General features: G+C 38.9%; 1 protein-coding gene across 1 annotated transcript; it reads right to left on the bottom strand.

Moving 5' to 3' along the window:
- Nucleotides 1-15,528: 15,528 nt before the first annotated feature.
- HDAC2 (histone deacetylase 2) lies at nucleotides 15,529-52,503 on the bottom strand. The gene is made up of 14 exons (XM_070556849.1): nucleotides 51,724-52,503; nucleotides 35,802-35,914; nucleotides 34,363-34,480; nucleotides 32,654-32,728; nucleotides 32,039-32,177; nucleotides 29,119-29,260; nucleotides 25,574-25,666; nucleotides 25,385-25,493; nucleotides 21,535-21,675; nucleotides 21,194-21,302; nucleotides 20,409-20,539; nucleotides 19,399-19,554; nucleotides 16,612-16,669; nucleotides 15,529-15,902 (listed from the first exon to the last, which is right to left on the bottom strand). Exons 1-14 carry the CDS (start codon nucleotides 51,773-51,775, stop codon nucleotides 15,872-15,874), a joined length of 1,467 nt encoding a protein of 488 aa, XP_070412950.1. The 5' UTR covers nucleotides 51,776-52,503; the 3' UTR covers nucleotides 15,529-15,871.
- Nucleotides 52,504-72,089: the final 19,586 nt, after the last annotated feature.

Here is a 72,089-nt window from a genome sequence, read left to right on the forward strand (position 1 = left end):
GAAGAAAAAGGAACCCTAATACTCTGCTGGTGGGAATGCAAACTTGTGCAGCCACGATGGAAAACAGTATAAAGATTTCTCAAAAAGTGAAAAATAGAAATACTGTATGACCCAGCTATCCCACTACTGGATATTTATCCAAAGAACTGGAAATTAAGAATTCAAAGAAACTTATGCACCCCTATGTTCATTGCAGCACTATTCATAATAGCCAAGATGTGGAAAAAATCCAAGTGGCCATCCACTGATGACTGGATAAAGAAGATATGGTATATTTATACAATGGAATACTATGCAGCCATAAAAAAAGACAAAATCATCCTATTCACAACAACATGGATTGACCTTGAGGGTATTATGTTAAGCGAAATTAGCCAGACAGAGGAAGACAAACACTGTATGATTTCACTCATATGTGGAACTGTTTAGTGGTTACCAGGGGGAAGAGGGTTTGAGGGTGGGCACAAAGGGTGAAGGGGCACATTTATATGATGACTGACAGATAATAACATACAACTGACATTTCATAATGTTGTAAACTGTCATAGCCTCAATAAAAATAAATTAAAAAGTAAAAGCAGTTTAAAATATGTACAATATAATACCTTTTTTGGGTATATATATATAGATGAGTGTATGTGTCAAAATATGTATGAGTACGTGTGTATTTGTAAATAGGAAAATAATTGGAAAGTATGTAACACTAGTTCTCAACTGTGGATGGGGTGGGGGACACATTATGTTTGTTTTTGTACTTCATGTTTTAAAATACTACCATATTTTCTGTTTTTATATTAATTGAAAAGTATTACTTTATACTCAGAAAAAATACAGCCAGTTTAGAAGGACATGGAGCAGCCCAATCTTAAAGAAAATATTTTTAAATTGCTTAATATCTCATCAGCAATGATTATTTAAATATTTTTTTCATACCATTTGTATTGGTTAGCTAAATCTTTGTTACAAAACTCTCCAAAACTCAATGCCTTGAAATGCGAATGTATTGTTATAGCCCATGAGTCTGTTGGACCCCTGAGGATTGCCTGATCTAGGCTGAGTTTGGCTGATGTTATGGCTGAATTGTGTTCTCCAAAAATGTATATGTTGAAGTCCTAACCCCCAGTACCTCAGAATGTGACTGTATTTGGAGACAGGGCCTTTAAAGACGTAATTAAGTTAAAACAAGGTCATTAGGGTGGGCCCTAATCCAATTTGGTCGGTGTCCTTACCAGAAGAGGAAATTTGGACACAGACACACAGAAAGAGAGAACGCCACGTGAATACGAAGACGGCCATCTGCAAACCAAGGACAGAGGCCTCAGAAGAAACCTAACCTTGCCAATACCTTGGTCACAGACTTCTAGCCTCCAGAACTGTAAAAAAAAATTAATTTCTGTTGTTTAAGTCACCTGATCTATGGTACTTTGTTATGGCAGCCCTGGAAACGAATACAGCTGATAGGAGCTGCGCTCTAGCTGTGTGTTGGCTGGCAGCTCCGCTGTAGGCTGGGTTTGGAGAGAAAACTTTAGCTGGGGCAACTCACCTGCACATGTCTAAATCCCTTCCTCTGGCACTTGGCATATCTTTCTCACGGATGGCAGCAACACAAGAGAGAAAGTGGAAATAAGCAAAATCTCTCGAGGCTTGATCTTGGAGCTAACACACTAGCATTTCTGCTTCATTCTATTGACCAAAGCAATTCGCATGACTAAGCCCCAAGGTAGAGAATGAATGCAATCTAAATAATAGCCTAGAAGAAGTATGCCTACTGTGAGAGCACACTGCAAAGTGGTGTGGCTAAGAGTATGGATACGGAGGACGGAAAGTGGGGCAGGGGAATTTGGTACCAATAATATAATCTATCACAATTCCTTAAATGTTCACGTATATATATATATATATATATATATATATATATATAGCAGCAGTCTTAGACCACATACTATATCTATGTGCTTCTAATTTTACTTAACATTTCATCTTATTCCACATGTTTTACTAGTATTGGTAATTTAAAATTTTATTGGATGCATAATACACCATATTAAATCCGTTCTTTTTATTGATCGGGACTACAAAGGTCTATAGTCAATTGCACAGGTTAGTGAGGAAGTAGAATAAAGAAAACCAAGCTGGAAATTTGTTTCTAAAACTCAGCCAATAAAATTAACACATAAATTAACCAATATAAAAGTTTAATTCAAACGGAAAGTTCATAATGCACAGTATAATGTTTTGTACACAGCAAGCACTCAATGTGTATTTGTTGAATACATTCCATAGAAATTTATTTTGAATGTGAGAACTGTTGCTGAAACGACACATTCCAATGCTTGAAATTTCATTTGATGAAACAAAGAAAAACAACAAAGAATTACATATAAAATCCCGATGACAGTATTAACTGTGAAATGTTACAGTTTGGTATCCATCACCATTTTTCTAGTTAGAAACATGTGGACGTATTTTATGGCCCAGCTAAAACTTTTTGATCCACTTGGATGGGAGATTGGCTAAAATTTAGCCATCCTAATAGCACTTTGTTTTTTAAACTATGATCCTATTTTTGCACTCCAAAAACACTTTTATGTTTATGCAAAAAGTATTTTGCAAGAAATTATCAGGGAATTTTGTTTTCTGGAGAGTGATAAGCCTCATTTTTCTAAGAGGATCAAAGGATGAGAAAATTTTATTGAAATTACTTTTCCAAGAGAAGGTAAATCTTGACTCCAGGTTCATTTTCCAAATCAGGAAGCAGCACTTTTTTTCAGGGAAGCATTGAACTTGAGACGTAGGGAAAAAAATTTTTTTCCACTGGTTAATTATTTTTATAATTTGGTTCTAAAAACATTACCACTATAAATATTTCTAAAAAAGATTTTAGTGTCTTATGTAATCAGTAACGTAGTCACTTCAAAACACATGGCAACGGCAGAGCTAAATAGCAGACATCTATTTATTACATTTGGTGCAGGCTCATGGTCTAGGGACAGCTAAATGTGTGCATAATGCTCCTTTCTCTCCCCTTAGAAACCCCCCTAGAGCTCTGTTATGAATTATATTGTTTAAATATGTCCACACGCAGTTTCGGGAGAGTTATTCCCAAGTCGGTTTCAAACGGAACACGTGTTGCATCTGTTTTCTGTTTGTGAATTCTGGATATTTGGCACTTTAATTGGGATATTTTTCTTTGGAATGAAATAATTTCAAATATTCGCCTAATCAAAACATCAGTTTCCATCGTGGACTGTCGGTGGGTTTCCCAGCCTGGTCTCCTGTGCAATGGGGAGCAGAGGGACAGCAGGCCAGCTCCGGACCACTGGCTCGCCCCTTCTCCACATCCTACGCCTCCCTAGGTTCCATCTGACTTGAGGACTCATATTCAAGGACTCTTGAAGATTTTGACTGTCTCACCTTCTTCCAATAACGGATCGTTTTTCCTTGAAAATTTTAATGGGTACAGAAAATTTCTTCCCACTGGTGAAGTTCTGTGAAGCCACTGGAACCTCACAGCTCTTTTCCCAGCCAGATTCAATCACAGCTTTCGGGGCCGTCATCTGGGGATACATGTGTTAAGAGAAATTGAGCTGGCAGCAGGGCACAGGGCGGAGCAGGGTGGACTGAAGCAAGAAGCGATCGGACGGGAGGAAGACAAACTGGACGGCTCTTGCTGTCATCCACTGGGAAAAGGAGGAAGGTCGTGGCAGTAGAGTTGAAAGAAAGCAGCATGCGCTGCCAGGAAAAGCACGAACTTCAAGTCAGAAAGGACTGGGTTTGAATTGAAGCTCAATCACTCAGGAGCACTGTGACCCCGAGCAGGGTACCCAACCTCTCTGAACCTCCGTGCTCTACTTAGAAATCAGATGCTAAATTAACACACACAGTTGTTGTGAAGACTAAATTATAAAGTTTTTTAAATGCCTAGTATATAATAGAAGCTCAGTGTTAATATATGATTTTAAATGGACACATTTGAAAGATATTATGAAAGAAGAAACAAATAAATGCCAATGGATTGAACACAGGAAATGAAGGAGAAAGATATTCCAAGATGAGAAGGTATCTAGACGATTGACACACATATCTCTAATTTTCTGACCACAGGACACTTCTTTTCCATGAAAATTAATAATTAATACCTACCCCATGCTGGGGTGGGTAACTAAGGAAAAGCAAGGTTAAATAACTTGCCTTAAACAGGCAGTCATAGTGGCAGAGTCAAGACTCCAATTTTGGTCTTTTGCTCACCCGCTTCCCTTCCTTTTTCCTTCTCTGTTTAAAAATATTTGATCCAAAAACTACCAGACAAGGCAGGCCAAGGCAGGTGCCCACACCTGGAGGAGCCTCAAAGTGGATTATCAGAGAGCAGGATGAGGGGGCATTCAGCCGCTTGGGGCAGCGGGACATTCAGAGTCAGCGTCTGAGCAGGGTAAGAGGGCAGCCACACGCAGCTGAGCTGGGCAAGTCTTCTGCTCAAGGGCTGACTGACGTCGTCGCTCCGTGGCACTCACTGGAGCATGGGCTTGGCCCGAGAGTCCGGGATGGCTTCACTCATGTGTCTGGTGTCCTGGGGGCAGGAGGGTGGCTGGAAGTCTGGGCACAGCTGGACTGTCATGGAGCATCTCCACGGGCCTCTCCAGCAGGGCAGTTACAGGGTAGTGGGACTTCTCACATGGCAGCTGGGTTCCCCCAAAACGCCTGTCCAAGAGCGCAAGGATGAAGTTGGACGGTCTTTTACGACAGCCTCCAAAGTCACATAGTGTCAGCTCTGTACTCTTCTGGCTGAAACAGTCAGAAGCCCACCCAGATCCGAGTGGAGAGGGCACAGACGCCACCCCTCCAGGGGAGGGGTGTCACGAATTTGCAGGCAGTTTTGTTTAATGTGCCACATCACCCTAACAGATCTTACTGCTTTCACTCCTGCCTCTCAACAATTTATGCACCACACAGCAGCCAGAAATAATCATTTTAAAATGTGAGTCATGTCATGCTGCTTTCCGGCTTCAGTCTCCTCGCTGGCTTTAATCTTACCTGTGATATTATTCGGGGGGCCTTGCGTCCAGCGCCGTCTCGTGTCTTGCTCCAGGGGCTCCAGCTTGCTTTTCTTTCCATTTCTCAAGTGCACTGAGCTCTTCTCTGCCTCAGGACGCCTGGCCTGTTGCTCCCTCCGTCTGGAGGATATGAGACCCAACTCCTCACTGGGCTAATTCCTGCTCGTTCTTTAGATCCCAGCTGAAAAGTCACTTCCTCAAATGGACCTTCCTGACACCCTCTCTCCCCTTACCCCCTCCCCCACATCCCAATCTGACTTATTTCCTCCCTACTCTCTTCACACCACATCTTCCTTTCCATAGTGCTGACCACAATTGTAACCACATAGTCTTCTGCACCTTTGCTTGTTTCATGTCTGTCTCCTGCATTAGATTAGAAGGTAGATGGATTTAGAGCCAACACTGTGAACACCACAATAAATACATCATTTAGGACAGAGTCTAAAACAAAATAAACATGTAAAGAATTTTTGTTGGGGCTGGCCCGGTGGCACAGTGGTTAAGTGCGCACATTTGGCTTGGGCAGCCTGGGGTTCACCGGTTTGGATCTTGGGTGTGGACATGGCACCACTTGGCAAGCCATGCTGTGGCAGGCATCCCACATAAAAAGTGGAGGAAGATGGGCACGGATGTTAGCTCAGGGTCAGTCTTCCTCAGCAAAAAGAGGAGGATTGGCAGCAGATATTAGCTCAGGGCTAATCTTCCTCAAAAAAAAAAAAAAAGAATTTTTGTTATTGAGGCGAAATTCACATAACATAAAATTGACCATTTTAAAGTGAACAGTTCAGTGGCATTCAATACATTCACAATGTTGTACAACTACCACCTTTATCTAGTTCCAAAACATTTTCGTCTCCCCAGAAGGAAATCTCGTACCCAAGAAGCACTTACTCCCTATTTCCCCCTCTGCTGTGACCCCTGGCAATCACTAATCTGCATTCTCTTCCTAAAAATTTACCTATTCTGGCTATTTCACATAAATGGAATCATATAATAAGTGACCCTTTGTGCCTGGCTTCTTTCACTTGGTATAATGTTTTCAAGGTTCGTTCATGTTGTAGCACATATCGGCACTTCATTTCGTTTTATGGCTGAAGAACATTTCATTTTAATATATATGAGAAATTGGTCTGTAGCTTTTTTTGTGGTTTCTTCATCTGGCTTTGCTTTCAGGGAAAGACTGGCCTCATAGCATGAGATAGGAAGTGTTCCTTCCTATTCTATTTTTTGGAAGAGTTTGAGAAGTATTGGTGTTAACTCTCCTTTTAACGTGTGGCAGAGTTTACTAGTAAAGCTATCTGGTCCTGGACTTTTCTTTGTTGGGAGGTTTTTTCATTATTGATTCAATTCATTCTTTACTTATTATAAATCTATTGAGATTTTCTACTTCTTCTTGAGTCCGTTTTGATAATTTGTGTATTTCTAGGAATTTCTCCATTTCCTCTAGGTTATTGAATTGTTGCCACACAATTCTTTATAATATTTTCTTATAATCCTTTTATTTCTGTAATGTTGGTAGTAATGTTTCCACTTCAGTTGCCGATTTTAGTTATTTATGTATTCTCTCTTTTGCTTAGCCTAGCTGAAAGTTTGTCAGTTTTGTTGATCTTTTCAAATAACTCCCCAAATTTGATGAAATATATGAATCTACAAATCCAAGAAGCTCAACAAACTCCAGGAAGTATAAACACGAAGAGGTCTACACTGAGACACAGCAGGGTCTCACAGTTCAGCAGGAAGGCTTCCATTTTCTCAGCGTGTCACCTCACTTCCTGTGTCTCTGAGCCCAGAGCCAATCTGGTTCAACTTCCACAGAGGGCACACCTCTTCTATTGGGGTAGAGTAGGGGTGCAAGCCAGGCTTCTCAGGGTAAGGAATGGCATCTAGGATCTAACTGCTCCTCTTAAAGACATCATCAATCTTCCCATTTTCACCTCCAATCAGCATTGTAGCCTTCAGTGCTGCCTCCCATTCCAAGCCTTTCTGGAGCTCTGGCAAGGAACTGACTGCTTCCTGGCTTTACCCTCGCAAGAGAAGATTTCTGTCACCATTTGTCTGTAACTTTCCAAAACCATCATCTCTTTTTTTCTGTTGTGGTATCCTCTTCCATTTTCCTTCTGGATTTATTTTTCGCTCCTTTTTAATACATTAGTGGAGTTTGGAGAATAACCAGAGATAAACTCATATCTCATTTAATCTTTATATCAATCAGAAATTGATATTATCCCCATGTTACAGATGAGGAAACTGAGGCTCAGATTGCTCAGGAAACTTGTCCAATGTCACAAACATAGTAAATGGTGAAGCCCATGTCAGTGGCCTTTATACTACCTTCTACAGCTTCACCAAGCATAAGTAGACACAATTTGCTCCAATGTCATCTGGCTTCAGCAAGTGTTCTAAAACAAATTTTGTTTTAGAGCCCCCTCTGTTCCACATGGCAAAAATCAACAAGTTCATCCTCCTAGTGCTCATATCCCAAGACTAGACAGGTTCATTATTTTAACCTTCACTCATATTCAGCGCTCCTAGAGACACAGGAATCTGTGTTGGCAATTGCTAGCAAAGGTTCAAAAGGCAGTAAGGAGATGCCAACTGGTGGTGTTAGTGGCTGAGGGAGATGCCAAATAGTTGTACAGAATGGAAGAGTGGATTTGCTTCTAGGGAATGGAGGGCAAGGCAAAAGTGACCCAAGTTTAGCCAACGTGAGCCCTCAGAGAGCATGGCTGATGGTTTACAACTCCACTGCACACAACAGCTAACATCAGAGAGTCCTTTGGAAAGAAGAACAGGCCAGTTATCACTTTATTGCCTCTCAGCTCCAAATACATCCTTCATTGCCTGCATGGCAATATTAGACCTGAGTACTTTAAATATTTCTGCTTTGCCAGCTGGCATGATATTAGGCTCTGTCAATAGAGATTGCTAGATCTTCTCTGGTTCTGGTGTGCTTTTCTCAGCAGGTCCTTGCAGCATGCGTGGCTTCTCCAGCACCTGGTGCCTGCAGCCTGGGTAGCTTCTCCAGCATCTGGCTCCTGCATCACCAGTCACTTCTCCAGCACTTGGCCCCGGGAGTGTACGATGGTCAGCAGCACCCAGCAACCAGTAGTTTCTCCTGTACTTGCTCAGGCAGCTCAAGCAGTTTCATGGCAGAGTTCCTTCCACAAGACATTGTTCCATGAGTAGTTTTCCCTAGTGCCCTAGAGAGAGGAGTTTCAGCAAGTTCCACCCGTGCAATACCGCAGTGACTTCTGTGCCATCCAGTGAGCCATAATGACCTCTCCAGAGTCTGGGTCTCAGTCTGGGGTGTGGCGGTGGGCTCTTCTTTGGGCACCCTCTCTCAGCCCTGAGGGTAGCAGCTGCTCCTTCTATCTGTTATTCCTGTATTTTTTTTTTAGCATTTTCTTTACTTTTTACTAGGCAATCCCTCATTACTGAAATCTTGTTATAATTAATGATATTAAACTTTCCACGTTCAGACTACAGTGTGCTTTCTCTCTCCTAATCGGACTCTTGATACAGGGAAACTCTGGTCTCTGTGACCTTTGTGATATTTTCCAATAGCAATTCTTGGTACAATGAATTGATTTAAAAATTTAAAAATGAATCTCTGTGGGTAAATGTTTAAATATGAGGAAAAGATTGATGTCAAAAAAGAATTTCTAGTAAGTATATCATATTCAACAGCCAAGAAATACATTGCATACCTATTGTGGGTGGACATAAAGGCACTCGATTTTGGACTTTAAAGATCTTGTAACACAGGGATGGCAAAGCATTTCACCTTGAATGCCAACTCTGATTAATCGTAGTGGCTGTCTTGGTTGAGAAGGATTTTAAGCCCAGAAAGCAATGATCAATTTGTGATATCTGGGGGCCGGCCCAGTGGCACAGTGGTTAAGTTTGCACGTTCCACATGGGTGGCCCAGGGTTCACCGGTTTGGATCCCAGGTGCAGACCTATGCACCACTTGTCAAGCCATGCTGTGGCAGGCGTCCCACATAAAATACAGGAAGACGGGCACGGATGTTAGCTCAGGGCTAATCATCCTCAAAATAATAAAATAAAATAAGTAAAAAGTAAAAAAATTGTGATATCTGCCACAGGTAAAAGAGAAGTGGTGGGAAAGCATGGTTATTTGTCAGCTGTTAACCTAAACAGTTTTACAGATTAGAAAACTGAGGCATAGAGATTTAAATGACTTGGCCAAAGCAAAGCTGTGTATGTAAAGGCTGGGGCAGGCTCCGTGTTTATGATTTCCAGTGCTCTTTACCCATCGCTGCTCTAAGTGACGATGCTGTTTTGATGTCAGGGAAGACACACAACAAATATAAGATAAGGCTGCTTACCTTACGTAACTATTAGGGTCCAGGGTGCATATCTGGGAAATCATATTTATTGTCCATCATAGTCATAAACGGATCCGAAACAAATTGAACTTACAGAGTTTTCTGCCTAATGCTACAAACAGGATGGCAGAAGAGTCATTAAATTAAGAAAGCCCAATACTTTACCATTAACTTAAAGATATATCATACATTAATCTGGTTTTCAAACAGATTTCACGAGGATATTCACGATCAAAAGGGAATAGCACAGAAATAGCACCTCAGCCTGTTACATATAAACACTAAATTATACAAATACATGTGTCTGCAAGTAATAAGACTTTGTTTTTCTAATTCACCAAAAAGAAGTTTTATTTGCATTTGATTGATGGGGAGGACGATAGCTGATAATAATTTTTGGATTGTAGAGAAAGTCTTTTCCGGGAAAATATCATATGTCCACTTTAGGTAGATCCTCTGGAAATAGAAATCCAGCCTACCTAAGAGTGTGACACATAGGTCCCCCATTCTTGCACCTGGAAGGCTGTATTCCAGCACAGGAGCACACGGGGGGCCCCAAGCCCCTCATTCTCACCTAGAATCTAGTCAAAGGGCACAGAAGTTCGAACTTGTGTGCTAGACTGCAAAATAAGATTTTTGAAGTGCTTTTCTCACCTTAGGACATAGTGCAAGTGCAATTAAAAAAAGAAAACAGAGAAATTCTTGTCTCTTTGAATCAGACGTTCAGTTTATTGGTTGCCAGAATGCGATGACCTTTTGTTGGTATTTGTTAAGCAGAAGCAACTTTGATAGCTTTCTCTTGTAACTTAGGAACTGCCTTTCTATACTTGCCTGTTTATTGAAAAGTTTTACTTGTACATCAGCCTATTAAGTATAGGCCACATGACTGGAGGTCACCCTTGAAATGCTGATTTCTGAAGGAAAAAAAAAGATAACTGTTAGATGATACAGGAGATAAGCTGGAAGCTTTTATTAATAGAACCAAAAATTCACAATCCAAAAGAGATTAACATCTTAGATTTCAATCCTATGTTCAACTCACTTGTAAACACACACCACTGGTCATAAGGTGGGCCTGGCCAAAAATCTTACCTCTGCAGCATTCTACCATTAATTTTAGAAATAATGAACTTACACATACTTCCTCAACATTTAGAGTAAAGATTCTTAAATTGTTAAATAAAAAGAGAAAATAACACAATCTAATCAAGGAATCTACTCACCCTTATAATTTATCCCACCAGAAGAGAATTTATTAATAATCCTCATCACCACTCTGTAAAGTGCCATAACTTCAAAGATCAAAGAGGTTAGGGGCTTAGTTCGATAACAGAAGTTGCACAACAAGAATCCAGCGCCCCTTATTAACTGCACTATACTAAGCTACATTTTCTAGAAATAAATTTCAATATCTTCTTTATTATTATGTATGTTAAATGATTCCACCTCCAGCCAAAATAAAAAATTATTCAAACTCTAATATTAATTTCCATTCTACTTTTGACTAGAAAAGTCACAAGTAACCATTTACTACCAGATACACTCGACTGTGCTTTATGGATGTAAAGCTCAGGAATTAGTATTATAACTGTTCTACTTAAAAAAAACCCCATCTGTACACCAAACTGTAGATTAATTCAAAGAAGACTCTAAAGAACCTCTTTGTATGTGTTGCTCTGCTTGTTAAACAGACGACCAGTGACTACGGGAGAAAATGCACAATGGAGAAAATTTAAACAATGGAGTGTCTGCCATCTTGTGGTGAGATGAGGAAATGCAGCAATTGTTGAGCAGCTTTTAAATACTGTAACCTTCCTTAACGTTATTTCTTCACGTCAACATTGCTGCTCGTGTGAACAGCCAACAATAGCCTTATTTTTTCTATAATCCATTCACAATCATTTTGCTTGACAGATTATCCTCGAGTAAATTTCAGGGGCACTAAGAGATGCCCCTAAACTTGCTAAATCTTATTCGCTTCCTCACTAAAATCTGTTCCAGAAGATTGCTTCTCTATCCACCATGACCTGCTAGTTTGATACTAGCAGGCATCGAACTGGAACTAAAGGCTCAACTGCCATCCATTTGAGGTCTAAAGAACACTTGAAGATTTAAGACTTTCCTCTGGCACCATTTTGGCCCCATCTGCCTCCCTTTGCCTGCCATTATAACAACAGTAGCAGCTAAGGCTAACTGAATATTAACTATCTATTAACTCAATCCTCACAACGACCCTCTGAGGTAAGGACTATTATCATCTTCCTCATTTTAAATTAAGAAGCAACTGAGGCACAGAGAAGTTAGTCACTTCCACACGATTATGGTGAAGAAGGGATCTTAAGCTACTGAAACTTACTATTTCTGATAGCTTACGAATCCAAGTTTTCATGTAAAACCTTGAAAATCCATGTCGTTTACATCACAACGTAAATGAGAACTGTTATGAATCTCAGGTATCCGAGAAGCTTCGGCAGCGTTTCTACTGAAGCCGCAGAAACCAGAAGGGGCAGGTAAATTACTTCAACGTAAGAAAGTCAAAGCATCTCCTATTGACAGAATGATAGCAGCTTCGGTAGGAGGGCAGAGATTAGTTATTACGCAGCTACCTTTTAGTACCAATGCTGACTCGGAAGAAGCGTTTACCCATGCCACAAGAAAATGAGAAAAATTAAGGACAATCAGCAATGCCCTCACTAAATTAATTAAAGCACTTTTTTTTTTCTGAGTTGAGCTTTTCTAAAGTGTGGTTATAAAAAAAAAGGAAATGATAGTGATGGTTGATAGCAACTTCACCCCAATCAGGAGCACATGGTTCTTCCAGATGACGTATAACCTTATCTCTAGTGTTGGGGCTTTTAGCCATATGGCAAGTCTTCCTTCTCCTGGGAAGAAATCAGACTGAGATAGTCACTGTTGTCCCAGCAACACCAAACTGCATGAATCTTTGTCATCTCAAGAGATAATCTGAGACAAAGAAAAAGGAAGCTGTAAGGTTGTGTAAAATTTCTAACCCTTTGACCAGAAATTACATTTGCAGTGTGTGTGTGTGTGTGTGTGTGTGTGTGTGTGTCTGTGTGAGGGAGATTGGCCCTGAACTAACATTTTATACGTAGGACGCCGGTACAGCATGGCTTGACAGGTGGTGTGTAGGTCCGGGCCCAGGATCTGAACCCACAGACTCTGGGCTGCCAAAGCAGAGCGTGCGAACATAATCACTGTGCCACCAGGTCAGCCTTCCATTTGCACTTTTTATTAAAATTTTTGTGTAATATTCACATGGTCTAGCATTCAAATCCCCATGAAAGCAGCCAATGCTCCAATGCTACCAGTTTCACGATCTGGTAATTTTGTATATTTTTTTCTTTTTACACAAAAGGTAGTACGCCATGTGTCCCTTCTTCCTTTTTTCACTTAATGACATACCTTGAAGATCTTTCTATATACGGTATGTAGTTCTCATACTTGTTACTGCTGTATAGTAGTCTTTCCTAAGTATCATTCAACCTGTCTTCTATTGAACATTTAGGTCGTAGGTTTGAATCTTTTATTTTAAACAACGTTGCATAAAGATTTCCAAATGTCACTTTGCACATTAAGTTGTTAAACTGTCCAAAATGGAATTCTGAATCAGAGTATTTGTAATTTTTATACAGGATGTCAAATTAAACTCAAGGTCATGATTTACAACACAATGTGACAATTTCCTAAAACTCTTGCCAACAGTTGTTTCTTAAATTTATAACAGGATAGGCTAAAAAATTAAAAACTATCTTCATGGCTTTTAATTTGCATTTCCTAAAGTTGATATTTTCACATTTAAGAACCATTTGTATTTCTGTCCAAGTTAACTGTTCCCATCCTTCAGGTCTTTTTTAAAAAAAATCTTGACTTTTGATACTAGCCTTTCGAACTATGACAAGTTGCAATTCCACACGTTCCCCCCACCATTTGTCATATTTCTCAACTTACATTTTTTGTTAGCCTACAGAATTCCTCTTTTGCTGAGGAAGATTCTCCCTGAGTTAACATCTGTGCCAATCGTCCTCCATTTTATAAGTGGGTCACCACCACAGCATGGCTGCCAACAAGTGGTGTAGGTCCACACCTGGGAACTGAACCCAGGCCACCAAAGCAGTGTGTGCTGAATTTAAACACTAGGCCATGGGGCTGGCCCCAGAATTTCTTTTTTTGGTCAAACATATCAATTCTTTCAAAGTTTAGGTTTGGCATCATACTTAGACAGGCCTCTTTACTCCAATTACTATCTTAAAAGTCTCTGATAGTTTCTAGTACTTAAGAGTTTCATTTTCCTCTTCTGATTAATCTGATTCTTCTGGTTGAAAGCATAACTTTTTATTCCATTTGGCTACTCATTATCCCAATACTATTTATGGAATAACCTCTCTTCTTTCACCAATTTGAAACATCATTTTTATCCAATATTAATTTCCAAATGTATTAAGGTATCTATGTTGACATCCTGTGTTACATTATCTTTCTCATTATACACCAGAACCATAGCTTCTTTACTTTTAATTCTAGAATTTTGTTATTGCTATTCTAAACGGGGCCTGTTCTTTTAACACATCTGGTTGTTGTTTAGATACATTAACAGTTGCTGATTTCTGTGTATTAATGTTATACCAAGTCATCTGGCTGAATCTTTCTTTTCCACATAATTCTCTTGAGGTTTTAGTTTTATGTAAATGCCTCTATTTGGAAATAAGGAAACAAAACCTAAACGTGCCGAGAGGTTCACTACAGTACTGAAATGGAATTTTGGTATGTCCTTACAATGGAACATTGTAACACAAAGTGAATTCTACTTGTTTCACAGCAGATCACAATATAAACTGTAAAAAAGCAAGCTACAGAAGCGTCTGTATGAGATACCACTTACGTGTTTCATAAACACTAAATACATTTCACTATTCCCCTAATGAATGAGTTCCATAATTTCTAATGTCAGAAAGGTTTGTATGTTGACAGATATGCAGTGAGAGCGTAAAAAAAACATGGATAAGATATGCACAAACTTCAGAATAGTGGTTGCTTCTGAAGAGTGGGAGAGTAATTCAACAACAAAATGCACAAAGAGAACTTCTGCATAAAGAAAAAAAATACTCAAAGCAAATATGGCAAAAGCAAAGCATCTGTTAAATCCAGGTGGGTGAATCCTGTTCATTACAAAGGTGCAGGTGCTTTTGTCCATGTCTGAAGTATTTCTGAACATAGGGGCTTACAGAGAAACATATTTGACTGATCTGCCTTCTAGCATTCTATAATTTTTATCTCACAAGCATCAGTTTTGGGCCTGGCAAAAAGATTTCATTGATTTTGGCAAGTCCCTAGAATGTTTTTTCTCCTTTGCACACCTTAGTAGTAGAAATTACCCCATTTGTCTGCTCTCTACCATCAGGATGTCAGCTGCGGGAGCAGGCATCTTCTACCATGTTCAGTTGCATACCCACCCAAAGCCTTAAAATGGGTGGGCACTCAATAAATTGAATTATAAACTACTACTTTGTTTACTTCCTCAATTTGGAAACCTGGATGCCATGTAAATGCAGTAGAAGAACCAGGTATTGTCTAAATAGCAGGTTTTATTTTAGACAAACTTAATATAAATACAGGAAAGTTCTGGTCAAATACAACCATACCATTCTTTGTCTACTTGGTACATAGTGGGGGCTGGCAAAAAAGAGTCACATAGGGCTCAGTATGGAAGCTACAGTTTCCTTCTCTGATTATGGACTTCATCTTTCAATTCAGAATTTCCATTTTCAATTTTTGGGAATCTTTGGTTTAGCTCAAAGATAATTCCTGTATCTCAACTGCATAGCTTTTGTTATTAATTTTAGAGATAAGTTATTATAATGAGATGTGTCAATTTTCACCGATATTGACTGGCTAACCTATAGAGGACAAGATGTAAAACTCCTATTGCATTAAGAAATAATTATTACTGTAGATACTCTTTCCTGAAGAAACAGTAAATGGACATCTTTAAAGTTGTAATTGGAATCTTTTATCTCTAGAATATTCTAATTCTACAGAAATGGTCATGTCATTAATCATTAGCCTCTGAAAAAAGATTTTATGTTTTAATAAACAGACAGAAGACAATCCAAGTACAATTTTTTAATAAAGATAATTACAAAAGATGGAAAAATCAGCTCAGAAAGGCCAATTACTTCTTTAATAGATCAGTTTTTTGACATAATAACTCACATCAATTTTAAATACTATCACATAAAGCATGGTGGAGAAAAGAAATTTTGCTTCATAATTAGAAAACTCACAATAAAACTTGCCAAGAAAAACAAAAACAAAAAAAGCCATTTTGAAAATAAATACAGTCCATGCCAAAGTAGTATAAAATGAAGCCGGAAGTCTTCAAAAAGAAAACATTTTTCTTCCCAATATTTTCTCACTTTGTTATGGTTTCTGAAATTGGTGAGACTCTCAAATTCAAGGGTTGCTGAGCTGTTCTGATTTGGCTCTGTGAAAACAGGTTAATACGAAACATTAAAAATGGCTCAATCTCAGTTTAAATGCACTGACCTATCGATCAAGTCCTGCAGGCTCATGCCCAGAAACACACAGGCTGCTGCTGCCGTGGTGTTTTTGGAGTACTACTGCCTTAATCTTTCCAGTGGCTTCATAATCTATTCCAAGTTATCCTATAAAGGTTAGGACAAAAACATGCGTGGCCAAGTATTTACATGCTTTCTGACAATAAAAATGTCAATTATCTTTTTCCAAATTGTTATGCTAGCCCAGTGTTTCTTAAATTTACCCATCTCATAACGCTAAAAAAATCACGTATACAGAAATAAGAGCAACATGAAAGATGAGTGCTTATATAAAAGTTAACAGCAAAAAGAAAGTCTCAGATAAATTGTTTACAAAAATACAAACTGATTTACATTCAGTTACAATACTGATTATTACCAGTCTTCATAATTTTTTGGGGGCAAGCTACATAACTGACAGATGAGCAGTCAAGCAGATGACATACAAATTGATGGTTAAGACGGCATGTGTTGTCTTATGCACCAATACAGACTAAAACTCAGAGCATCTCATACCACTTACTGATGTCCTCAGGTCAGTCCAGTACTTCTCAAAATACATACCACCCTCCCCAAGTACCTGTGTTTACTATTTTTATAGTATATAAAAATTACTATATAAGGTATAAAATGTACCCTTTGGTATCTGTTTTTTCACCACTATTGTCCTTGGATTTATCTTCTTCCTTAACATCTAAAAACAAAAATTAAGAAGAGATTAAAACCCGTTTTGAAATATAAAATGTATACATTTTATTTAAAAACATACCTAAGATATAAAAGCTGCCATACACAATCTTACTATTTATGAATTCAATAACTAAAACAAGCTTGTGTTATGTGCTGTGCGAAATGATAGCGGTTCAAGGCGTCACTGTAACAGCAGTCGCCGCCCTTCTGGAAGTTTTGCCTCTGTGGGATGACAGTATTACAGCTGGGACACGTGCTTCCACAGGTCAGCCTACAGAACTGAGCACAGAACTGCGGTAGGTTGGGCAAGGGCACCAGGAAGAAGTGACATTGGAGAGGCGTCCTGAAGAATGAAGAGCTTTTGGGTGGGAAAAGGGGAGAAGTATCTTGAACAGAAGGAAAACGTAAAAGGACTTTGAGGCGAGAAGGAATTAGCAGGTTGGAAGGAAGAACTGAAGACCAATGAGGCTGGAGTACTGTGAGAAGAGGGGAGAAGTAGATTAAGATGAGCCCAGAGACATGGTATAAGCCTACTGCTTATACCATTAGTTTTTAACCCTCACTATATAAGTACTGAAGCTTTCCCAGTTGAGTAAAAATTAATAAAACTGTAAGCTCAAGATTGCTAAAACAAATTAGCCCTAACGTGCTGTATTTTTCTTCAAATAAGCAAATAAACCAAAGTGGAGAGGCAATGACCTACTAATAACGATACAGTGAACTACAGATACCATTTTTAATTAGTCTACATAGACATTTTAGGGGATGGTCTGACTTACAATACAAACCCTTGGCAATATGGATATTATGACATTTGTTTTGACTTCCGGCTTAAGTGTGGATATGTAAACTTAGTAACTCAAAGAGCCAAAATGGGATTGGAGGAGAAGGAAGAGAAAAAGAATGGCCCTAACCTTAAGTTTTGAACTACAGCTTTAAAAAAGTTTTCTATAACGGTGGGGCTGGTCCCGTGGCCGAGTGGTTAAATTCGTGCGCTCCGCTGCAGGCGGCCTGTTGTTTCATTGGTTCAAGTCCTGGGCGCGGACATGGCACTGCTCATCAAACCACGCTGAGGCAGCGTCCCACATGCCACAACCAGAAGGACCCACAACGAAGAATATACAACTATGTACCGGGGGCTTTGGGGAGAAAAAGGCAAAATAAAATCTTAAAAAAAAAAAAGTTTTCTATGATGGTAACATTTTATTTTTGATGGATTTTAACAATAGCAAGGCTCTATAAGAATCTCATCATTAAATTTAAAAAATCTTTAAAAAGTATCAACTGATAGCAGCAATACAAGTATTGAGGGGATAAATACTGAGATTAATCCACTCCCAGGCCATTAAGCCAGATCAAAAGGTACTCTCATTTTTAGCTAAAAAAAAAAAAAAAAAACAGTAAAAGACAAGCACCCTAGTGCACCCACTTTCCTGACTGGAAGAAAATGCACAGAAAAGATAAAGATTTTAAAATGAGAAGAAACACCAAAGAAAAAAAAAAGACCAACAACAACATATACTGACAGTGAGAGAAAGAAAAATACTAGAAAAATCCTACAGCTAAAGCTGAGTCCTCCTTATTGCAATCATAGCTGGAATTTTTGGATGTCAATGAGTATACAAGGGCAGACTGGAGCCATCATTGTAATAGCACTGGGAAGTTAAAATTACAAAATGGTGGAGAGAGAACAGTAGCCTATAGAAGAGTGAATCCAGGAGTAAAAGAACAGAACTAGATGTGTCAGATATGCTATGGATTCCTAACTCTAGTGTAAAGGAAAGAACGTGAGAGCCAACTTAGATAACTTCAATGTGACAAACACAGCAAAAGGATGCTGGATCAGTATCTCTGAGTGTTCCACATACTATACACGGTCAAAATTAACACATCAACTAAAACTTGTGCTCATCACCGTTACTTGTGTACAGGAATCAGGTACCCACCAGAAAATGCACGAAGTGCTGAGAACACAGATATTTAAGATACTGGATTCCCCAGGCACTAGCAACTCTATCTAGTGGAGAGATTTATAAAATCCTACAATGAGATGCTATAATATGATGTGCTAAATAAAATGACGGAGGTATATGAACATGCTCTGGGAATTAAGATAAAAGAAAGATTCTGGCAACAAATGCAATGCCCTAGAGCATCTATTTTCTAAACAGCCAAGCCAACAGCCTTTTTTAAGTTAATACATCAGAAAGTATTCCCTCCTCCCAAACCAGCTCCCAAATCCCTATCTTTCCTCAGAGTATGTTTTCTTCAAATAATTTCTCAACAAAGGCTGTTCTCCAAGCATTTTCAAACTTGTCTAGGGATAATGTAACTCTTCTGCTGTGTTTTATTCCCATCAAATAAACTTTAGCTAGTTAAACATTATCTTAGAATTTCAGCTCGGCTCACACTACAAATGGACCTATAACCCACTTTGTCTTCTCTGACCCAAACTATATCATAGTGCAATGTTCACTATTTTAAGTCTATATAGCCAAGAGAAGGTTTAATAAGGTCTCCTATATTATAAAAGCAAATGTGACTAATAATATTTAGAAAGCTCTGAATAAAAGACATTTAAGAGCTAAGCGCCACTTATATGAAAAAAAGTCATCTACCTAGCACACCCACCCCTCCAATACTTCCATAACAGACTGGAGGATCTCATAAAAATTGCAGTGCAGCTCACTTTCAAAAACTTAGTTAAAACATTTACCAAAAAATAAATCTGACCTGTTTTTTTGTCCTCTGTGTCTTTCTTGTCTTCCTCAATTCTAGCTTTCTTTGCTCCTTTCTTATGATCAGCCACATTTCTACGACCTCCTTCTCCTTCGTCCTCAGAATCTGAGAATTCTTCATCACAAGCTATCCGCTTGTCTGATGCCCGAACTGACATGTAAAGATGTTAATAAAAGTTGTGACAAAGCAGTCACAGGTTTTACAATTGTTACAGTGCACTCGTGTACAAATGCACTAACCAGTCACATTTAAAAGAACAGTATAAGAAATGCTTAATGATTTTAAGACTAGAAGTGAATGCATCGTTTGCTAAATACTGAAAATTCAGCTTTGATCTAGGAAGAAATAACTCAAAGATAATACAAAAAATATTTGGAGATCTCACTAAAAAAAACTTTGGGGGGAAAACTGTGTTTTTCTAATAGGAGATAGGGATGTCTTCACCAAAAAAGTAACCTTTTACTTTAGAGCCGAGAGTAGTAGTAGACAAAATTAAAACATACCATTAATACCAAGTATGTTAGAATGTCTATACCATGACAATATACACCTACCAATCATATTAAGTGGAATGAGAGGCTGTAGAACCAAATAGAAGGTACTTAATATTATTCAACTCACTCTGCTTTGGACAAATGGGTTATTTCCCAATTTATTCTCAAATATACATAGGTGGTTAATTTGTGGAAACTTTGATGATATATGTAGTCATATGAACTGTAATCGCTTACACTTCAATTCAGTTGAGATATAAGGAAATTAAATCTATGTAAGATTAAAAATGGGGAAAAAGGGTAAGAATAGTGCACTCATGAAACATGACTCATAGTTAAGTTCTTGAGCCGCTAAAACCTTCAAATTGCAGTGTTGTTTTATAAAACCAGAAAAATGCAACAGAACACACATCAAGGCATTATCTTACTAGAAAAATGTAACAGAACACACATCAAGGCATTATCTTACTAGAAAAACGTAACAGAACACACATCAAGGCATTATCTTACTAGAAATTCTCTTGTCTGGATCTTCTCCGTCTTCATCTCCACTGTCTTCATGAACAGCATCTTCTGGAATAGCTTGCATTTGGACACCAGGTGCATGTGGTAACATGCGTAAATTTTCAAATAAACGCTGTCTGAATTATACATGCCAAGTGATTAGACAAAATTCATTTCCTTTCAAGTTCCTCTTACATGTAAGAGGAAACGTTAACAATTTCATCTTTTATCGAGCTTAACCTATGAACTAAAAAAAATACTATTCACTGAGCACTGATACTTCACATATCATCAACCCATTTAATCCTCAAAATTCACAAGGCGGATAATATTTTATCTCCCATTTCAATGATGAGGAAAAACAAGTACAATGACAAATTAACCTGCCAAATATCAGAGCTGGTGTGCGTTAAGAGGACACAAACCTAGGCCTGTGTACTACAATGTCTCTCTAAATACTTTGTTCTTGGAAAATAAATTCCACTTTCACTTTCATGAAAAGCAAGAAAGCGAAAAATTCATAGTGCCCCTTGCAATTTAAAAGTCCATTTTAACTAACAGAAAATGAAAATATTTTTTAGCTACAAAGCCCATACATTTTCCATTATCTTAAAAAATTAAAGAAATAAAAAAATCCTAAGGTTTCAAATGCTTTTGAAAAAGACAAAGGAAATATGTATAAAGCTAAAATGACCTACTGCACTTGGCCTTCTAAAGGCTCAGCAAATCAATTTAATGATGTCTTACTTTAATTTAATGCAATGCTCATCAAATCAACAATGATGTCTTACTTTATCTTTTCCATATATTCTGGAGTGTTCTGGTTTGTCATGTTTGAAGGACTAATATGCAGTTTGAAGTCCGGTCCAAAATACTCAAAGTAATCATTATATGGCAATTCTATTAAAGACAAAGTTACATATTAAAAACTCAGTTTTCACACAAATTCATGCACAAAATCCAAATTCAAGCTATGAAATATATCCAAAGAAAATGTTTCAAAGTGAACACAATGTGAATTCATTAAGCGACTGCTCTCTATTTACATGGTTGTAACCTACTCTAATCACCCATCTATTTCTACATATACTGACAGTCCATCCAACAAACGTATCACAGTAAGAACACTTACCATTGGGAATCTCACAATCAAGGGCAACTGCAGTCTCATACGTCCAACATCGAGCAACATTACGGATTGTGTATCCGCCTCCCCCAAGCATCAGCAACGGTAAATTGAAAGTTTTTACAACTTCTACACATTTAGCATGACCTAAGACAAACAAGATTCAGGTAACAATCAATCTGCATATCCTGACAGCTTGAAAAATAAATTTTAAGAAGATAATGAATGCAAGCAAAATTTCACTCAACCAAAATGGCTTTTCTAAATATTTAAAAACAAACAATATGTAAAAATTTCAAGAAATTTCTAGACTAGAAACCTTTTATCAGACACCTTTCATACAATGATATACAAAACACAGTTAAGACATAACTAGCTATTTTAGCAACTGTCCCTGATAGAAAAGTCCAATACACAACTATACTAGAATTAAAATATGAGCATTACACACAGTCTTATTAACACAGGAAGATGTTATACAATGTGAAGAAGTTATGTTCCTATGAAGTTACATGTGAGGAAAAAAGGTCAGGTTACAATGAGATATTATGTACAATCTCAATGGATTTTTTATTATCACTTTTTCCTATAGACAAGTGCAGAAAAATTACAGAAGGCTACACAACAAAGCTTAACTGTAAATTATCTCCAGGTAGTAGTATTACGGATAATATTCTTAAGATTATAAAATTAATATCACTATTAAAAACAACTTCAACAAATTTGTAGACCTTTGAATATAAAATAAACCTAACATAAAAACAAAATATTTCCAAGCCAGCCCCGATGGCCTAGCGGTCAAAGTGTGGTGCACTCCGCTTCAGCAGCCCAGGTTTGGTTCCCAGGTGAGGAACAACATCACTCGTCTGTCAGTAGCCATGCTGTGGGGGCAGCTCACACAGAAGAACTAGAAGAACTTACAACTATACACAACTGTGTACTGGGGCTTTGACGGGGAGAAAAAAACCAAAGGAGGAAGATTGGCAACAGACGTTAGTGAAGGGCAAATCTTCCTCTGCAAACAAACAAAAAACCCAAAGCATTTCCTTTCGTAAATGCCATTGCTCGATAATCGATTACAAGTTACTAGCAATTTCCTGGAATATTATCATTCAGGTGCATGAGTCAATCTTTATAGGAAGAAAAAAAATCCTTCAATTATAGAAGAAATGCATACTTGTTGAAGAATATTTGGAAAATTCAAAATAGTAAAAAGAAAAAATGCTTAAAACTCTATCACTCAAAGACAGTTTTTTTTTTAATATTCCGTTCTGATTCCTTCTGAGTTAATTTTTTAAAGTTTAATGATCTGGTTTCTTCATGTAATTGTATACTGTTAGCATTTTCATGAGATTTCAATAGTTGGATTAAATGATTCACAACCCAATTTTTATTACTGCTACTAGAAAAACATGGGCTTCTTATAATAATAAATAACCATATGGGTCTTTTTAAAGACAAAATAAAAAATTAACTTAGACTTCCAAGTAAAGATAGCTGGCTAAAGAAAAACATTTACTTTTCCCTTATCTCAAAACCTGCTACAAATGACTATAAAGGGATGTTTTTTTCTTTTTTGAGGAAGAATGGCCCTGAGCTAACATCCAAGCCCATCTTCCTCTACTTTATATATGGGACACCTGCTACAGCATGGCTTGACAAGCGGTGCATAGGTCTGCACCCGGGATACGAACCGGTGAACCCCAGGGTGCCAAAGTGGAAGGTGTGAACTTAACCGCTGCACCACCAGGCTGGTCCCTACAAAGAGAGTTTTTTAAAGGTTAAAATCTATAACAATGAAGAATGGGAGGGAACACAACAGTAACAATGCAAATGAAGGTAGAAAGGAGATGGGCCAGAAGTAATGGACTTCAGCAGACCTGAGAAATCTGAATTGAAGCTGGCAGTGGAGAAAGTTTAGCATTAAGTTTAAGATCAGGCATTGCAAATATCCTTATATACTTTATACAAATGAAATTCTATCAGTCGGTTGAAATACAAGGTAGATTTATTATTGTAAAAGTAAAATGTTGCAGTTCATGATTATGAAAGCTATTACTTTTAAGTACAAAACATTAAGAACTTTCAAAAGGTTAAGACAGGAAAACTGACAGTTACCACACATTTTAAGAATACAGTAGGCAGATCACATCCATTTTGAGGCAATAGATGGTTATCAACATGTTAAGTTCAACAATATGACACTGCTGCTATTTGGTTATTACTGACCCCACCAAGAAAAGGGGCAATTAATTTCACATGGTTCAACCCAATAAAAAGTAGAATAATTAGATAATTTATAATTATAAATATATAATTATAATTTATAATTATAAATAGATATATAATTCTAATGCTGCGTGGTATATTAGCAATCATAACATTAAATAAAATACACTTTGGGGCTGGTCTCATAGCCAAGTGTAAGGTTCCACGTGCTCTGCTTTGGTGGCTCAGCTTCATAGGTTTGGATCCAGGGCACAGACCTACTCCACTCACCAGCCATGCTGTGGAGGCACCCCACACGCAAAATAGAGGAAGACTGGCACACCCGTTAGCTCAGGGCTAATATTCCTCACACACACAAAAAAACAATTTAAAAAACTGAATAAAATAGACATTAATATCTGTATTTAGTTTTTTAATTCCATTTAGGCCAACAGTTATTCCAGAAAAAGCTCTATTTGAGAATTTTCACATCTTATAAGAGTACTCAAGGCAGAACATCAACTCATAACCTAAAAGTTCACAAAGAAAACTCCAAAATCAAAATATCCATGATAAATCACTACTGATTCACATATTACAAATTTTAAGGACTTATTAAATAAAATTTCAGGCTTATGCTTATACCCTAGAAGCTCATTCCATAATGGTGATCTTTTACTTGGTCTGGACCTCTATCACGTGTTGATTTCAACACCTGATCCGATGTAAGAGCACAGTGCAGCACTCCTAATCTCCCACGCACCTTTTCTCCGAAAGCTACTTTAGAATGTGCTCCACCAAAGTGAGAGACAAAATGAAGAGGAAGACAGAGGAAAAAGCAACCAGAGGGAGGCAATGCAACAGAGAAGCAAAGAACAGCTTCCTGTTCTCCCAGGTCTACAGAGGATACCCATGCGAACAGGCGCAGGGCAGAGGGCTGTTCCTCGAGAAGCTGAAACTGGGAGGACACGATGCGTCTGAACACATGAGGCTATTCAGACACTGGGGGTATAAGTAATGAGTGAAGAGAAAACTGAGTAAATGAAAAGACTGGACAAGAAAACAAGTTATGCAATAAAGAAAAGTCAGATAAGCTAAAACGTGCGTTAATGTCATTGATGATGCTGTAAACACTGAGTACCACAACCAAAACTCTGGCATAAATACCAGATTTATATTGCAAAAATGGAGGCATTGGCAGGGTGTGTGGGTGTATTGGGGACAAAGTGGTGAAAAAAAGCTAAATCTCTCCTCTTTCATAATGGGAAGTAAAGATACAAGGCTAAAAATTAAAAACTCAAAGTAACAAAGTTTTCATGTTATTTCGAGAAGAAAAATAGCAAAATAAATCAACTGAAAATAGTGGCCTTGGTTGGGATTGCAACAAGCCTCATAAAACTATTCATGTGTGAATGTGTACATAAATTTGACAAAATAAAAAAGACCCAATTTATTGAAACAAGACTAACTGTAGTCACTAAAACCAATTCTGAATACATACATACATACAACAAAAACCCATGAAAAACACAAAAACACAATTCTGTGTTAAAATAGTAGGCAAAAAGTTACAATGACAACTTTTATGGGAAGTTTTTCAGAAGAAAAAACAAGTTTTTCTGGGAATATCCCCCTTTAAAGTGCCTACCTTTGACCGTGAGATTGAAGCAGCCCAGCCTGTCCCCGGACAGCGAGTCGGCGCCGCACTGCAGCACGACCGCACTGGGCTGGTACATCTCCATCACTTTCGAGATAATCTGCGCACAAGGTAACAAGCGTCTGTTAGCTCCAAAACACTTGAAAATTCCATTTTGATTTTGAAAATAATAATACTTACAGGCTTAAATATCTGCCCATATGACTCATCATCTATGCCATCTCTCATTGGAAAATTCACAGCATAGTATTTGCCTTTTCCTGCACCAATATCCTAAAATATATAAATAGACCTTAGAGAATGGTTCATAATAAAAAGTTCTGACATATCTATGAAAATATTTTTAAAAGATTAAAAGATAACAAAACCCAATTCTGAATTCACCTTGTAGGTTGAGAAAGGAAATAATACAGGTTAAGTGCATATTTATAGACTGCTTATAAAGCTGAAAAGAACCAGTTCCAATTAATTTGTAATGATTATTTTGGGAGAAAAGAAATTTGAAATAAAGTTAAAGGCTATCAAGTTACAGTCACGTGCCATGTGACGCTTTGGTCAACGACAGACTGCACATACAAGTGTGGTCCCCTAATATCAGTACCATACAGCTCGGGGTGCGGTAGCTATACCATCTAGGTTTGTGTAAGTATACTCTGTGACCTTCGCACGATAACAAAATCGCCTGAAGAAGTATTTCTCAGAAGGTGTCCTTATTGTTAAGCAGCACATGACCAGACACATTAACCCAAGAAATTCATCATAAACAATATATGACAACTTTATATGTAAAATTGTAAAAATATACACTCTGAGTCAAAGAACCTTGCAGGACAATTGTCTTCGTAATGCACAATCCTTCTTGTGGCTCACAATCTGGTGTGAGTTTACTTATGATGAAAGAAAAACACAGACTTTCTTCAAGTTTTAACAGCTGTAGACTAAAACATCGAAATCTGTTCTCTAACTGGGCTTGAAATAAATATTGTTTCTACTTGTTGAATAAGTACTACTCTAGGCATTAATATCTCCCAAAAGAAGCAAAGGGGAAATTAAGAGCTGGGTTCCAGCTACACACGCACTTAATACACATATATTTATGTATGTATACTATGCATGTGTATCTGTATGTATGTATGTGTGTATATGTATCTCTGTGTGTGTGTGTATATAGAGAGAGATATATGTGTATATCCCTAGAAGAGATGGTACAGGAGAAACATTTCTACAACATAGTATTTTAACTGCAACACCAAGGGAATGTGGGTAACTGATTATGTGTTTTAAATTATAATGTCTCAATATATATGAATCTTCAGGATTACTAACACTCGTACAAGTTCTCCCCTTATCTCTCATGGAATGATCTCAGCTTAAATCCATTATTTAAAAAGCATAGTTCACCCTTCAATATTAGAGTTATTATGACCCAACTTTCAATGAAGAAAAAGGAAGTGGAAATCACACACTTCCCCTCACAATTTTTCTTAAAAGAAATCTAAGTTTTTATATACAATTAAATACAAACTATACAAGCATGGATAAAGTACTGTGAATCCCTAGACTCCTACACTACAAACACAGTAGGAACATACTTTGACACTAAGATTTCAGAATACAGGAAGCTGGTCAGCACTTGTCATTCTAGCTAAAGGCTGGCAACTCAGAGCTGCTGCCCTGGTTGGACCAAGCTTTATCTCGTTCATTTCTTATTCCACAACTGCTACTTTATCACACTTTGTTTTCTCTCTTCCACCTAGACTACTGATCTAGAAATGCAAGCACAGTTTTAACAATGATCTAAGCTCAGAGCAGCCTTCCTTTCTGATTCCAAACAAATTGTCAGGTAGAAAAGGGAACGTTTATTAAACTAACATCCAAAGATACACAGGAGACTCATGAAAGTCTAAATACAACTACACATATAATATAATGACTGATTGTAGTTTCCTTACAAAATGTGAGGACACCTTCATAATATCCAAAGGGAAAAGATTACAATGACATTTCATACAGTGAGTATAAAATCTTAAGTGAGGAAAAAATCATTCCTCATTTAACTGACGTGAAAGTCATTCTCAAGTCTTTCTAAAACACGCATTCTCCAATATTTTCCAACAACTTCAAACAATCATAATACTGTCAGAAATGAAAACAGAGGCCTCCATTCTCCATTTCTGAGATTAATTAGAATTATTTTGCAAAGACATTTCCTTTCTTTATGCTTAAAGCTGAGAAGGCTTTTGCTTAATTTCCACTGAGGTACAATGCTTGTAGACAAAGAATTCTACTGATATAGAGGAGTGCTTCTCAAACTTCAGTGTGCAGAATCACTCAGAGCTTCTGCGGCCTGAAAATATACGCTAGGACAAGTTTGCAGGTAGTACAGATTCTGCTAGCTTCAGAATCATACTCTGAGAACCACTGGTCTGTAAGATAAGACCAAGTGGGGAAGGGCACTGAAGGAGATAAGTGGCAAGCAACTGAAAATGTAAATTTGCAATTTTGAAAGCCACATAATTTAAACTGAGATAAATTAAACAACTGACCTCCTACCCATCTATAAGAATGGTTTCACCATCACAATTCCTAGAGAAAGAGCACCACCTTGTGGCCAAATACACAAGAGTCACACATTTGAAGACTTGAAGGCCCCTCTAAACTTCCGATTGCTAAGTAACTATGATGACATAGCACAGATCTGAAAAATAACCTGAACAAAACAGTTTAGAACTAATGTTGAATTCCATGTTAAGAGAAACCTCCCATATGATCCAGGCTCAATTAAAAATAGCTGTTTAAATTTCTGAATAAACTTCAAGATGCATATAGTTTAAAAAAAAACTCTAGTGAAGCAAAAAAACTTCCGGAAGTTTATAGAAACAGAATTTGAACATGGTTCTTACATTCATAAAATACAGAAGCACCAAATGGAAGAAGATAACAGAAATATAATAGAAATAAATGCACTTAAAGTAACAGGCAGGCAAGTATTCTTTCTCTCCTCAAATGATACATATTACAAATTTCAGAGGCCTAAGAAAAAGATAAAAATTAAACCTATTAAATCAAAAAAATCATAAAAGGAGGGCAGACACAAGAACCTAAAAAAGACTTAGTCATGGGCCATCCTGATGGTGAAGTAGTTAAGTTGGCACGCCCCACTTCAGTGGCCAGGGTTCAGTGGTTCAGATCCCAGGCGTGGACCTACACACTGCTCATCAAGCCATGCTGTAACGGCATCCCACAGAGAAAAAAGAGGAAGACTGGCACAGCTGTTAGCTCAGGGACAATCTTCCTCAAGCAAAAAGAGGAAGACTGGCAATGGATGTTAGTTCAGGGCCAATCTTCCTCAGGAAAAAAAAAAACAGAGAGAGAGAGAGAGACTTAGTCAATTATTTTATTCCACCAATCTTCAGCAACATAGGCTACATTAAGTAGGTTTTGAAGATTCAAACAGAACATCGAGACAACTGCTTCACGCTTTGTGGATGTTCAAAAATATTTATTCAACCAAAGAGGTGAGCAAAAGAAAGTCCTTTAAGTTCTCACTAACTTTTGCTTAGTCAGCAAAAGCGAATTCTAGCAGATATTACAGCATATAAAATGACTCAATTTTGCATACAGGTTTCAAATTAATGACTCAGAAAAAATATCAGTTCAGGTATAGTATTACTAGCCTCCTCAGTTAATCTCATAATACTTATTCAGACAGAATTCAGTCTTACCCTTAAGTCTCCTGTTCCAGGAAAGTATTCCCCATATTTATGGAATGATACAGTCATAACACGATCTGTTGTATAAAAAGCTTCTTCAACACCATCACCATGATGAATATCAATATCAATATATAAGACTCTCTGATGATACCTGAAAACAAAGCCATAAGTAAGTTTTTAAAAGGTCTCAAGATGGGAAGAAACCACCATAGATTCAAGAAACCTATTTTTGATCTCTCGCATTCCAGGATGTTTAAGCCCCCTTTTTACTTTACTTCCAGCCTAAGAGACCATCCAAACATCTGCTGTTACAGTTTGAGCCTTAGACCTTTAAAACTTCCCTTTAGGCCCAATCTAGGCAAGAAAATGCATTTACTCTTTCCATGAAATCTGGCCTATTGTATATGCTTTAGGAACAGTACATATTTCTATATATCAACAACTGAAGATTACACCATCCTTAAGATTGTTACTTTAAAACACTTTTCTAGTACATCTTCAATATATAAAATAGGGTTTGGCAATCTACAGTCCATAGTCCCAATTAAGCCAATAGCCTCTTTTTGTACAGCCTTTAAAGGTAAGAATATTTTTATATTTTTAAATTGCTGAAACATAAAATCAGTTAAAACAAGAATATTTCATGCATGATATGTGACAATTAAATGAAATTCAAATTTCAATGTCCACAAATAAAGTGTGATTGAAACATGGCCACGGTCATTTGTTTACATATTGTCTACAGCCTCTTTTGTACTTTAACTGCAGGGTTGGGTAGTTGTGACAAATCATGTGGTACTCTCATGACTTAGCACTGCTTGGAACACTACAAATCACAAAGACACAGTTATAACACGAATACATTTTAAGGGCCACACGTACCACCATATAGGAACATCTTACCACCAGTGTATACCCATGTCAAAACAAGAAAAAAGGAAACTGAACTTCAAATGTCAACCTTTTAAGGCACAGTGAAGTGAGGAATGTTACTGAATTGAATAAACACAGAGCACTGTGTTTATTTTACAATGACACCACAGCTGTATTAAAAGAATACAAGCTGACATTACCAGACTAAGCACTTATAAGAATATTCTCAACTCACAGGAAAGCAACATTTGGAAAACTTAGAAAATAAAAAGCAGAATGTCTCATCATAGCAGCACTTCTTCATAAAAACAAATATAAAGCTGTGAGCAAAATAAGTTTCTGATGGCTCATAAGCTGCTTACCAAGAATTAATTAAATCACGTTTGCACCAGTGGAAGTTGTCCAGAGAAATTAACTTAAGAGTATTATAGCATGTGCACAAAAAGTGTTGCTCAGAGGTATAGACACAGGAACCAACATCAATAATGAATTAAAAAACAAGGCAAAAGATTTTTAATTTTAAACTAAAAATAGAAACATAATATGACCCAGCTATATCCCACTAATGGGTATTAAAGAACATGAAATCAGTAATTCAAAAAGATCTATGGGGGCCGGCCCTGTGGCTGAGCGGTTAAGTTCACGCGCTCCACTTTGGTGGCCCAGGGTTTTTGCCAGTTTGGATCCTGGACGTGGACACGGCACTACACATCAGGCCATGTTGAGGAGGCATCCTACATGCCACAAATAGAAGGACACACAACTAAAATATACAGCTATGTATTGGGGGGATTTGGGGAGAAAAAGCAATTTAAAAAAAAATCTTTAAAAGATCTACGCACCCCTATGTTCATCACAGCATTATTCACAATAGCCAAGATGGGGAGGCAACCCAAATGCCCACCAACGGATGGATAAAGACATGATATATATACACACAATGGAATACTACTCAGCCATAAAAAAGGACAAAATTGTGCCACTTGCGAGATGGACAGACCTTGAGGTTATTATGCTAAGCAAAATAAGTCCGACAGAAAAAGACAAATGTCATAGGATTTCACTCATATGTGGAAGACAAACACACACTTAAAAACAGATTAGTAGTTACCAGAGGGGAGGGTAAAAGAGGTAAAGGAGCACATAGGTATGGTGACAGATACAAACTAGACTGTTGATGGTGAACACAATGCAGTCTACACAGAAACTGAAATAGAATAATGTATGCCTGAAATTTACAAAACGTTACAAGCCAATAAGATCTCAATAAAAAAAACAAGGCAAACGATTTCTAGTGGTTTTCCTTGGCTCTCTATTAGTCAACTGACACAGCTCAGCTGTTTGAGTCAATACCAAATTTTAAGTGACTGAAAAATTAACCTTTTTAAATAGTATGCATGGAATAACTACAGGCAAAAACAAAGTCGACTAAACACTAATTCACTATAGTCTGATGTGGAAACTGCTAAGATGTGTTACAAATGATGATGGTAAAAAAATATCTATCTTTGTAAATCTCCAAATTCACAATTACTTCTATAGATCTCTCTCAAACTGCAGTCAGACAACTTTAAAAATAGCTCCTTTAGCAACTCAGAGATAATTATATCCATTAGTAGAGAACAAAGCCCCATTCCATGTGGAAGCTAGGCAGTTAGCTAGACTCATTCAACAGGTAAACAAAATTCCTTTAATACAGGTTTGAAATTTTTGCCTTCAAACCTTACAAACTTACAAAATGTTAGAGCATAAACTTGCAGGGTCATGTCATTTTTCATTAGTGGAAACTAACTCAAATCCAAGTTGCCAAACTACCTCTAATATTTTTTAAAAGGATACTTAATGGGACTTTAAAAAATTTATATGCATTTCTCATCCTTAACAACCCAAAAAGTGGGCATATTTCCTGTATTTCTACAATAGTTTGTAATGAATCCATAGAAGATTCACCACTATTTTTAACCTATCATTTATTTTATATTTTTTAAAAGAGCTATAGATTTTTGTTCTAATTAAAACACTTTTTCATAGGGAAAATATCAACACATTAACTTACTTTAGTAACTCAAGGATGGCAAGTACAATATCATTAACATAACAGAACCCCGACGCTTCTGATTTCTTAGCGTGATGTAATCCTCCAGCCCAATTAACAGCCATATCAGTTTGTTGTCGGTTTAACTTCACAGCCCCAGCTAAGAAACAAGACAGGATAGACTTTTAAAATGTTTAAAATAAAAAATTAGTGTAACTAGACAAAAGCCCTAGAGGAAAGAGTATGCCATGCATAAGCAAAAGACTTTAAATCATAAAAGGTAAGAATCATTGTCTAGGGCACTAACAGTTTATCCTTAGATACATATTTTCCTATAGCTGTGATCTGATTAGTAAGAATACCTACAGAAAGTGGAAGTAACAAGGTAGCTAGAAGAGATGGAAGCAAAAGAAGTCTCTCAGTGAAAACGCAACAGAATCAAGAAACTAGAAAGAAAAAGATTTGAGTCGTTATAATCATAAAACATGGGTTTTAAAATCGTACTCTACTATAAATATACTAATTTTTTGTTATCAAAATCCACCACCATTAAAACTTTTGCTTTAATCAAATAACCCAAAAGATATACACCTCATTTAAATCAACTTTTAAATGTGACCGAATCAGGATGCTTACCAACTGAGCCACCAGTGGAAAGCTGACAAAACTCAAAGAGTCCATCAAACACTGGACAATCCTCTCCAACATTAACTGTGGAAGATGCATTTCATTAATTTCAATCTATTCTGTGAACTAATGAAAGCTTTTGCTTACAGAAACTATTTCCCACAAATACTTTTTTGCTTGATGCAATCATAAAACACACACCACAGCAGTAATCTAAAGTCTTCAATTTAATAATCTAACATGATTTTATCCAAGGTAATTAAAGTGTTATATGTGAATTACCACCACCAAATTTTATCAGGAGTATTTATGGAATATCTCTGCTCTATTAACAAGAAATGAATAGCTACTGAAATATTTTATTTAATTAAAATATAGAATTACTTTTTCTAGGCATTTCTCTTTAAATATACATTAATAAATTAATCACAATTCTAAAAATTTTAACTTCAACTGCTTTATGATTTACTTTCTTTAAAACTTCTCAAGTACACAGAATGTCTATAACCTTGAAATGTATTTTAGTGAGTGCTAAGAAGATATAACAGCTGGTTGCCTATGCCCATGGTTAACCTCGATCCTGAAAGATGGCAAGAATTAACCAGGTTCATGATAGCAAAGGTAGAGAAGGAAGGAGTACTTATGGCACAAGGAAACGACACATACAGATATATGAGACACCACAGCTATTTAGTTCCTTAGTAAAGAGAGAATGAAAGAGACACTGACGTATATAATCCATTCTCAGTCTCTCCAAATTATAACTTCTTCAAGAATATGGTCACTATTTTATATAGCTTTGTACACTCTTCATTTATCAGCACTATAATGAATAAATTTAGTTTCTTACTGCTCAGATATGATCATAATCTTATTACAATTCAGTATTATGTAAGTCTTAAATCAACACTAATTCATTCATTTGCCCTAGGCTATCCATTTCTTAATTTAAGTCTGAATCTCTATTGAAAATACAGGGCTAAATAATACCTATTTTGTTTATGTTACAGCATTTTATTAAATCAAATTAGATAATCCATGGTAGAAAGGTACATGAAGCCCTATGAATATAAGAGATATCTAGCAACTACACTTAGTTTAGTATTATTGAAACTCTTTAAAATCATCACTGAAGCCCACCAATGAAAACAATGATGAGAATGAACTCCAGTATCGAGCTTTAAAAGACACTGTTCCCATCATTTTAGGATGACATTTTGTATTCCACCTCCAAGCAAACCAATCTCTAATAATAAAATACTTTTTATCTATAAAAGAGAACACCATGTAGAAGAGAATGAAAAGCCTCATGAATATCACAGCAAAGGGAACAGAGATCATATGTATGACAGTCCAGATTAACCAAAGCACACATAGAGAAGACAAGGTATACACACTAGGCTAAGGCCGATCAAAGTCTAAAGATTTTTTAAAGCAGGGGAGTGAGGTCTCCCTATCAATATCCATTATCCCAAAGACAACATGGGACCAAAACAAAGAGCAGAGGAACATCCAAAGGACTCTGGCACTTTGGCAGATCAACAGGCTTCAGGTAGGTTGTTCCCTTTTTAAGCAGCTTTAGTGCTGTTACATTGACTTTTCAAATCAATAAATAATTAAAATAATATTTTAGGTCAGAAAAAAGACCTGGCTTTGGATAACTCTAATTATAAGCTTCTAAAAATACTCATTTCTACTTAGCAATAGTAGAAACGTACATCTCTGCATCTGCTTACTATACTCAGACATGTTATCTGGTCTTATTGAACGGAGAAATTTGATGTACTCATCACTGTGGTATTTTGTCATTTCTTCAGCAGTGGCTTTATGGGGCCTCTGTGAAGAAAAACAAATGTCAGAATTGTGGAATTACAACTGGTTATATCAGAATTTTCAAATACAAAGTATACAATTTCTCATAGCAGTCCTCTCAAACGATCTAGGTCTGCCAGAACAAAACAGATAAATTTCACAGGTAATCCAAACTTATCCATGTGTTTTAGGAAACAGTAATCAATTCCAAAGCTAATTCACACTCCTTTAAAAGCATTAGACAGGTCTAAGACCAACTATGAATTAATCATTCCTTTTATTTTAGTGGAAATAGGTCAACCTTTATAAAGTCAAATCAATGTTCATAAACCCTTTCTCTCATTTTCCATGATAAAGCTGCTGTATACTCAGTGACTTCATTGACGACCTTCCAGGATGAAGACTCATTCTCCACTGTAAGTCTCTGTTCATGAGCTCTCTTCCTGTGCCCTCGCCTATCCTAATCATCCTTATTCTGAACAGCACAATTTCATTCATGACATACTTCTTCCACAAGGCTTGCTGAGTCTTATCCAACTCCTCCTCTTCTCTAAATGTCTGTATCTGAAAGAAAATAACTCACATACATTGCCCAACATTGTTAACTGCTTCAAGTCCTTCTTTTCTCCCCAAATATATAAGAAATGTTGTGTCTTGTATCTATTTATATATACTCCCATCTTTATCTTCAAAAACATTTAAGGCAGTTGTTGTATCTCATACAGTCATACACTGCATACAATGTCGCAGTCAACAACAGACCCCACATATAATGGTGGTCTCATAAGATTAGTACCATATAGCCTAGGTGTGTAGTAGTCTACAGCATCTAGGTTTGCCTAAGTACGCTCTGATCTTTGCAGAACAATGAAATTGCCTAATGATGCATTTCTCAGAATGTAGCCCTATCGTTAAGTGATGAATGACTGTGTGTTATTTGTACTTTGCTTGCCCACTAACACAGTGTTCCATATGCCAATAAATATTTGTCAGATTAATTTTCTGTAGAATTCTTTTGTAACAGTCCCAGGTCAACTCTTCAGCAGCATACACAGGCCAACAATTATTCTAACAAAAATATTGAGTATGCTAAACTGAGTTGTCTCCAGAAATGTGAAACCCAGGGTAGGGGAAACTGCTCTAAAAATGGTTGTAAGAAAAGGGAAAAGAAGCTACAGCTCCCACGCTCTCAGTTTTCTCTGAAGAATAAAACATAAGAGGAGTTTCTGTTTTCTTCAAGACTTTTCATCTGCTAAAAGCACTCCAAGGGAAGTAATAAGCAGACTTTCAAAGTAATAATTTAAAAAAAAAAAATCAGTGAATATTTACCAAAAGGTATACTCACGTATATTTCCATTTTTCTATATAAGCCATAATTTAGCAGCAAGTTATGGGTCATGCGGATTCTATGAGGTTTCATGGGATGACCCTGTCCATAATAATAATTTCCAATATCACCTAAAACAGAAAAGAGAGAAACTGAACAATACAGACAAGAGAATCTTCATGAACTACCTAAATTTATGTTCATCATTAGAAGGCAATTACCCCCTAAGTAAGATTGACTTAAAATCTTAATGATTTTAGATTTTGCAACTTTCAAACGATAAAAGAAAACCAAGACACTACGCACCCTTTCACATGCCAATGACTCCAGTAATACATCATATTTATTTACAGATGAAGGCAAGCAAGCTTTTCTGATTTTCAGTTTGCCAAAATTTTTTTTATCTAGGATGAGCCCAAATAAAATACTCTTTACTTAAAAATGTAGTTTTTGTTCCTTAAAGAGATACCTGCTTTTAGCATTCCCTGGCAAATTCAATGCTTAAGTTAAATTCTCTGAGTTTCACTGGTATGATTTAAAAATATTATAGCAAATATCATTTCTTGGATGATTGACATCCCAGAAATCCTTTACAGTTGGTTATCATGGTGGCTAAATCCTTCTATATCCACATTACAGTCTCTAAGAGAAATTCTGGTAACTGACACTTGAATCCTAAACGAATTTTTGCTCTGATGACATAGTTCATGACACTTTTCAAGATAAGGGTATTTTTCTCATTCTTCATGATTAAAAAGTTTTAATTCCTAGTCTTTTTATGACATCTTATACCGCAATGTCTTAAAATGTATGCATAAGATTTACTTAAAAGCAATAATGGTAGATGAAAATCTGTGATTTTGGCAAACTTCAATAAAATTAATACTTCTAGGTAAAGGTCCAGTGTTTCTATAATAAAAAGTGTTAAGGAAGCCTGTTAAATATATACTACTTTTCTAATGTAATGGGCACTTCTTACAACAACCTTTATTAAATTAGAAATCACTTTTAGCACTAATTCTAGACGTTAAATAGCAACTCCAAAATTTTGCTGTGATAGGCACACTGCCTTTAATGACCTGAAGTCAAACATTTCAACATGGGTTAATACAATAACAGCCAGGGATAAAGAATGTCATTTATTCACTTTCTGGATCGAAAAATCTTTCAAAATCTTGCCTAAATACACACCTTTTTTGGTTGGTTTAATGGAAAGTGAGAACTCAAAACCTTTTATTTTTCTCTTCCATATTATTTGGTAGTAGTCCAGAATGGACCTCACTTTTATAGCCTGTTTCTAATACTACTACTACCTGATTTTGTTTGTTTCACACCTCTAATTTACTTGACTTTTCATTTTCAACAAAAGCTCTCTCCTGAAAACAATTCTTTCATACACGGTCATTTAAAGAAAACGGCACCTTTCTTAATGCAGGTGCCAATAACAGAGCTAAGACAACATACAAACAAGCAGCAAAGCAGGGCTATGGGGACATGTGACATTCCTCTGCACTTATCCTAATTCAGAGGCTGTCAATACAGGAAACAAACTATCTTCCAAGGAAGAATCTGCTATAAAGCTCTGCCCTATAAGGTAGCAGTACGTACAGTTCCTTGAAAGCACCCTGATCTCAATGAACTCTAAAATACGGAAACCCACTAGAGTTACAAAGCATCCTGCAGCCAAGTTAACGCAAGGAAGGTATTTCTAAGTTATCATCACTATCAAAAGAGATCAAGAGGGTAAGAATAAAGAAACTCTAATTTTCACATAACTTGAATCCGTCTGTGTAAAAATTACCAAGATGAAACGACTCTAACATCTACCATATCTTAAGATCAAATACTCTCATTATGGACACACTGAGAATCCAACAGAAAGCCACCAATGATCTAATAATGGGAACGACTCCAATAATCTACAGAAGGGAGAGTACAGTTGCAATTTCTGACAAATGCGTTTGAAAAAAAATGACAACGAAAACAGTAATTAACATTTACTGAGTGCTTACTAAGAGGCACTGATTTTTTTTACTCATTTATAATTTACATTTTGAGAATTTATTTTCAGCAATTTTTATAACTTTTTTAAACAATTTAGGATTATATAAAAATTACTGACATTCAGTTTTCTATTTAACAGCATTTTTACAGTTCATTTTTTTTACTGCAGTAACTCTGGTTTATAACATTATGTAAATTTCAGGTGTACATCATATTTTGATACATGTGTAGATTACATCATGTTCACCACCCAAAGACTAATTACAATCCCTCACCAGACACATGTACGTAATCACCCTTTCATCCTCCTCCCTGCCCCCGTCTCTGGTAACCAGCAATCCAATCTCTGTCTCTATGTGACTGTTTGTTGTTGTTTCTATCTTCTACTTAAGAGTGAGATCATATGGTACTTGACTTTCTCCCTCTGACTTATTTTGCTTAGCATAATACCCTCAAGGTCCATCCATGTTGTCACAAACGGCCAGACTTCATCGTTTCTTACGGCTGAGTAGCATTCCATTGTGCATATATACCACATCTTTATCCATTCGTCCCTTGATGGGCACCTAGGTTGCTTCCAAGTCTTTGCTATTGTGAATAATGCTGCAATGAACATAGGGGTGTATGTATCTTTATGCACTTGTGTTTCCATGTTCTTTGGATAAATGCCCAGCGGTGGCATTGCTGGACTGTATGGTAGTTCTTTTCTTAATTTTTTGAGGAATCTCCATACTGTTTTCCATAGTGGTTGCAACAGTGTGCACTCCCACCAGCACTGGATGAGGGTTCTCTTCTCTCCACATCCTATCTGACACTTGTCATTTCCTGTCTTGTTAATTATTGCCATTCTGATGGGAATGAGGTGATATCTCACTGTAGTTTTGATTTGCATGATCCTGATAGTTAATGATGTTGAACATCCTTTCATGTGCTTGTTGGCCATCTGTATATCTTCTTTGGAGAAACGTCTGTTCAGATCTTTTGCTCATTTTTTAATTGGGTTGTTAGTTTTTTTGTTGTTGAGATGTACAAGTTCTTTATATATTTTGGATATTAATCCTTTATCAGATATAAAGTTCGCAAATATGTTCTCCCCATTGTTAGGTTGTCTTTTCATTTTCTTGATGGTTTCCTTTCCTGTGCAGAAGCTTCTTAGTTTGATGTAGTCCCATTTGTTCATTTTTTCTATTGTTTCTCTTGCCCAGTCAGACAGCGTACTTGCAAATATGCTGCTAAGACCAACGTCGAAGACTGCACTGCTTACGTTTTCTTCTAGAAGTCTCATTTCCTATATTCAGGTCTTTTATCCATTCCGGGTTAATTTTTGTGTATGGTGTAAGATAATGGTCTACTTTCATTCTTTTGCATGTGGCTGTCCTGTTTTCCCAATACCATTTACCGCAGAGACTTTCCCTTCTCCATTGTATGTTCTTGGCTCCCTTGTCGAAAATTAGCTGTCCAGAGATGTGTGGGTTTATTTCTGGGCTCTGAATTGTGTTCCATTGATCTTTGTGTGTGTTTCTGTGCAAGTATCATTCTGTTTTGGTGACTATAGCTTTGTAGTCTACTTTAAAATCAGGGTGTGATACTTCCAGCTTTGTTCCTTTTTCTCAGGATTCCTTTGGCTATTCAGGGTCTTTTGTCGTTCCATATAAATTTTAGGATTCTTTGTTCTATTTCTGTAAAAAATGTTGTTGGATCTTTGATAAAGACTGCACTGAATCTATAGATTCCTTTAGGAAGTATGGACATTTTAACTATGTTAATTCTTCCAATCCAAGAGCATGGAATATCTTTCCATTTTTCTGTGTCTTCTTCAATTGCTTTCAACAATGTTTTATCGTTTTCAGTGTACTGATCTTTCACCTCCTTGGTTAAGTTTATTCCTAGATGTTTTATTATTCTTCTTGCAATTGTAAATGGGACTGTATTCTTAATTTCTCTTTCTGCTACTTCATTGCTAGTGTATAGTAATGCAACTGACTTTTCTGTGTTGATTTTGTATCCTGCCACTTTACTATATTCATTTATTATTTCTAAAAGTTTTTTTGTGGCTTCTTTAGGGTTTTCTATATATAAAATCATGTCATCTGCAAATAGTGACAGTTTCACTTCTTCCTTTCCAATTTGGATCCCTTTTCTTTCTTTTACTTGTCTGATTGCTCTGGCTAAGACTTTCAATACTATGTTAAATTAGTGGTGAAAGCAGGCATCCTTGTCTGGTTCCTGTTTTTAGTGGGATGGCTTTCAGTTTTTCTTCACTGAGAATGGTATCAGCTGCAGGCTTGTCATACACAGCCTTTATTATGTTGAGGGACTTTCCTTCAATACCCATTTTATCCAGAGTTTTTATGATAAACGGATGCTATCTATGTCTTGTCAAATGCTTTCTCTGCATTTATTGAAACGATTGTGTGATTTTAATTCTTCATTTTGCTAATGTGTTGTATCATGTTGATTGATTTGTAGATGTTCAAGCATCCCTGCATTCCTGGAATAAATCCCATTTGATCACAGTGTATGATCTTTTTAACATATTGTTGTATTCGACTCGCTAGTATCTTGTCGAGGATTTCTGCATTGATGTTCACCAGTGAAATTGGCCTGTAATTTTCTTCTTTTGGAAGAGTTTGAGAAGAACAGGTATTAAGTCTTCTTTGAATGTTCAGTAGCATTCAACAGGGAAGCCATCTGGTCCTGGACTTTTATTTTTGAGGAGGTTTTAGATTACTGTTTTGATCTTACTTGTGAGTGGTCTGTTCAAATTCTCTATTTCTTTTTCATTCAGTTTTGGAAAGTTGTATGATTCTACGAATTTATCCATTTCTTCTACATTACCCAATTTGTTGGTATACAGATTTTCAAAGTATTTTCTTAGAAGTCTTTTGTATTTCTGAGGTGTCCGTTGTAATTCTCCTTTTTCATTTATGGTTTTATTTATTTGAGCCTTCTTTTTTTCTTGGTGAGTGTAGCTAAAGGTTTGTCCATTTTGTTTATCTTTTCAAAGAACAAGCTCTTGGTTTCATTGATTTTGTCTATTGTTTTTTTAGTCTCATTTATTTCTGCTCTGATTTTTATTATTTCCTTCCTTCTGCTGATTTGGGGCTTTGTTTGCTCTTCTTTTTCCAGTTCCTTTAGGTGAACTGTTAGATTGTTTATTTGGGATTTTTCTTGTTTGTTGAGGTAGGGCTGAATTGCTATAAACTTCCTCTTAGAACTGCTTTTGCTGTATGCTACAGATTTTGGCATGTTGTATTTTCATTTTCATTTGTCTCCAGGTATTTTTTGATTTCTCCTTTGATTTCTTCATTGACACAATCATTGTTCAGTAACATTTTATTTAATCTCCACATATTTGTGGCTTTTGTGATTTTTTTCCTGTAGTTCATCTATAGTTTCATACCTTTGTGGTCAGAAAAGATGCCAGGTATTATTTTGATCTTATCTTAAATGTATTGAGACTTGTTTTGTGGCCTAATAAGTGATCAATCCTGGAGAATGTTCCATGTGCATGTGAAAAGAATGTGTATTCTGCAGTTTTTTGATGGAATGTTCTTTATATATCTACTAAGTTCATCTAGTCTTATGTGTTGTTTGAGGCCAACGTCTCCTTATCTTCTGTTTGGGTGATCTATCCATTGGTCTAAGTGGAGTGTTAAAGTCCCCTATTATTATTGTGTTACTGTCTATTTTTCCTTTTATGTCTGTTAATAATTACTTTATAAATTTAGGTGCTCCTATGTTGGGTGCACAGATATTTACAAGTGTTATATCCTCTTGTTGGATTGTTCCTTTTGTCATTATGAGTGCCTCTTTGTCTCTTTTTACAGTTTTTGTTTTAAAGTCTGTTTTGTCTGATATAAGTACTGCTACCATAGCTTTCTTTTCTTTGCCATTTGCATGATCTTTTCCCATCCTCACCTTCAGTTTGTGAGTGTCTTTAGGTCTAAAGTGTGTCTCATGTATGCAGTATATATACAGTTGTTTATTTATTTTTTAATCCAATTGGCCACCCTATGCCTTTTGATTGGAGCATTTAGTCCATGACATTTAAAGAAGCTACTGGTAAATAGATACTTATTGCCATTTTGTTACTTTTTTTCTGGATTCTTTAGTAGTTCTTCTCTGTTCCTTTCTTCTTCTCCTGCTCTCTTCCCTTGCGACTTGACGGCTTTCTTTAGTATTATGTTTGGGTTCCTTTCTCATAATTATTTATATTATAAGTTTCTGGTTTGTGACTTTCATGAAGTTCATATATCTGTACATAGCAATCTGTATTGAGTGGATGGTTTCTTTCGTTTCATCTCTTTCTAAAAGCTCTACTCTTTTGCTCCCCTCCTCTCACATTTTATGTTTCTGATATCATATCTAACCTCCTATTTTGTGTGTGTATATCCATTATCCTCTTATCACTAAAATAGATAATTTCAGTACTTTTGTCTATTGACCTCCATATTATCTTCATAGGTGGTTGATCTCCTACCCTTACTGTATTTTTGCCTTTACCAGTGTTGTTATTGCCTTTTGTGGGTTATTTTTTTTTTTTTGGTTAATTTTCTTATTCCTATTTGTGGTCTTTTCTTTCCTACTTAAATAAGTCCCTTTAACACTTCTTGTAAAACTGGTTTCTCGGCAATAAACTCCTTTAATTTTTGCTTGTCTGGGAAACTCTATAACTCTCTTTCCATTCTGAATGATTACCTTGCTGGGTAGAACATTCTTGGCTGTAGGTGTTTTCCTTTCAGAACTTTAAATATCCCTCCTAGCATGTAAGGTTTCAGCTGAGAAGTCAGCTGACAGCCTTATGAGGTTTCCTTTGTATGTCACTTGTTGCCTTTCTCTTGTGGCTTTTAGGATTCTCTCTTTATCTTTAATTTTGGACATTTTAATTATAATGTGTGTTGGTGTGGACCTCTTTGGGTTTATCTTGTTTGGTGCTCTCTGTGCTGCCTGTACTTGGATGTCTGTTTCCTTACTCAGGTTAGGAAAGTTTTCAGCTACTGTTTCTTCAAATAGATTCTGTGCCTCTTTGTCTCTTGCTTTTCCTTCGAGGATACCTACAATATGAATATTACTGCGCTTGATGTTGTCCCAGAGTTCCCTAAGATTGTTTTTGTTGTTTTAAATTCTTTTCTCTTTTATCTGTTCAGCTTGGGTGATTTCCTCTTTTGTCCAGCTCGTTGATCCATTCTTCTGTTATCACCCAATCTGCTACTGAGTCCTTCTAGTGAATTTTTTATTTCCAGTATTGTATTCTTTATTTCTGATTGGTTCTTTTTTATATTTTCCAATTCTTTGTTGACATTCTCACTGTGTTCATGCAATCTTCTCCCAAGATCAGTGAGCATCCTGATGAGTTTTTCTTTGAACTCTTTGTCAGGTAGATTGTTTATTTCTGTTTCATTTAGTTCTTTTCCTGGGGTTTGTCCTGTTCTCTTGCTTGGAACGTATTCCTTTGCCTCCCCATTTTGCCTCTTTCTCTGTGCTTACATCTATGTATTAGGTGGGTCAAGTATGTCTCCTGATCTTGGAGAGGTGGCCTCTTACACGAGGCCTTATGAGGCCCAGCAGTGTGCTTCCCTCTCATCACCAGTTCCAAATGGTCCAGGAGTGACCCCTGTGTGGGCTACATGTGTCCTTATGTTGGGGCAAGGTTGCTCTTACTGCAGGTGCTCAGGGAGTCTAGGCTGTCCCACTGGCAGGCTGGTTGTAATGCTCAGCAGCATGTGGCTGCTATGGACCCTTCAGTCACTTTATTGAGTTTGGGGAGCCCCAGCACAGTTGGCTGCAAGGTCTAATAGAACACTTCTGTTGAAGTTTTTCTGTTAAGTGAGTACACCCCCAGCATGGCTGGTTGCTACCCTCAGGTGCTTACAATTCCTGTGAGCCTCTGGCCTGCAACATTGTTGTCAGCTCTCTCTGGATTGCAACTGAGTAGGGCTAGCCCCAGGCAGGGGAGCACCCAATTGTTTCAGGCTTTGGAAGGCGGGGCTGATCCCCTACGTGGCTGTTTGAGAAGCACAGGTCCTTCTGCCACTGATAAACCCCACGGCCCACAGGTCCACATACACCATCAACACAGTCCTGGCCCATGCACATGTCCTGATGCCCTGGAGCGTACCCAGTTGCCCCACTGCAGAGGCCCCCACACAATCCAGCAACCCTGTACCCACTCCTCATGCATGCCCTGCTCTGCAGAGGCAGATCCACTCGCCTGCCTGCAGAGGATCCAGGCACCCAGTCCACCAGGGTGAAGAAGTTGCCTGAGGGCTTGCTGTTGGGTGGGGCCAGTCCCTAGGGCATCTGCCTGCCCTAGCTGAGCTGGATTAAATCAGTGCTCTAGTAGGTGTGGCAGACCCCTGGGTTAATAGACCAGCAGAAGAACTCCAATTGCATCTGCCAGCATCTGTATCAGCAGGCCTGTACCAGGTCACAATAATGGCTGCTGCCAATCTCTCAGTCCCTGGAAAAGTCTCACCTCTCACGGAGATACACCCAGAGCCTATCAGGTGAGGCTCTTTTCACCAAAGGACTGTGTACTTTTCTTTCTGGTAATTTCAGGTTGCTTTCTAAAATGGGTGAATTTGTCCACGGGCCCTTTAGGAGCCAGCTTTTTCACCCCTTAAGTCCAATAGCTTTTCTTTGGGTATTCCCCATTGTAGTTAACAGCCAGCAAAGCCAGATATTATGACACTTGTCTCAACTGTGCTGTGTCCAAAGGATGCTTATAGCAGTAACACTCCTCTGCTCAGACCCCCTATTCCTCTAGGGAAGGCTGCATACATTATGATTGCTCCCAGCTGGCCACACAGCACCGTGGTTCATGGAGGTGGCTTTTTTTCTCTCCAGAAAGGAATTTCTGCCTCCTCCACCTCAGTCAAAACTGTCCCTTGTTGCAGGGGTTCTTTTTATTCAGTTTTCAGTTCTCTCCCAGGTGTAATTGTTCCCAGAGTAGCTGTAAATTTGTTGTGTCTGTGGGAGGAGGTGAGTTCAAAGTCTGCCTATGCCACCATCTTGACACCTCTTTCCTAATTTTTTCAGAGGTATGATTCTAAGCACTTCACATGTGTTATACGTTAATCTTCTCAATAATCCTATGATGTAGGTATTGTTAATATTGTTCCTATTTTATAATAGTGAAGAAAGGTGAGATGCAGAAGTCAGGTAATACTGCCAAAGTCACAGCTAGCAAGTACAGGTCAGATCCAAACTCAGGTAGGGCAACTCAGCCAATCTTAAATAGTAGCTACTGGGAGAGCAATGGCACTTACAGTCACCAGAAAGAAACGATAGGGCAAACTTGACAAGAAACAGACATAATACGGAACACAAATTTTTAATAAAGGTTTATGGCTTTTTTAATTTAAAGAAAATTAACAAAAGAAACTATCTAATCCATCAGAGTAACTTACTTTTTATCAACAAGGCCTCAGATTTTATATGAATATATATATAAAAATGGAAACAAAGGGAAAAACAAAAAAAGCTACTGTACTATTTCTAGCTTCCACAGACGACTTAGTCCACCCTGCAGCCTTAACACACTGGCCACTCCTCTTCCTTGAAACATTCCAAGTCTCAGCTTCCATAATACACTTCCCTGGGTGTTACTCCTACCCCACAGTCACTCCTCCACCAACCTCTAAATATCAAGGGTTTCCCAAGTTCATTCATTCAACACATCAAGAGCCCACCATGTGCCAGGCAGGTGTAGGTGCTTCGGTAAGTCAGTGAACAAGAGTGCTGCCCTAAGTCCTCTTCTCTCAGGATTGAGCCCCATGACTGCGCAATCCAGAAATTTAGGAGTCATCCTTTATTCTGTACCATCATCCAGCCCGAACTCCATTTCCAATCCATCAACAAGTTCTACTGGTTTGACTCCCAAAACTCCTCTTAAATGTGTCCATTTCTATCAGTTGCAACCATTACATTTTATGTAGATCAATATACACTTGATTCTTGCTTTCTGTCTTATATTCTACCACTCTTTACCATCCTTTCTCCATTTCCAAGAGTTGTCTCTACTTAAAAACCTTCAATGGCTTTCCACTCCCTAGATAAAAGTCCAAATCTCTTAACACAAAGTCTTGTGTGGTCTGGCCCTTTACTACCCAGCCTGGCACCCCATGGTCCCCTCATGTCTTCCTCTTGGCTTCCTTTCTGTTAAGTGCAGCAGGTTCTTTCTAACTACTTGGCCTCTGCAGTCTGCAATTTCTTATGTAAGAAAACTCTTTTCAGTTTGGCCCATTCTCTTCCTTCAGGCCTTCCCTTGTCTGATTACTCCACAAAGGTCTCCTCTCTTACTATTTAACAGATTTTTATTTCCTTCTTGGGACTTTAATCTCTCGTCTACCTGGCACACAGTAGGGACTCTAACCCCATTTGATACTTCTGAACCCAAAGTTGACTTCACGAATAAGTATAAGCCGGCTGCTATTGAAATGGACGGAAATAAGACTTATTAACTAGTACAAACATCCTTCCACTTGAACTTTTAAATCTGACCTCATTCATGTTTCATTGCTATTATCATTCCCTAGGAGATTATTGCCTCCCTCCCCAATTCCAACTGTTTCCTTTAGGGATTTGTCAACAGAAGCATTTAAAGCTTTTGTTAAGGGAAAGAAATAACTACTAATACTTTTTTTGTAGCAGTGGAGAAACAGTTCCACTCTTGTGTCACCAAGGGGGAAAAAAGTCTAAGTACCAGGTGCTGACCTCTCCTTGGACATTAAAACTAGTCACCGTGGAAAAGGATAAGTGGTGGACTGAGTCAAACAGAGATATAAATGTATTTTCATTGTAAAACAGACAAAATGCCACTCTTCCTACTTGTCTGTAACTCAGCGCAATTTTAAGAAATAGAGACGGGCTGGCTCCATGGCTGAGTGGTTAAGTTCACGCGCTCCGCTTCGGCAGCCCAGGGTTTCGCTGGTTCAGATCCTGGGCATGGAGATGGCACCGCTCATCAAGCCACATGAGGTGGCATCCCACATAGCAGAGACAGAAGGACCTACAACTAATACATACAGCTACGTACTGGGGGGGTTTAGGGAGAAGAAGAAAGTAAAAAAAAAAAAGAAGGTTGGCAACAGATGTCAGCTCAGGTGCCAATTAAAAAAAAAGAGAGAGAATATTATATGAAAGTACTCTATCGATAAAAATATAAGGTATTAATCATTTATTCATCAATAATTCAAAAAAACTTTTAAATTTTTTTATTTAGATGGTAGAGGTATAGACATAAGCAAAACAGATTCTATATCCTAATGGAGCTTATATTCTAGTGGGGAGAGACAAAAGTTAGGTGGTACAAGTGATAGGGAGAAAAGCAGTAACGGGGACTAAGGTAATAGGGGAAAGCCTCTCTGATAAGGCAAAATTTGAAGGAAGTGAGTGGTAAGGAGTATCTGGGAGAAGAGGATCCAAGTACAGGAAAATCTCAGTCTTATTTAGGAGTTATGTTCTACTATGTTCAAATAATGTGCAATTAAGACCATTGGTATTTATGAACTGCTCCCGTAATTCATTCAGCAATCTGATTTACCTCCAAAGAAATGATTTCCTATTTCATGGATAATAAGATTTATACGGGGCCAGCCCAGTGGTGTAGTGGTTAAGGCTGCAAACTCCGCTTTGGTGGCCCAGGGTTCATAGGTTTGGATCCCAGGCATGGACCTACACACCGCTCATCAAGCCATGCTGTGGTGGTGTCCCAAATACAAAACAGAGGAAGACTGGCACAGACATTAGACTGGGACAATCTTCCTCAAGCAGAAAGAGGAAGATTGGCAACAGATGTTAGCCCAAGGCCAATCTTTCTCACCAAAAAAAAAAAAAAAAAGGACCAGCACCACTGTTATCAATAAAAGTCTAAGAATATCTGTCAATAGTTGGCTGCTACCAAGTAGAATTCCTATAATCTGCTAGAGTCAAATAGGAGTACACTGGGAGGTACCATCTTGGTAACTTTTATACTCTATCTTTGTAGAGTGTTGAGTGCTTTTCTCTGAACCACTTGTCTCCAAACATTTTGATGCACTCTATCAGAGGAGGAAAAAATAGAGCACACAGCAATATGTGCATGATTATATAAATTACACCTATGTATCTATCTATCTATCTATATACAACCCTATTATATCGTATACACAGTGAAACTGGCACTAAATGTGATTGGCCTCAGGCTTAATACAAAAGAAAGTATGGTAAACATTTCTAGATAAAGCATTAAAAATGGGACTACAGCCATGCACTGCTTAACAACAGGGACATGTTCTGAAAAATGCTTCTTTATGCAATTTTGTCATTGTGCGAACATCATCGAGTGTATTTACACAAACCTAGATGGTACAGCCTACTACACACCTCGGCTGTATGGTACTAATCTGATGGGACCACCATTGTGTATGCAGTCTACGGTAGAGCGGTGCATGACCGCGCTGTAATCAGAGTCTAACACAACTTGGTTTGCTAATTATGTTTAAGCACATAAATCACATTATTTTAAAGCCAGAAGGGATCTCAGTGACTAGATCATTTTACAGATTATTGATAATCTTGAGGTACAGACAAGATGACCAAAATTTAGAAACATGTTTTTAGAAACTTGGGAGGCATGAGTCAATAGCGACAATAAGAGAAATAATGAACTTCTCTTACTTTTCCTCAAAGGTTTAAGGATACCTCATCCATCAGTGCTTGAAGGTTCACTTGGAATCAGGATTCCAGAGATCTAAAGGGTATAATACTCAAGACTGTAAAGCGTACAGAGAAAAACACGTCTTTATTTTTTTATTTTTCTTTCTTGAGGAAGATTAGCCTTGAGCTAACATCTGCTGCCAATCCTCTTTTTGCTGAGGAAGACTGGACCCGAGCTAACATCCGTGCCCATCTTTCTCTACGTTATACATGGGACACCTGCCACAGCATGGCTTGATAATAGGTGCGTAAGTCTGCACCCATGATCGGAACCAGAAAATCCTGGGCTGGCCCCTCCTATGTCTTTAGAAGTTCCTTTCATCACAACTAGAATACACAACTACATACTGGGGGGCTTTGGGGAGAAGAAGAGAAAGATTGGCAATACATGTTAGCTCAGGTGCCAATCTTGGGGAAAAAAAAGAAAAAGAGAAGTCCCTTTCACATGTGCTAGACATTCTCTCTGTTGCCAAGAGTGTGCCTAAGGGTCTCAGTAAGCCTAAAGATAGGATTCCTATGGGTACAAATTTGCTACTTCACTCCTTCCCTAACTCTTTCTTCCTTCTACTTCCTCTATCAACAAGTTAAAACCAGTTAATTTAGGCCTGCAGATTATTCAGGCCCTATCATATCACTACTGACACTACCCACTCCCAATCCAGACCCTGTTGTATACCTTTGAGTCAGAATTCTTTGGTGCAGAAGCCACTTTACCTGCATCCTCTTTCCTCACAATTAAAAAAAAGCTTTTGGAATTAACTGTGCAGAGTTTAGCATACTATCACAGTCTAACAATTAGCATAATGATACCTATCCAATTTGATAATCTCTGCAGAATATTTTATCAGGCTCCCCACAAAGACCCAAAGAATATTCCAAAAGGAAGCAACTACAATTCCATTCTAAAAATGAGTCAAGGAAGAGCCATGGACAAAAGACAACCTAAGCAGAGATTTCCCCACAGTCAGTTACACACCTGGTGGTGGCCATCAGGTGAAGCAGCTGAATGGCCTAGTATAAAGTATTGATTAAATCACAATCACGAGACTTAAGTGTTTCCACTTGACCTATCAAGCCTGCATCCTGCCCTTGGGACCAGTGTTTGCTCTCATTCCCCCAACAAAGGCTCAGCATAAATGAGCCCAGGAACAAACAGCTGTTCACAAAACTGCTACTTAAGTGTCCTCCCCGGTTCTACAGTTCCAGCCTGTGACAAGGAGGTACAAGCAGCTACTCCATGAGAGCCCATCACTGTCAACAGCCACCAAGAGCTGCAGGAAGAGCCGTCGGACGCCACAACTTTTTTAAACCAGCCTCCTTTCCCCAAGCCCTGACAAGAACAAATCCCTAAACCTTAGAAACAATATAGTTTTAAAAAGTAACTTACACACATGGTTTACTTTTCAATTTGATCAGGGAATGCAAGGCATGAGTTTCACCAGTGACCTAAAATATGCATGAATTGTTCAAGAATGAACTTTAAGAAACTTTAATAACTGATGTTAAAATTAAAAAGGGACTCCCATCTCCACCCTCCACGACGGCGTAATTTCAAATCAATCTGTACTACACATGTACACGGTCCTCTCAAATCGTGTTCTTTAAACATAGCTGTTACTATCTAGTACTAGCTACTTAATACCAGACAACTTAAATTTGTTTTGCAAGATTTTAGGTTTTTCCACAAACGGCACAGGTGGTTATTCTATATAAACAAGCATTAAAAGATTCATCTTTGCTAACCGAAGAGAGATGGGATGGCCATTTTCAAATTAAAGTCAGATTTATTCTGACCTAATCCTCTAAGGTCTTTCTAGTTTTCCAAGATTTTGTGATTTATAGTACACTGAATGTAGGAAACAGCTTCCAAAATTTACAGTGCTCCATTCAAATCATATGATCAGACTTCAGGTCATTTGAGCCCAGCTTCATTAAATTTTAGAATTCCTTTTTTGGAAAGGAACCTATTAGGAACTACTTACCAACTATTTACTATTCACTATTTATTTGTGAAATCTGTAAAACAGGTTACTATGCCATTTAGCATAATTTAGACTGGCGCAGGAAACAGGATTCAGAGATTCCAAGTTACTGCCCAAACTCCAAATTAGAAGAACCCCTCAAATTCAATTATCTGACTTTTAGAATTCACTGGACCGTGAGCTCCAGCTTACCTGATTATTTAGTACTTCTGCACCACTCCTCAAAGTTTTCCTACACCAGGACTCCCACCACCCAGAAACAGCTTTCACAAGCAAGGTGCCAATGCTCTCCTAAACCTCCAGAGCAGGGTGTATTTCCTGATCGAACAAAGAGCAACAAAGAAGTGGGTGGTAACCACCTCTCACAGAGGCAAGCCTGGACCCATCGAGGCTCCGCATCTACAACACAAGCAGCAACACCTCCACGTTTCCCTACCGCCGTCGTATTTCCCGCGTAGACCGACTACCTCAAACTCGAAAACCCTAATTTTTATTGAGGAAGTGCAGCCTTCTCATTTGAATCCTGAGAAAGTGGCGCTCAAAGAACCCGGCGAACAAAGGAGAGGGATGGAGCCCACACAAAACAGCGGTGTGAGGGTGCCCCAAGCAGGAGGGGACCCCCACCCTAAGGAACTGCTCTCCAGCCCCGACCCGGGTCCAGGGGTTCAGGGGTCCGGGATGGGGCTGGAGGCGGAGAAAGGAGAAGACATTCGGTCCAGCCGGAGACGGAGGGGAGGGGAGGGGAACAGGCAGGGATGGGGGAGGGAGGGGGCTGCAGGGCGGAGCTCTCGAGGCCGCGGGGCTTTGTGTGCAGTATCGGCCGGGGTAGGGATTTTGACCCGGGGGAGGGGTCGGGTGCAGGAGGCCGGAGCAGGGCACCCCCAAACCTCCGCTCCCACGAGCGGCGGGCGGGAGAGGAGCCAGGGAGAGCCGTCCCGTTGGCCGCTCCCGCGAAGACGGGGATAGCCGGCAACGTCCCAGCGGCGGCCACTTCGGGGCGGCGGACCGCGCGGCGGAGGGAGAGGGCAGGACGGAGGAGGGGGGCGTCCACCGGGACCCCCGCAGCCTCTGCGGGCCGTGGACGGTCTCCCCCGGCCGGCGCCGGGTCGGGAACGGGTTAAGATGCGGCCGAGCAGCGGTCCCTCCTCCTCCCCACCCCTCACACCGGCGCCCACTCGCGACGGCGGCCGCGGAGCCGGGCGGCCCCGGCCCGGCGCCCCAGCCCCGCCCGCCCCGGCCGGCCGGCCTCTCACCATCGTAGTAGTAGCAGACTTTCTTCTTGCCACCTCCCTGACTGTACGCCATGGGCTCCCCGGCCACCGCCGCCGCCGGCTCCGGCTCCTCCTCCTGCTGCTGCTGCTGCTGCTGCGGCCGCGGGGCTCGCGGGGAGAGAAGGCGGCTGGGATGAAGCGGGGGTGGCAGTCCTGCGAGAAGGGCGAACCGGAGGGAGGCGAGGAGGGGGCGCCGGCAGAGCTCGGAACCGCCCGGCCGAGGGGCCGAGAGCGCGGAGCAGGGGGTGGCGGCAGCGCCAACTCGCGACACTGGGGAGGGGGAGGGGGCAGCCAAACCACCTCCTAGGCCGAGGGGAGGTGGGACGCGTCCACGGTGGCCCCCAGGGGGGACGCAGGGACGCGACCAGAGAAAGAGGCCTCTTCAGTCTTGGGATAAGAGGTCTTCTATTGATGAGTAACTTGCAGAAGGCAGTGCCAAAGACGGTCGCCCAACGAGAAAAAAAGGGCAGGCTTTCGCTCTGCGAGTAGACAAAGGGAGCGTGGAGCCGGGTGAACGCTCCCCCCTCCGGATCTTCGCACAGTGGTTGCGCCTATCCCGAGTCTGCGCAGTCGGTGCCTCCCCAACCGTAGCCTTGGCGGCGGAGACCCCCTCACGTCGTCCCACGCCGCTCCCCTCCCCCACTGTCGCGAAGCTCCCGCCGGAGCTGGCCACGTGCCGCGAGGCGGGCGGAGAAAGACCCCTCGCGAACCCCTTCCTTGTGCCGCAAACCGGCCGGTCCGTAGCCCACGGACGCTCTCTCCGGTCACGTCAGTTTTCTCGTTTATTCATTTATTTCTTGATTATGTTTTTTACTGGTAATTGCTCCGAGGTTCTGACCTTTCAGGGGGACCTGTTACAGAAGTTAAAGAGAAGAGTGTGCTGAGTTTGAATGAGCACTGATAGAACGCATTTACGTGTAAGGCACCGTTCTAAGCATTTGCACTTAGAACAGATTTCATTGATACCTATTTATAGTAGATTACCTGTAACTCATTAGAGACTCCCTACAACGCTGGGGTGTAAGTATTATTTCTATTTCTTCTTTCTCAATGGGAGGCAAATTAAGGAACTTAGTCCTCTCAACTGTTGATGGTGTTGGATTTGAATAATTCAGTCTTTCCCCCAAATCCACACACCCTAGCTACTCCACTGCTGCTGGCTGGACGTCGGAAGATTGGAGCAGAAAGCGAGGAAAGAGGACTTTCAAAACTCAGGGAAGTTATAAATACCTGTGTCCCTGTGTTCAGCAAATCAAGAAACATTTATCAAGCACCGACTCTAAGGCAGCCACCTTGTGGGTGAAGGGTGGGGGCTGACAGTCTGCAATGTAGCACTCTTAGCCCAACTCTATCAGTTACAATTTCCCCCAAATACAACACATTCTTTCCCACACCCCCATCAAAAAAAAAAAAAAAAAAAAAAGGCCTTATTGAAGCAGGAACCACTCAGAGCCACTAGCAAAAATATCCTCTTTATTTCCTGACCTCACCTCCCCCTAAATTTAGAAAAAGTAATTCCAGGGTAGCGTCTATTTCCCTCCCCCAAGTCTGTATTTTTAACAAGTACTCCAGGTACCTGATACAGTTGGTACAGGAACCACAGTGTAAGAAACATTACACTTAGCTTAGAGGTAAAGTTGATTACGTGATACTCACTTTCAAAGTTCTGCTCTAGTAAGTCTAAAGTCAACTTGGTAGTTTCTGAGAACGCAATAAGTTAACTTAGTAGAAGCTAATATTCTTCTCAGAGCCAACATAGTGAAGTCTGTCTGCAATGAGACTTGACTTCAGGAAACTCCCCTGACTCTGTCCCCTCCCCCAAGTCTGTTTTCTGTGCTCCTCACATGGTGGTTGTGACTTGTACCCCTGTAGCTCAATCCTTGGCATGTTACAGTTGCCCTCAACTTCTCTGAATGTTCTCATTAAAACAGTTTCAGGAGAGGAGGCACCATGTCTGTCTTGCACATAATTGTATCTCTAGTGCTTATGACTTGGGGCAAGTTACTTAAACATTTTTCTGTCTGAATTGCCTTCTCTCTAAAATGGGGGCCATGTTACTTGGAGAGTAATTCCTCATAAGAATATTGAGTAGCTCAAATAAGAAAAACAATATGGAATAGTCTATTTATTGAGGTCATACTGGCTTATAACATTGTGTAAGTTTCAGGTGTATATTATTATATATCAGTTTCTGTATAGACTGCATTGTTTTCACCACCAATAGTCTATATTTTTATCCCTCACCATATTTATGTGCCCCTTTACCCCTTTTGCCCTCCCTCCACCCCCTGCCCCTCTGGTAACCACTAATCTGTTCTCCTTATCTATGTTTATCTTGCACATATGAGTGAAATCATATGTTATTTGTCTTTCTCTGTCTGATTTATTTCACTTAGCATAATAATCTCAAGGTCCATCCATGTTGTCACAAATTACACGATTTTGTCTTTATGGCTGAGTAGTATTCAAAATGGAATAGTTTTTAAACAGTAAAGATCTATGTGAATAGAAAGGATTATTATGATTTCTGTGTAATAATAGTAATAAAAATTATTGTTTGCATCCACAACACCTAGCCTTGAACTCGTAAGAAAAACCTGGACGTATATTTTGATTGGTTGAAGAACCTATTATTTATTATTTAATAATTTTAAGCCAATAGAAGTGAATTATTTTACCCTTAGAAACTGGCATTGGAGAAGGAGTTTAATTCACTGGTAAGAGCAGGCCATGAGAATCATGTCCCTAAACACCTATAATGAACTTTAGATCATCAGAGCTAAATGTCGAATCAGTTATTGAAACCTAGTGACAAAGCTCCAAACTTCATTTACCACATCCAAACTCGTCTCTATCAAACATTTTTACCGTTAGGAAAAACAAGGGAGTTTTAGACAATATACAGTAGAAGAAAAGTTGAGAGCATGCTTCATTTATAGAATGCATAATTGAGGATTGTCTTTATTCTTGAACTATTTTTCTTTAGTTCTGCTCTGTCTAGAGGAACTTATTTTTCCAGTCCTGAAGATGTTTAGTTCTCTGAGCTTATTCAGTGAAATGATCTGTTAAACATAAACGGATTATTTAGAAATAAGACGATTTAGAAACCGGTTGCCTCAGCCTATGCTAAGGATTATATCCTGCTACCAACTGCGGCAGATAGCTTAATTTTTAGTTGCTATAAGAGAATTATTCACAGAAGCTTGTTTCTACTCTAAGGTGTTAAATTCTGTGTAGCAATTCCATAGGGTAATGCTGAAGGTAGAGAAGTACCGTGACTAACACTAGTGTGTTGTCACAAACTAAAACAGCCTCAAGCTGAATTCTAGTCTCGGAAGCGTGGTGCCTATTTTTACACAGTACTACAAGCTGTAACTCATAAATGAGAACAGTAGCACCAAGCAATGAAAGATTATAGTGCTATTTGAACTGTGCATTTGTGTAACAAAATTTAAAATTTCGCATTTTCATTAAAAATATGTTTTTGAATCATAGCTTATCTACTAAATTACTCAGTTACATTAAACCTTTCAAGTCACCCCTGTTAGCTTGTTAATTGGTTAATACTTTGCTGATGACCCTCAAAACATAGTAATACTTTGATCCGATCTATATACTTGCACAAATTTTCTAGTAAAATTCTACACCCATAGTGTCTGGGAACATTTATTTGCTAGTGTCTCTTAATCACTCTACATATATATCTTAATTCTTCCTCTTTCCTATGTCAGTTTTTTTAACTTTCCTTCACATCTGATCACTTCTCTCCAATGAGCACCAGAACTGTACAAATGGAGGTGGGGTATGCATCAGATGAAAAGCCAAATGGTGTGGATGGTGGAGCAGGAAGATGGGGACCTGGGTCCTTGACGACCTCATTTATATCTGTGCTACACCTGGACTGTCCACCTCTGGACTTCTGGTTAAATGCGGGGAAAAAACAAAACAACACATTTGGTTAAACCACTGTAGTCAGGATTTCGTTATATGTAGCTGAATACAATCCTAACTCATGCAAAATATGCGTTAGAAGTTAGTGAATTCTGCTTATTTCTACTAAGAAACTATAGATTTCTGTTGGGAGACAACTCTCCATAGATTTCTGACTATCTTGAGAGCTGAGGTACTGAATGCCCTTTGTTCCAAACAATCTATTCAAAGATGTTTGTATAGTGAACAGCTTTGGAAGATAGAGAAAATGACCCCCTTTGCAGCAAAGGGCAGGCATCCTTACTACCCGTTATAGAAGATGCAGCTTCCCTAAATTCAGGGTTCCTCTTCTGTATGCAATCTACTGCAAGTGCAGGTGTCGTCTGGCCCTCTTCCTCTTGGCCTGTAGGAGTTGGGGCTCAGGGCAACAGCACAAAAATAACACTGATACTTTGGTCAGTGCTGTTTTGAATAATAAATTATCCTTTGTCTTTAACATGGGTGTCTTGTGTCTTATACTAGTATCTCTGAAACTGTGATTGGCTAGCTGGTTAGCTTGCAAGTAGGGTAAAATCTCAGACCTTTCACATTTCTTCAGTTTTTGGTGGTGAGGCTAGGATGCTGAGAGAGACAACTTTCTGAAAAAGGAAAGAGGAGGGCCTTGCCAACCAACATAATTTGAGGAAAGTTCATGGGAATCCATATCAAACATATTGACCAGATTGTGTGGTCAACTAGGAATTAAATGGTCCCCACTTTATTGCCTGTTTATGAGGAGGAACTGGGGAGAGGATTGCAGGTTGAATGCCAGAAAGTAAGTTTAAAGACAGATGCCTGAACAATGTCCTGGTTGTTATAACTTTCCTCCAGATGGGGGGACTTCTTCACCATGTTGGAGGCACTATTAACCTGTGCTCTCAGACTTGTCCCACTAGGGAGCCCCAACAATTATAATCAATGTTTTCTTTCTAGAGGCACCCTGTTCCCTCCCAGGACTGTACTTCTTGTGTGGAAGCCAGACATTAATTTCTCCACTTCCAAGATCATAGTAACTTGCACCCAAGGTGTGGTTATAAGGGACTTTCAAGTGCTTAAGGAACCACCAATAGATCGCACAGCCCTCCGATGACAGGGGAGATCTCTCTGAAATGGGACCACCTTCGGTTACTTGGAGGAACTCCCCAGAGGGATAACTGACTCATTTATGTGCTCTCCATGGTGGGTTATCCTCATGTGGTGAGTCAGTCAGTTAGAAAAGATGGTAAGAAATCTGTCCCTGAGTTTAGCTAAGACGATCGGTAATACCACATGAGCCTTAGAAGGCGGTCAGGTTCACCTCAACTCACTGGCCAGAGTTGATAGAGATGATAGAATTGCCCTAGATGCTGGTTCTGAACCATCCCTAATGCACCCAGCTCTACTGGATTAATGCCTCAGACCGAGTAGAAAGGTCAAATCGTAAGGAGAAAGCCACTGGCTCTCCAAGGTAGACCTTGGTTGAGGTCGATACTGCAGATTGGCCTCATCCTGCTGCTTGGCTATTGGTGGCAGTGCCTTAATTAAATGCCACAGCAGACGAGTTGAATGAAGCCCCTGTCAGTCAGATTAATCAGAGTGGTCTACAGAGTTATACGTTCAAGTGAAAATTTGAGTCTGCCAAGAACGTGTGGGATGGGTTGTTAGAAGAGACAGATCCGGAGTGACCCTGAGAGTCCCTGCATGTTATTTCTGAATATGCCGGAGTGTAAGCCTTATCTGTCTCCTTGCTCAAGGCCAGTCACACAGACAACTGAGTAGGTCAAGGTGCCCATGTCATGACTGTCGAGTCACTGCTCACTCTCAGGGGAAGGGAGACTGGCTTGTTCACTGCTCGCTGCGAAAGTCTGGGCCTGTGCTCCTGCCATTCTCTTTTACAATGCAACCCACTCTGTGTGCAGGTGTCATCTTGGTCCATTACATATTCCCAGTGGGACTTGGGGGCAAGAGGAACTGACTCAAATATGTTGATGCTCATGCAGCTTGCTATGTTGTGAGCAATAAAGTGAGTACTTTGTCTCTAACCCAGGCGTCTCCTGACTTCAGCCAGCATCCAAGAAGCTGGAACAGGTTAACTTATCAGCTTCCAAGAGGGATAAAATCTCAAATGCATCACAATTCATGACCTTATAATGCCAAAGCATTGTTAACAATGAGAAATTTTTCCTTATACCATGAATCCACAGATATTTTATATCCAACTCAGGATGAATCCTAGATTCTTCTTCTTGATCATTGGAGAAAAAAATGCAAAAATTCCCAGGAAACTGCACATTAGCTTTGGGTAGGTTTAACTAGAAAACTCCATCAGATTTGTATTTAGCAGAGAATAATTGATGTGCTCTTATCCCGTTTGTGCTGATGTTAACACAAAAAAGTTGAATATTAATCAAAAGCACTTGGGGCCAGTCCGATGGTACAGTGGTTAGGTTTGCATGCCCCACTTTGGTGGCCTGGGGTTCGCTGGTTCAGATCCTGGGCATGAACCTACACACTGCTCATCAAGCCATGCTGTGGTGGCATCCCATGTACAAAATAGAGGAAGATTGGTACTGTTGTTAGCTCAGTGACAATCTTCCTCAAGCAAAAAGAGGAAGATTGACAACAGATGTTAGCTCAGGGCCAATATTCCTCACCACCAAAAAAAAAAAAGCACTTGAATAGAATCACAAATTATTGAAGACTGAATATCTTTTTCATATGAACATGGACAGAGAATGCTGATAACCCAAACAGATATTACTCAGCAGCAATGGAGGTTAGATTATGCCAGCTGAACTTTCCTTCACCTTCTCTTTCTCTTTTCTAACTAAATTTGTTTTCTTTTTTCCAGTTTTACTGAGATATAATTGACATGTGACCTTGTTTTCTTTTTTATCCAAATTTTTCATTGCTGTGCCCCAAAAGATTACCACACTTTCCTTAATATAACAACTTCCACCTGCGTGTGCACAATCATAGAAACTGCATTCTTTGGTACTGCTAACTCTTCTTTCTACAATCAAGTTTTCACATTTTCTAAAGCATTAAAATTTTCCCTGTGGACTCTGGTCTTAGTTGTGCCACTAGTAATCTTTCTTCAAGAGACATTCAGTCGGTGGGCTGGTATCGTAATTTGGCCACCTTGCTTTGCAGAGATAGTTTGATACTAGTTTTATATTCTCTCTGTTCACACAATAAATGTTTACATTTGTTGATATGTTAGTAAGTTAGAAAGCGTCTTTCAGGCAGAACTTTAAAAACAGAATGTTCAGGCTTGTTTTTATTTCTCTAACAGTTGCTTTATATAGTCACGCATTGCTTACTGATGAGGATACATTCTGAGAAACGCGTTGTTAGCCAATTTTGTCATTGTGCAAATGTCATAGCATGTACATACACAAACCTAGAGAGTATAGCTTACTACACACCTAGGCTATGTGGTCCTAATCTTGTGGGACCACCGTCGGATATGCTGTCCTTCATTGACCAAAATGCTGTTATTCGGCGGCACATGACTGTAGTTTGCTTTTATTGCATTTCCTTTGTGATGGTAGATTAATTAGCCAAACACATTTTCATTTTCATTTCTTCTTAAGCTTAAACTACTGGTATTTATATGAGGTTCAAGAAAATATCTTGCTTGGGGCTGGCCCAGTAGCTTAGTGGTTAAGTTTGTGCCCTCCACTTCCGGGATTTGCAGGTTCGGATTCCGGGCACGGACCTAGCACCACTCCTCAAGCCATGCTGTGGCAGCATCCTACATAAAATAGAGGAGGATTGGCACAGATGCTAGCTCAGCGACAATCTTCCTCAAGCAAAAAGAGGAAGATTGACAACAGATGTTAGTACAGGGCCAATCTTCCTCACACAAAAGATCTTGCTTAAAAATAAGACAATCTCTAAGTTCATATAGCATTTTCCTAACCTCTCTTTCCTAACTCTCCATATTTTTATCCTCCACCGTCCTGTATGTGATTTATATATTAGCATCTAATTTTTTTCTTAGAATTATTCTTGTTTACCGCCCTTTACAAAGTTGTAAGATCCTTGAAGGCATGCGTATTAGTTTGCTGGGGGAGCCATAACAACATACCACAGACTGGGTGGTTTAAACAATAGGAATTTGTTTTCTCAGAGTTCTAGAGGCTAGAAATCCAAGATCCAAGTGTTGGCAGGTTTGGTGTCTCCTGAGGCCTCTGTCTTTGGCTTGCAGGTGGCCCCCTTTCCACTGTGTCCTCACGTGGTCATCCTTTTGTGTTGTCTGTGTCCTAATCTCTTCTTATAGGACACCAGTCCTATTGGATTAGGACCCACCCTGACAGCCCAATTTTAACTCAATCATCTCTTTCAAGGGCTTATCTACAAATACAGTCATATTCAGAGGTCCTCTGGGGGTTAGGGCTTCAACACATGAATTTTGGGGGCACACAATTCAGTTCATAACAGAAGGGACACTTGTCTTATTTGTCTTCAGATTTGAGATGACTGATATAAATGTACTCAAGTCATTATGTTCTAAAATTAACCCAGGCTTTGTAACAGATCGAAATAGTCTCACCTATGCTCTAACTACTGTATAAAGTATATCACAATAACTTCCCCTGAAACTTCCTAGACGGGAGTATTACATTAGTCAGAGTTCTTGGTTCTCAATTCTGGTTACCATGAGCATAAGAGGAATGGGTAGAGTGTCTCACAAAATTGATGGGAAAGCCAAAGGTTCAGTTTCTCGGGAGAACCCTGACTAATACAATCATATTAATAAGGTAAGTACTATGTCACTGAAGAAGGAACTGTGTGCTGCATAACTGAAATCTGGTGCACTACAGCTCTCCTTTATTAAAGCCCTCTTTAAGCTGTTAGGACACCATAGAAACTAAAGAAGAAAATGACCAAATAGATAATTTAATTTATATATTTCATTGGATTTCCCTTTACACTGTATTTCCAAGTACTTTAAAACTACTTCTCACAGGCAGTAAAGATTTTTGCTACTCCCAATGGAAAATCATTCAGGATCTTTGTAATAAAGATTTACCAGAATTTAGCTTAGCTCATTTTATTCTATTAAACAAAACTCTTCCATTAAATTGTTTCCTTTATTACTCACTACTTTCCATTACAATCCTTGCAAACACTAGTTGGCTAGGTAGAGTTGAAGTACGGTTAATTATTTGTCTTACTTTTATTTATTCATTTAATTATTATTCTGTTAAAATTTTTAGGATAATAGGAAACACCTAAATTTTAGATTCCCCAAAAGTTAATCTGTAAATTGAACTTTGGTATCTTATATTTTAAATCATTTAAAAAATAACCTTGATGGAATCTTCTGATTATATAAGTGCTTGCACTAGGTACTTACTTGGTACCTAGAAAATTCTAATGAGTTTTTCTTTCCTTCCTTTTTGTTTTCTCCTTCCTTTCCTTTTCTGTTTCTTTCAGAACTATCTATACTTCTCAGACCATTTTGCTAACCACATAGATATGATGCTAGAATGGTTCCCATAATGCGAATTTTTGTAGATAGAAATTTTGACTTATGAAAATTTGCAATGTATCCTACTGAGAAGACTTATATGTAAAAAATTATTCTATTTTTCAAATTAAAGAATGTTTAATGACAACTTTATGTTTCCTGATTAACGTTCATAGTTGAATGTTAGATGAAAGCACCATGCTTTAATAATAACGATAACATGAAGGCACTGAGACGTACAGCAATCCTCTTTTGGCAGCTCGATCACTTCCGTCTCATACTGTTTCTACCTCACGAGCTCTGAAACAGATGTTCTCACGCTTCAGTGTACATAAAAATGCCCTGGGGGACTTATTGAAAATGCCAGTTTTCCTAAATTTCTGAATCAGAATCAGAAAGACTGGATTGACGGACTCTGCATTTTAGCAAACACCTCAAAGTGATTCTGATAGGTGGCCTAAGATCCACACGTTGAGAAACATTACCAACCCTTGGTATCCAAACATTTTCCTGCAGGTCAATGCAATCCACTAAGATTTTTGGCCAAAGTTTTCTTATTGACCAAATCCAAGTTCACTAGGGAAGCTGGTGCGGCCTGACACCTGCCCGTTGCCGCCATCATGTAATTGGTGCCATCAGGCACCATGCTGGCTTGGAATGAATAAGTACTTGCAACTACAGTTGAATGCATAAAGCTCTTTAGTTACATAGAACTTGAATTTTGTTTTATATATAGTTTGGTAGGAAAATAAGAAAATATAAATAGGCCAATGTTTTAAAAATCTTCAATCATCCATTTCTTTCCAGCCTGAAATAACCCTTGGTAACATTTTGTTGCATAAACTTTCCTATTTTTTAAATGCATATATATCTCTGTAAGCAGGTAAGAAAATACACTATAAAATAAAAATAAGGGTTTAATGTTTATATACTTTTTATAAGTATACACTGTTTTAAATTTGCCTTTCCCTTCTCAGTAATAAATTTCTATATAAATAAATGCAAAACCATTTCATGAATAAAATAATATTTATTTGACCAAACCTCTATTAGGCTAAAAAAAAATTCTTGACTCATAGAATAGTGTTTTCTATAAATATGCTATAATAGGTCTTTATGTATTTGTCCAAGGTTGACCTTGAAGAGCTTTTGATATATAGTTATCTATGTTTAGGTCCATTAGAATTATATTATAAAACCATGCCTTTATAAAGCATAGGGGAAAGTTGTAGCTATAGCTTTTTTCTCTCTACCACGTTTTTCCTTCTCTCTTCTGGTTCTTTAGGTGAATTGCACCTCATAACCTCCTATACACGGCCCCCTACCCTGGACTATGACTTGGAAGGGTTATAAATCACATGGCCTCCCTCCTCCCCTCCCAGGCATGTGCTTGAGATCCAAATTGGACCAGAGTATTCCCCCAGACACTGCGGATGGAGCAAATGGAGAGACTTAGTCTGTCTGCTCTTGGCTGTCTTCCCTGGCCTTAAGGAGAGGGCTGTTTGTACAGGGAGCAACTAAGAGAAATGTAGAGGGAAGTAGAAAAATGGCAGATGATGATGATGATGGGTAGAAAGAAAAGGAACAAAGAAAGAAAGAGAAAACATTTGCCAGAGACTTAGAACTATCTCTGGACTTCCCAGTGAAATAAGCCAATAAATTCCCACTTTTTGCTTAAACTAGTTGATTTGGATCACTGTCACTTATAACTAAAACAGACTTGATAACACATGAAGCATTATAAAAAATAAATAAAAATTTGCCAGTCCTACCAGTAAATTATCTTAATAGCCATACACACATTTATTTCCTAGCATGTGGTTGACTATTTTAAAACATAGAATTTCTGTTCTCAAGCTTACATGATTTATCACTAGCTTTTACCTATCTAAACATCTAACTTTGCAGGAATATTGCACTTTAAGGAAACACGATTTTTTCAGAGACTGAAAATTGAGATTAAAAAACTAAAAAGGTTGTATATTTTCACATTTTAAAATGTTCTATAATGTTCTTTTAAATGGTTCTCATGTGCAAGGAAAATATGGTTTCAATTATAAAAGTTCAATATATTTATAGCTTTTCAAGAACACATATTAGGCAGAAAGACTATTACATGATTTTGTTTTGAAGGTGCACCTTTCCCTTTTGTGAGAACTATCCAGTTATATTTTCATCATCTTCTCTTAGCAGTTGCACAGTGGTTTTTTTTTTTTTTAAGACTTTATCTTTTTTCCTTTTTCTCCCCAAAGCCTCCCAGTACATAACTGTGTATTTTTAGTTGTGGGTCCCTCTAGTTGTGGCATGTGGGATGCCACCTCAGTATGGCTTGATGAGTGGTTCCATGTCTGAGCCCAGGATTCGAACTGGTGAAATCCTGGGTTGCCAAAGCAGAGCGCCTGAAGGGGCCGGCCCGCAGTTGCATAGTTTTTGACACAATTGTTGTACAGGAGTGTATAAAGCTAAGGAAGTCTGATTGGCATCACTTCATAAACTCAGGATACAAATATAGTTATGGCTTTTACTTTTCCACTTTCTTGTTTGAAAACTCACGTGCCATCTTTAACAGGAAGCATAGTGTCTCCTCTTAACATCTTTTCTCTCAAATTCTTCAACACTCTGAGAGCTGACTAGTTCAAAGGTTAATCCTGGCAGAGAGAGACGGCGCTGAAGTCTGCAGTAGCTCTCTATTGCCACAAGATGTCACAGAAGGAAGAGCTTGCACAGACTGACCACCCTCTGCTACAAGGCGACCCTTGCAGGTCCAAACCCCTGTCCAGAATCCATGACATCCTTCTGTAGTTTATTCCCATTTTCTGGGGATCACCCATTGCTTCCCAAAGCACAACCAGCCTATGAACATTGCTGGATTCAAAGAAACTTCTAGGAGCAAGTATTGCCTGTGCCCAAACCAGCCCTATGAACACTTAGGTCCTTCTTTTCTTTTTAGGGGGTTAAAGAGACGTGTTTTTTTTTTTTTTTTTTCCTGAGGAAGATTAGCCCTGAGCTAGCATCTGCCAATCCTCCTCTTTTTTTTTTTCTGAGGAAGACTGGCCCTGAGCTAACACTCGTGCCCATTTTCCTCTACTTTATACGTGGGATGCCTACCACAGCGTGGCTTGCCATGCAGTGCCATGTCCGCACCTGGGATCGGAACCCGGCGAACCCTGGGCCACCAAAGCGGAACGTGTGTGCTTAACAGCTCCACCACCAGGCTGGCTCCCTAAAGAGAACTTTTTATTTTGATATAATTTTTAACTTTCAAAGTAGTTGCAAGGATAGTATGAGAAACTTCTGAATACCATTTTTCCAGATTCACCAATTATTCACACATAGAATTTTTTTCTGAACCATTTGCAAGTAGATTGGAAACATTTCAGTGTGTATTTCCTAAGAACTAAGACATTCCCTTACATAACCAGAGTAGAATGCTCAAAATGAGGAGACCTAATATTTATAGAATACTATTATCTAATCCAGAGTCTATTATAAATTTCTACAAATACTACAATAACAACTTTTACAGCTGTTTTTTCCTCCAGTTTAAGATCTAATCCAGGATCATGTATTGCATGTAGCTATGATTCTGTTTAGTTCCGTTTAGTCTGTAACAGTCCCTCCGTCTGTCTTTGTCTTTCTTGATTTTGCCATTTCTGAAGAGTACAGGCCAGTTATTTTGTAGAATATCTTTCTCTTTGTGTGTATCTGATGTTTCTCATTATTAGATTGCATGTTTTTGCAGAAATAGCACTAGAAGGGATGTTGTGTCCATCATATCAGGAGACACATGGGATCCGTTTTCCCCATTGCTGACCATGTTAACTTTGATCACTTGGTAAGATGGTGTCCACCAGGTTTCTCCACTGCATAGTTTTTATTTTTCCATTTGTAAATAGTAAGTTATTTGTCGGGGATACTTCGAGAGTCTCCATGTGGTTCCTTAGTATTTCTCACAGCGTGGTGGCTGAGTTTGAAGGATGAACACACAAAGATGGCAAAGTTGAAGAACATGACATTTTTGTGGTCTTGCCTCAGAAGTCATATGACTTAACTTCCACAGCACTTTCTTCGATGAGGCAACTACGAAGGAGCACCCCAGTTCAAGGCAAGGGGACTTAGTGCTCGCTACTTGATGGGTGGAATGTCAAGGTCACATTTAAGGAAAACACAGATTGAAAGTGATGCAGCTATTTTTTTTCAAATTTTCAAAATACTTCCTTTATGACAAACACTCAGTAAGCATAAATAATAATTATATTATTATTAAAATGGTGCAGAATGATGGAGGAGTGCCTGGTATTCGGCGGAACTGAACAAGCTTAACAGAGAACATTGTTCGGCAGGTGCAGCCTCTCTCTTATCTCTACACATTTTTTTTTATTTCACAAATTTGACATGTTAAAATTCGTAAATTTAAGGCATACAGAATGTTACTTTGATACATTTGTATATTGTAATACGATTGCCGTTGAAATAATATTTATCACATTGCATCATTATAGCACAGTAGTATTGTCTGTATTCATTATAATGTGCATTAGATCTCTATGGCTTTTTTACTATTTGTTACAAGTCTGTACCCTTAAACACCGTCACTCTTACCCCGTCACCCCCATCCCCTAGTAACCACCATTTTACTTTCTGTTTTTTTTGCAGACTTGAGGTTTTCTTTTTTAGATTCCACATTTAAGTCATACCACACATTACTCATCTTTGTCTGACTTATCTCATGTGGCATAACATGCTCAAGGTCCATCCATGTTGTCCCAAATGGCAGGATATCTTCCTTTCTCACAGCCAAGTAATATTCCATTGTGTATATATACCACGTCTTTTTTATCCATTCGTCTGTTGATGGGCATTTGGATTGTTTCTCTATCTTGGCTACTGTGAATGATACTGGCAGCCATTTTTGAAAAATGCTGTCTGCCACACTGGGCAACACCATGCCTACTGAATCATAGTCCTTTTCTGTCAGCAGTACCACCCCTCCCATTCTGTGTGCCCAGTCTGTTTAATTATAGACCTCTGTGAACTCTCTTTACATTCTCAAGGGAGCTTCAGCGTTAATGTCCAGTGGATTTTGGGGGGGACCCTGTCATCTCATGTGACTCTTGCTGCCATCCAGCACAGACATCCAGATGAAAGGTGGAACACTCCTTTGAGCCATGCTGGCAAAAAAGAGAACACAGCCAAAAAAGGACCCTCATCTTGCCCTCATCCCAGAGCCACTTACAAACGGCAGTTGACTTTATAACCTCCTTGCTCTTTAGTGGATGCCACTTTTATACTCGGGACCTAGGATCTGTGCATATCTAACAGTTGACTTCTTCCACTCCCCTGCCCCAAGACCATCTAAATTCCATGCTGTAAAATTTCTAAGGCAGTGGAAACTTTTGGAGTCAGACTCCAGGCTCTATGTTCTACTCCTTGAACGGGCTGAGACTTTTCAAATTTCCTATTTGTAAGTTGTATTTAGTAGCTGTGGAAATAAGCAGTTGGAGGAAGTACTAATCTGTCTCAACATATTGATCTAGTATGAATTAGCCAAAAAACTGTATTTTTAATTAAACAATATTATATGTAGATGGATATTACAAGTGGGCAAAAGATCTAAACAGACACTTCACCCAAGAAAATATACAGATATCAAGCACAGAAAAAGATGCTCAACTTTATTAGCCATTGGAGAAATGTATATCGAAACCACAATGAGGTGCCACTACATGTCTACAGAATGGCTAAAATGAAAAAGACTAACCATACCGAGTGTTGGCAAAGATGTGGGGCAAATGGAACTCTCATACACCACTGGTGGGAGTGTAAAATGGTACAACCATTTTAGAAAACAATTTGGCTGTTTCTTTAGAAAGTTAAATATATATCTATCTTATGATCCAGCCATTCCACACCTAAATATTTATCCAAGAGAAATGAAAGAATATGTTCATACAAAGATTTATACAATGAATGTTCCTAGGGGCTTAATTTGTAATAGCCAAAAACTCGAAACAACCTAAATGTCCATTAACAGTAAATGGATAAACAGATTGTAGTCTATCCATCCCGAAGGAATACCATGCAGTATAAAAGAAGTAATGGACTATTGATATACGAAGCACCATGAATGAATCTCAAGGTAATTATGCCGAGTGAAAGAAGCCAGACAAAAATAACTGCATACTGTATAGTTCCATTTATAGAAAATTCTAGAAAATGCAAATTGATCTATAGTGACAGGAAGCAGATCAACGGTTGTCTAGAGACAGGAAAAGCAGTAGGGAAGGGCAGAGGAGAGGGAAGGATTACCAAGAAGCAAGAGGAAACTTTTGGAAGTGATAGGTATGTTCGTTATCTGATCTGATTGTGATAATGGTTTTACAGGGGTGTACATGTGTCAAAACTCATCAAATTATTTATTTTAGGGGCTGGCCAGGTGGAACAGTGGTTAAGTGTGCACATTCCGCTTCGGCGGCCCAGGGTTAGCCAGTTCGGATCCTGGGTGTGGACATGGCACCGCTTGACAAGCCATGCTGTGGTAGGCGCCCCACATATAATGTAAAGGAGGATGGGCACGGATGTTGGCTCAGGGCCAGTCTTCCTCAGCAAAAAGAGGATTGACAGCAGATGTTAGCTCAGGGCTAATCTTCCTCAAAAAAAATTATTTACTTTAAATATGTGCAGTTTATTGTACATCAATTATATCTCAATTAAACAGAAAATAAAGAGTACTATGTACTCTAATGTATATACCCATTACACATGCTTGTAATACGACTATGTTTCAATTCATGGGCTAGATGATAAAACAATGCCATTTTTCTTTTTAAGAGACTCCTATTCCCTTCATCTTTTGATCTCTCTAGGGTCACTACTGTGATAAATTCAAGAATACTGAGTGTGCTTCATCCAAAAGGGCCATAGCTACTGTTGTGAGGAAGTCTAAGGGTCCACTGAAGCAGCCCCTTTGCTGCTCTTGCTGCTGTTCCCACTGTTGGGTCCTCAGGGTGCCAGGTAAGGAGAGGCTCCGGCATCAGCCACTTTCTATGCTCAGAACAAGCTCTCTCCTCTCCATTTACTCCCAGGGATGCATCTGTTTCCTTTAACTGTACACAGATTCTTTGCTCCATATAAATAATCAAGGCCACTATGGCCTAGAAGAGCATGGCTGGTAATTGATTCTTCAATACTAAATAATCTCACAGGAGAGTCACTGCCTAAATTTCCTCCTAATGAAAACTTTTTCTCCTTTTTAATTTTGAGGAAGATGTCTAACTTAACCTGTGTTCAATCAGTGTTTATTGTTCTCTATAATCCTTAAAATCCTAGGCTGTAGCATCTGTCACAGACTTAAGGTGACTCAAACTAATCTCTGAGGGCAATGGATGGTTACTAGCTTTATCTTTGTATCAATAACCCCATTAAGTTTCCCAAAATGAAGGGCAGCAAACCCAAATGTGATGGTGTCTTCATCTCTAGGGACTGAAACTGCCACTAACTGTGCAAAAGGCCATTCCTTTGCTGTAAAATAAATATTTTAAGAAGGTTTCCTCAAAAGAAGCATCACACACTCCAGGGAGAGGAATTTGGAATGGGCCCCAGTGGAGGTGGCTTGGCGGAGGATCGGGCCATCTGCATCTTCAAGGGATGAGAATTCAGAGGCCCTCACGAGGAGTCCCCCAGAACCTGTCCTAGTTAGCCATCCTTCCCCAGGGGAAGTCGCTCTGAATTTAGTGGGTGCTAAATTCAAAGTGCTGGCTCAGGAGTGAAGCAGAACCTAGTTAATGGGTAAGGGGAGACCAGTGTCAGCAGCCAAAGCTCTTCGGCTCCTTAATGTTTCTAATATTAAATATGAAAGCAAACAAATAAAAGCCATAGGGGGAGTTTGTAAGAAGCCCTGCTCATGCCCTGGTGGGCTGCCTCCAGGTGAATTCAGGTGGCAGAGAAGAGGGGAGGAGTTCCTTTCAAGTGAGTGCAGGGCTGAAGATGTGTTGCTACCCCTTGTCACCCAAAGTTGCCTAAAAACGTAGGAACAATGTAAAGTCTGCTTCGAAACTTCATTACTGTTCCAGCCGCTCATTAGAGTTCTGTGTAAACTGACTCCAGTCCTATTCTCTGCACACACTCACCTGCTGAAGCACGTACAGGAGCTGGGACCCATCACCCATCCTCTGTCACTCAGGAGAGGCTTTGGAATGGTGGTGATCAATGGAGTTCTCAGGAGTTCCCAGGCTGCCTGCTCCATGGATGTGTCTTCCATTTATGCAAATACATTTGGAGGATGATGCTGGGCAGCACCCTGAAGGGGAGTTGGGAGAGCAATGAGCAGCTTATGAAGATGCTCCCCTGTGCCTGCCATGGCCTTTTCCTATCCGCAGCAGCTGAATGCTTTTGGCACCTTCGTGATGGTCACATCATCAGAGGATGCACAACCGGTCATGGGCCATCTAGAGGGCATGGGGCTCATATATCCACACAGATATTAAGTTCCATGCACTGAGATCTTTTTACAGCAGATATGGAATTACCATGACACAGTTCCCCATAGGCTACCCAAAGAAGCAATTATGCAGAAGGTGGCACTGTGGCTTCCAGCAGTTTACACTCTGAAATTATCCAGACCTAAGGAAGTGCATCAAATGCACTAGAAAGCAGAAAAATCTAAATAAGGTTCAGATGGAACAAGTAGTTTCTAGTTAGCAGCAACATTTGCCATGGAAGGATAAACGAAGATCACAGAGGAATCTGAAACTCCAAATGTAAATACTTTTTTTTGTGTGTGAGGAAGATTGGCCCTGAGCTGACATCTGTTGCCAATTCTCCTCTTTTTGTTTGAGGAAGATTGTCACTGAGCTAACATCTATGCCAATCTTCCTCTATTTTGTACATGGGATGCCACCACAGCCTGGCTTGATGAGTGGTGTATAGGTCTGAGCCCAGGATCTGAACCCACAAATCTCAGGCCACTGAAGTGGAGCATGTGAAGTTAACCACTATGCCACTAGGCCAGCCCCCAAATGTAAATACTTTTGATTATCTGTGTTCTGTGGCCCATAATACTGATTTCTAAAGTAGTATGTAATACTTTACATTTCATGATATGGTATTACTCAATTAATTATAAAGGTTGAAAAAACCCATAAAATAGAATAAGACACTGAATTGGTTATGATACTTTGGGCTGAATGTAATTGAAATCATAACTTGAAATGGCTTAAACAGTGAAAACATTATCCCCCAATAGGCAATCTAGAATAGAGTGGCCTTCAGGGTTGGTAGATTCAGCAGCTCCGTCATTTTATCAGAGATCAGTTTCCTTAGATCACTTTCTCTGCCGCCCACAGAGTCAGTCCCATCTTAAGATTGGCGTCAATTTGGGCAATGAGCTTCCTTTTCCTCATCCAGTAGGAGAAAGGCAGACATATTAGTGTAAGTCCTTCTCGTTAGTCGACTTGGCCAGCCTCGATCACAGGCCTACCCTGAACTGGTAACTGGCCATGGGAAAGACACACCTCTTGGTTTAGAGTCTAGAACTTCCTACCTTGTGCTGAGAATGGGTCAGGTGTAGAGATGTTGATCCCTTCAGGCCTGGAGGCTGCCATTTTTTCCTGTCCAGAAGCTACTGTCACATCTGGCCAGTCATCTTCAGCCAGAATGGCTTGTTCTCTTTACCTCATGGCGCCATACAAACATTATCATTTTCCATATTTGTCACATCATGAAGAAGGTGAAAGAATCTGATAAATTTGTCCATTTCTATATTATATACAATATGCCTATATAGGGATGGTTCTCAGGTACTCCCATAATTTTAAAATCTTTAATAGAGTATTTAGGTATTTTATTGTTTAAGAATAGCTAATACTTAGAAAATACTCATCGATGTCAGGCAATAACTGTATTAATTCATTTAATCTTCACAATAAGCCCATGGGGAAGTAGTATTTTTATACCCATTTTACAGGTGAGAAAATTAAGAAGTTGAGAGGTTAAGTAATTTGTCCACGAAAACACGGCTAGTAAGCATTGGAGCTTGTGATTGAACCCAGGTAATTTAGTCCTCCAATCCTTCCTCTTATAGTTTGATTCAGGTTGTTCTAGAAGAGACAGTAGTCTAATCTAGTGGGTATTCAACTTTTGTCTATGACCCACAGTAAAAAAATAAAATTTTTATTATAACCCAGTGCATACACACTGAAAACAAAAAATCTTAAAACAGTGTTTACTCTTAGTAGGGAGGCAAAAATTCTGCGATTTCTATCCCATTCCATTGTATTTCATCCTATATTCTTCTGTTCTTGAAAAAGCTAACTGTGACTCCCCAAATTAATTCTAGTCCTAACAATGGGTCATGCTCCACAGTTTTAAAGACCCTGGTAATATAATGAGATTGATTACAGTGATGACTTGAGCTACTCAGTAATCATTTCTGAGCCAACACTCTAGTTCTTCAGGAAAAGCAGGGGGATGGAGGCAGAGGGTGAAGGCATGGCTGTAGTTTCAGTGCAAGTTAATCGCAAGGTTCTGAGAGAACCCTGAAGGGTTTAGAGTTGTGAGTGAGTAGCTGGAGATGAAGGTTTGCCAGTCAGCAGCAAATAGTTGAAAACCAGTCAAAGCCACGCGGATGAGCTCACTGGGGAAGAATGTGCAAAGCGAGAAGAGCAGAGGCCAGGACAGAACTGCCAGGAGCACCCGTCTTTATAAGAGGAGGTGAAGAAGCGCCTGCAGGAGTAGCTGGAGAAGCAGGAAGCCACGGGAAAGTGTGGTCTCAGAGGAGCTGAGGAAGCCAAGAGGGGCTGGAGAAGTTGATGTAGGACGCAGAAGAGTGATCGTGTGTCAAAGGCACTGAAAAGTGTCCAGTGGATCTGTATTTATGATTCAACAGATGCCATGCATCTTCTTACCTAAGTTTTCTGTTTGA

Source organism: Equus przewalskii, chromosome 9 (genome assembly GCF_037783145.1).
Source record: "Equus przewalskii isolate Varuska chromosome 9, EquPr2, whole genome shotgun sequence".
NCBI classification, from domain to species: domain Eukaryota; kingdom Metazoa; phylum Chordata; class Mammalia; order Perissodactyla; family Equidae; genus Equus; species Equus przewalskii.

What these genes read in the sequence shown, in the direction of transcription:
- HDAC2 (XM_070556849.1), bottom strand. Translation starts at nt 51,775, where the DNA reads ATGGCGTACAGTCAGGGAGGTGGCAAGAAGAAAGTCTGCTACTACTAC. An exon ending in TTCCACTGGTGGCTCAGTTG is followed by an intron (nt 32,178 to 32,653) that starts GTAAGCATCCTG and finishes CTTGTTTCTTAG; the next exon opens with CTGGGGCTGTGAAGTTAAAC. An exon ending in TCCAGACAAGAGAATTTCTA is followed by an intron (nt 19,555 to 20,408) that starts GTAAGATAATGC and finishes TTTACATGTCAG; the next exon opens with TTCGGGCATCAGACAAGCGG.